We start from the raw sequence: 72,089 nt of genomic DNA on the forward strand, positions 1-72,089 counted from the left end.
TAGATAGATGAGATCAACACAAGTTTAAATCAGCAACAAGATGAGTGGGCTTATCAAGCCTATCTTCATAAGCAAGAATAGTTGGATTTTCAAGCCCAACTTCATAAGCAAGAGTTGGAGGCACAAGGTAGGAAATTTATGAAACTTTTTGCAAAGGAGTTAATTGCACAAAAAAAGAGATATGAGGAGAAACTTGCAAAGTTAGAAGTACAATCAATTTCTCCTCCTCCATTAAAAGAATTTGTACTTCAGCAAGAAGTTCATCCACCTATTACCTTTCTAAACCCATTCTTTGGTAAAGAGATTTCTTTGTTCAACACCATGTGCTTCATGCAAAATGAGCCCATACAAGAGCATCTAGTGGGTCCTATTATATCTCAAGAGAGCAATTATACTCAGTATAACAAGCTAGAATAATAAGGCATATAGCAAGAAAATAGTGCCCAAAGTGAGATATTACCTGATACGCTCAAAGAACTTCCACTTTTTGTTGAAGAAGAGACTCGGTCGTGCTATGTTCAACTCCAACAAATCAATTGGGATAGCAATATAAGGGTGTAAAGGAAGGTAATGATGTTTGAAGTTTTCAATTTCTTAATTGATGAGCTTCCTTGTTTTAGTAACCAGGATGAAGAAAGCATACCCATACCAATGCCAAATCATGCTCATGAGAAATGTGAAGGCAATAAAACTCAGATGACATACATACCAGCTTCAGGATAGCAAGGAGAGGTTCAATATTTTGACGTTTTGACCACTCAAGAGAGCTAATACAAGGTAAAATACAATCCTCTCATACAAAAAAATAAAAATGAGGAATAATAGGACTCATTTTGGGATGATCTTGAGGTATTTATGTCAAATTTAGATGTTAATCATTCATCTTTTCATGAAGAGACCCAGAAACAACAGGCTGTTGTGAATGAAGTAGTTTTTGAATCTCTGGTTCAAACTGATTTATTTGTTGAGCTTCCTTTGTTTGTTATCAATGATGAAGAGAATGTGTGTGAACTAACAAGTTTGGCAAGTTGTGATAAACAAGAGCATGAAAATGATATTAACAGAGTGTTGATCCCTGAGGAAATAAATGAAGGCAACATGGTTGTGAAAGGTTAGGAGATTGATATGGAGGCAAATATGGTGCAAATGGAGAGGAATTGTAAGCAAGTAGTTATGGTTGAAGAAATAAAAAATCAAGTAGAAATCAGCAGATAAATTCTAAAGTTCATCTTCTCAAGAGGTTGCCCCATTAAATTCTTATCAAGAGTTAAAGCCAGCAAAGCAGTTTCTGTCATACTTTCATCTGAATATGAACAAGTAGACAAAGAAGATTTGCCTTCACTCACCTATCGACTTCAAAATATTTGCATACAAAATAATCTCAGCAAGGTAGGAAGCTTTGATTTCACCCTTGAAGAAGTATTGCAACAGTTTCTTATGTTTCCAGTCATTTTTTATCTCTTCTCAGTTGTCCATAAGCATGTAATACATTCAAAGTTGGGAAGAAAGGGATGTTATTTCCAAAAACCAATAAATCATTTTGTTTGAGCAAGTTTTATTCTTGGTTAGGGTAGGGTGGAGTAGGTTTCCATTCAATCTTTCCCTTCCTCTAAGTGTTGATGCACATGTTTCAGTTTAGTTTTTGTCATTTTGTAGTTTAGTTTTTCAGGTAGTTGTTGTTGTTCAATGTTTCTAACAGTGGGGTTGCAAGTCAAATCTAAGTTGGTTAAACATTTTCCAAGACTCTAATGTTCAATGAATGTTAAGGCTACTGGTTTCATCAAGTTTAGCAGGCAACCAATCCTAAGAGGTCGCTTGTTGTCTATTTTTTTTACTTTCGGACCAAAAATAGCCTTATACTAAGTGTTGGGTCCAATATAGAAGTTAAGAAGGGTCAATTATTTAAAAAGAAAAAAAAAGGTCAATCCCAAAGCATTTCATCATTCAATATAAAGATTAATATGTTTCTTATTAATATTTTAAAGGCTCCAAAAAAGGGGGGGTTCATAAAAATCAAGCATTCACGTTGTGGTAAAGTGACATGAGATTCAAGTTTATCTTGGAGGGAATTCAATTTGGAAAGGAAGGAGATTTTCCACATTGAATGGACAATCAAAGATAAAATTTGTCTTTTCCATGTCATTAAGTCTTTTTCCACATAGCATGAACTAGACTAGGGCTTTGCATGAGAAAGGTTTCAATTATTCTTCTATCTTTATGCAGCTTTATCACCCTAATGATAGATCATGGAGTGTGATCCGAAACGTTGATGCTAAAATAAGCTCACACAGTTGAATCCAGAAGCATAATACCTATCTATCATTATGGACTATGGAAATCTAATGTCTCAAAGTTTCAGTTGTTATGATTAAGAGAGTTGTTCTTTTGATAATTCATTGTATGCATGAATTCAACCTACATCTTCAATTATTAAAAAGAAGAACATCAAGAATAGCAGATTCAATGCTGGAAAGAGCATGAATCTATGTGATAGTAGAAATTAATAGTCATAAAATAGTAGGACACAATTCTAAAGAAACTAAACAATTAGTTAAGGGTAGTTCACCAAGCAAACCTTAAGGGGAAAAGGTAAGGTTTTAAGCCAAATTTGAATCCTACTTCTTCTGAAGATCTTCCATTATCAATCTTAATTCTTGCAAAGGAAAGAAACAGTTAAACATGAAGGTTATTGATTGTTCTTAGAGGGTTTATTACTTTTTATGTCAAGAGTTCCTATTGTTTTGATATAAAAATACCAAAGGATAGCTACAGTAGTCAAAAGACTCAAAATCATATGGATAGTATTGAAAGGAGTATAGATTCCAAATCCAATGAAAGGTTACATAACAAAAAGCATAAATGCAACATCTCCAAAAGAAAGAGCAACCATATGAGTCATAAATCACAATGAAGAGTCTTTTTTCTATTTCTTAAAGATAAGAGGACAAATATTTAGACCTATATCAGATTCATGCATGGATTCCATGGGTTCAAGACAGTAAATAAAGTCAAAAGAATCCACAAATGCTAAAGAACACAAGGAACCTAAGATCATAATGAAGGGTTATAGAAGAGTGACTATAGAAGATAGCTCAATAGAGGATACATTCATAAATCATGTAAATGCAACCATGACAATAGAGAAAAGAGTAATAAAATTCATTTGACAACCAAAGTAGACAATCCTTAGAGAATCAATAACAAAGAAACCTAATTCTTAAAGATAGTCCAAACACTTCAGAGTAGTCAAAGGCTCCTATCACAACTGCAACAGTATTAGGATTCAAGAACACATTGAGGCAACCATAAGCACATCATAACAGTTACATGCAAGAAGATAGACCTTTCTCAAGGTCACTGTAAAGGTGCAATGACAATCTCCACACAAGAGTTGGGAAGCATGAAGGAGAGTCCCTTCAAGGACATTCACTGTCATATGTGACAAAAAATATAAATCCACCATTTCATAGTATATTTTCACTATTTCTAGAATAACTTGGATTTATGATATGCTTTGAGTCATGAGATACAATATAGAGAGTAGATCAAAGGCCGTACATTCATTGAAATGGTCAAGAAAGCAATCACAATTTGTGAGTATCCAAGAGGAAGCAACACATCAAAAGCACAAAGACAGTAAAATAATCTTCACATAGTAAAACCAGTGTATAAGGGAGAGCAGTCCATTGATGAATGAGATACTCATTTTATGATATGTTGAGAGTCAAGATGCTTAAAATATAGTCCATAAAGGATTGTGACCATAAACTTTATGACACTCCTCTATTCACAAAGCAATATCCATGGCAGTGAATAAAAGCATCATCAAAGATAGTCAAATGCATCAAGGAATCATGAAAAAACAATTGAAAGGTCAAGACAATCATAAGAAAACATTAAAATAGAGAAAATTTGGATGTCATGCCAAGGAGAATGAGGAATAGTCACATCCATAAGGAGGTATTGCATCACAAAGACCAAATCCCTTGTCAAGACCCTAATGATATCAGAATAGAGTAAATAATGGGATAATATCAGTGAAAGAGAAGAGATCATTGCCTTTCTCAAGGGTTAAAGGCACTATCAAACCCTAGGGAAGGGCTACAACACAGTGAACATTAAAAGTGATAACAGTCCACAAGATAACGCCTTAGACCATTTTGAATTAGTTAAAAGGTAGTCAATATATCATTGTCAAGTGCTATCACAAAGAGGAGCAGTTTTAAAGCATATTAGAGCAATAGAGGTACAATTACCAAAGAGTGATTATTGTAGTAGTGATAAGGTCATTTTGACACAAAGAACAAAATCATAGTATGAGTTCATGCCAGTCACAGTAGTTTTTGTTCATTGCTAAAGAGATAGACAAAGTTTTGTGTTTGAGCTACAAAATAGTGTGTCAGTACCATTGAGCAACTTCAAAACATCAAGACTAGTGATTTTATAATTATGATGATAATTTGTAACAGACAAATTTGATAAGACTATCAAAATAGTGAATTAAGCACCAAAGATACCAAAAGAGCCAAGGTTAAAATTAGAAGTCCAAATTATAGTGAACTACATTGTTACAACAATTTTTAAAATATATCAAAAAAAGATAGATATGTGTAGATTGGTTAAATGTGGTTATTTGCATCCTAATTATCTTTTACAATATCTAGACATAGTAAACTAGCTTGTCTCCTATAGCTTTAGGTTGTCAAAAGTCCTATAGCCATGCGAGCAAGCAGAGTTGATTCGGTCCAATGAAGTGAGGTGTTCCTACTGACTAGTCAAGAGATGAAGACAATGAATACTTGTTCCATGGAGTTTTATTGTTCATAGCAAACTATTTATTGATGTTGTTATCATATATAAGAGATGACAACTATGTTTTAATTGTTAATGTTATATATGTTGGAATAAATGAACACTGAGAGGGCGGGGGGGGGGGAGGGGGGGTGAATTAGTGTTTTGTAATTTGTAAACTTATTAATTTGATTCTCAAACCACTGGATGCATAAGAAAGAAAGTGAAATGCAGAAACATAAAGCAATTAACAATGCAACCATAATACTAATATTTTTACATGGAAACCCAAAAAGGGAAAAACCACGGTGGGATTGAGTACCCACAATATTATTATACTATTGAGTACCCATAATATTACATAAGGGGGATGCACTTGCATTTAGGCACACTGCCTAGAGCTCACTGCTCAATTACAAAAGGGCTACAACTTGAAGGAAGGCTCACTACCTTACAGGCTATTACAAAATGGTTACAATGATGAAAGAACTAAAGTATAACTTCTAATTATGCCAAAATGCAGTTCCGGTTAGGCTCATATTGTCTCCAGCAACAGATCTGTCATTCTACTCTATTTTCCTGTCACGACCCGATTTAGATGAATAATTTTTAGTCTAAGTTGATAAGTTAAGGATTGATATTATCTGACAATATGGTGTTTGATGTTATTATTTTGACATTATGACACTCGATGACATTATTATGCTTGATGACATCTTGCTAATATGATGATTAATTATTATGCCCGTTAATATTATTGATGATATTTGATGATGATGAATGACATTAATTGATACTTGATGCTTAGTGGCGTGAGTTTAATGTAATTATTGATAGCAATTTTAACTTAATGTTTATCTTATCATGGATATTTTATCATGTAATTTGATGACTTTGTTGAGCACAAGGTGGATGCAGGGTCAACCGTCGAAGGCGAACAAATAACTGAGAAGGGGTCTCCTAGCTCGTCGACGGTAACCTAGGGAATATGTCCTATGCATTCACACACACGCACATAATAATTAAACAAATTAATTAAATAATATAATCGATAATAAATAACATTATGATATAATTTAAGCATAAAATATTAAATTTAAATGTTAAATATAAGATTACAAGCAAATAAATATTAATTTAATGATATATTAAAACTTAAAATAAAATATGTGAGTTTTTGGAGAGTAGAGTCAAACTAATTGTTTCTTGATGTCTACTCCTTGGTTTCTTTTCTCAACTGGCTAATCAATCCAGTCTATTTTTTTGCTCAACTCTCTTAACTAGCTGATCTATTCAGTCTTCCTCACTTAGCTCTTCAATCACCATAAGTTTCTCCAATCAAGATCCATGAATTTTGGATTAGAACTTACCCAGAGATAATTATAAATCAACCCTCTTCCTTCTCTCAATCTATCGAATTTATCCCCAGAGTTTTTCTTTTTATGTTTCGTTGAGTCGAATTCATTGTGAGGTCAAATATTTTGCAAGGGAGATCACACCTATTGACTGGGGATGATTCTTTCCAGCCGTACCGTATTCCCATCGCCTTCTTCCTTCACTATTCGAAGTAGATAGCAATAGTTCCAGGGGTTAAAATCTCTCTTGGAGGTGACTAGGATATAGTGCTCCAACAAGTTCAACGCTATTTTCCCCATTTCCTCCCCTCCACGTTTGCTATAAGCCATTGTACGATCTGCAACAAAAATTAAATTTCATTTTGGAAGAGGAATCAAATTGTTGATAGGCGCCACCTCCCATTTCTCTCACGTGGGTTGCCAGGTAATATGTTTTGGTTATCCATAGTCTAATTACTTGGCAATAGTTGATTTTGTCCGGAGAATGCCTTACTTGATCGATTAATGTGTGGTTTGCCTTGCAGGGGGGTCGATTTGGCTCTGCCAAGTTGATTCCAGGAAGATTCTTTTGTTATCGCTCCCCTCTCTTATTTCTCTTAACTGTGCATTTAGATTTATGTCAAACTACCTTGTAGGGACAAAAGATTCATTTCATTGGTAGAATCTAACATAGTTTTCGCTGCAAGGTAGATTTACTTCTTTCTTTTCTTTTCATGCATCTCACTTTGCTAATTATAAATGGTTCGATTTGGTTGTTTAGCTATTTTCTTTACAAATGGGTTGAATTGATAATCTGCAGACCGAATTCTTATGAGAAGAATCTCTTCTGAATGTAGGCATAGTTTGGATGGGGCAAGTTGGGCTACATTTCATTCTTAAATTCTAACATGGCTTTTGTTTTCATTTGGTGTGCAACTAAATCTAAATCGGCTTCCCTCTTTTAATTTCACCTTCTATAATAACTATTTCTATGATATATTTAAATATTGTTTCTTATTTTATTGTTTATTTGAAAAGAATGTCTCTTCATGTTTGGGTGGATTGGGTTAAACTATTGTTTATTTCAATTGAAAACTTAACGATAGTGAGTATCTTAAATTAATAAATAAGGAGAAATTATAATAAATCAATGTAACTAGGAAGGACATGATAAAATAATTGTAAATATATAGAAAAATGCATACCCTAAAGGGGTAATTTTTATCTTTGTCTATGAGGGATGTATAATGGATAGGGTGCTTGATTATGGGTCAAATAGGGAAGGGTGTTTTTCACCTACCCAAAAGGGTTTAATTGGCCAATACTTTATTAAATTGTATCCCTACCATATCACATGTACATAAGTTTAGCAGGTTACTGTTAGATGATACATGCATGCACAGGTCCATTCCCGAAAGTTGATGCCGGCTTGCTAGGACACTTCGGCGTGAGGTACGGGAGTTTTCCATGAGCACCGAGAAGCGAAAGCTTCAATTGATTGGGCGGATAAAATGCTTGGGTTATTTTTCCATCTTCTAGATCGCAGATGGAGGTGAGTTCGATGGTGAGGAAGACACAACATCCAGAGACAAATACTTTTGTATGTCATTGTAAAATCTTATGTAATCTTTTATGATGTATTAATGATTTCTTGTAATAGACCAATATGGTCTCTTAACCAAGCTAAGTAAGCTATGTATGATCAAGTTGTGAAAGCTATGTAAAAAGGACCTAAAGGCCTACTGCCAAAAATGTGATAGGAAGTCGCGAAAAAGATGTAACTAACAAAAGTAAGGTAAACCACTAACCACTAACCACTAACATGTGTCCTACTTGTGTATGATTTGTGGTATGCATGTTTTCATGCTTGGTCTTCTTTCACATTGTGAACATTGTTTAAGTTTGATGCATACTTTAAGTTCACATTTATTATGTATGAACCATTTTGTAAGCATTTCTCTTGATGAGTTCCTTTGAAAGCGCGACACTCGAATTAGATGTTTGTTGTATTTCATAGTTTTCACATACATTAACACGTGGTTATCTTTATTTAAAACTCGTTCGTATTTATCTAAGTTGTCTTCACATTATTTTTCAATGAATTCAATCATATTAATGGCAATATCTATTCTTTTGTTTAAACACAATGCAATTATGTAAATGAAAATTTACGTAGATTAAATTAGGAATCAATTATGTTCATTTTTCTAAGGTTAGGACTAGTGAGTCCGTACATTTCTTGCTTTGTCAAACATCAGAGCACCAAAACCTTTAATTACATTCACCAACTTTGCAAATTCGCTCATACATACTTTCCTCACACATAAAACACACCAAAATGATTAACCAAGTCAATCTTATATATCCGCACCAACAAAAGGAATCATTTACTAAGTCAGCTTCCAAAAACCGCATAACACGCAACATGAAACGTGTATCACCAAGTCGGCTCAATCCATCCACAAATCTAAATGTGGACCAAAACAAGATGATAATAAGCTTCCCACAGGTCGGCCCAAACACCTCGAACATGAAACTAATCACCGAAATTAACCCATCAAATCCGCAGCACACATTACACCAAAATAGCTTTGCCCTAACTGAATTGTCGAATATCGCAACTCTAAACTTGCACACAATTCAACACCTGATATCAAGATCACGAGGTAATTTGTCTCAAACCTCGAACCAACTTCCTTAATCACCACAACCAAAATTACAACAGTAAAATCAAGATGTTCACCATGATCTCATGCTCTACTGGTTACTGAGTTCCACCTTCCAAACTTATGCCTATGAACAATATGACTTCCGACAAACCAATTCTATGTACACCAAATGTGATCTGTAAACTAAGTTGCCATCAATGACAACCCCTAAGCATCTATCATGCACCAATCTTCACCGAAACTGTCTCTTTCCAACAATCTCCCCCTTTGGCATTGATGGCAACATTGTGAAAAATGAACTATACACTCAAGACTGTAAGACTTCAAAATTTCAAACTCACAAAGAATATACAAGCTTCCCCTAAGAATTTACACCATTTTTTCACTCTGCTCTCTCTCGCTTTGACAACAATGCCAAAGATAGGAAACCGCCAAAACTTATATACAAGGATATGTACAAATGCTCACAAAAACTTGAAGATGTCTGCAAAGATTGTTCTAAGGGACAGTAAATGATTATCCCATGCCTTCTTTAAATTCTCCAAAATGCTTATCATCCCGCTGAAAAGGTAAGCATGCATCTTTGCCCCTCTTCTGTCTGCCAAAACAGGCTTATCCAGAGAATCCTCAGCATACTACATACATGCTACTTAACAATGAATCTATCTGGGTAGTAATAAGACTCCTCAATTCTGACACTCTACCCAAAACTCTTTTCTTTTCTTGATTTAAACTCTTGATCTTATTTAATACTCTCAAAACTTGGGGTTCAAAATTGCTAGTCGGGGCTGATTGTGGTGTGCATGACTGTGATATGCTTGCTAGTTGGCCTTCGCATTCCCTTATTTTCTTGTCAATATATATAGTGAACTTAGACAAAATCAGACATGACTTGTATATGTTACCACCTTCGTCAAGAGAATCTTGAATACTTTTCAGTGCAACAACTGAACTGACTCTATCTTCAATCATCTTCAAAAATTATTTCAATTGCATAACATTGAATTCATTCAAAAATTTAATAACTATTTCCTTCTCCAAAGACTCAAAATGGGAACTGACAACATTTAGCAAACCCTTGAGCTTACTGAAGGGATCATTAGGTGTGTCTAGTTTGATAAATGGCATGATTTTCTCCAGCATATCTCCTACCAATGATATCAACTCCTTGTCAGGAGAATGGGACTTAAGCAATTCCTCACTGGCTTTGGCTTGATCAAGAGTTTCCAACTTTAGTGCTTGAATAGGAGACAAAGATCTCAGGTCAATCTACCCTTGATCAAAATCATTTGAATCAAGAGCAACTTGTTTCCCTTTATCAGCACCAATGTCTCTTGCCACTGTTGTCAGAGCCCAATCTACCTCCTTCTCACCTTTTTCACCAACCTCAACACTCTCATCCTTATCACCATCCTTTCCCTTCTCTGCTTCATCTGTCTCCTCAACTTATTTCTCTGACACAACTTCAATTACCGGAGGTTCCTATACAACTTCACTAGAGATATCACTAGCACCATCAACATCATCAACGGTGGTATGATCATTTAACTGTCCTTCTGAAATGGCTTTCTTAGGTGATTGATCCTTTTGCTTGTCAAGGATAGCTGCATGTACTTTCAGAATAGATGTGGCTTGAGATGGTTCTTCCAGATTCACATCAATTCTTTGATCTATCAAAAACTTGTTTTAAAATTTTCTCTGTTTCTTTTGTTACCTTGTTTATTTTGCCTAACATAAACTTATTAACTCTCTTCTTGCTTCAGAATCTATCTTTGGGAAGATTCAATAATCTAATAACTTCATCTTTGGAGATCATAGAAGATAGATTCACTAGCACATACTCCTTTATTCTTTCATCTTCTAAACTAGTTGTGTTCCTTTTCGCATCCAAAATGTCATACGGGATTTTAGGGATCGTAGATGCAAGTTCTATCAATGTCTTGCTATAAACATCCATATTCTCAACAAATGCTTCTTCAATTGCCCTCTAATCAAAATTTTCATAATATGTAGGTACATTTTTCAAATTCCCATCCTTAAGAATTTCATCAATTAACTCTTTCAAGGTCAATGGGGGCACAAATTCAAACGTACCTTCAATTATATCAAATTTCAGAGTGGCATCTATTTCAAACTTTTGCTTCTTTCTTTCTCTAGCTTTTTTGGATGACTCAGTTTCTGCCCTTGGCTTGTTTGATTGTTGAACTCCGCCAGATTGTGGCTTCTTCACCACTCTAGCATAGGTGGTTGTCTTCTTCACCTCTTTTACTGCTTCATCAGATTTTGTTTCTATGTCCCCGGCAGTGGCAACAACATACATTCTTTGGGGTTTCTCCTTTTTCCTCTTCTCTGCCCCACCAGTTGATGTTGTTGATTGTGATTTAGATGAAGGAATGAGCTTCTACACACCAAAGATAGGTGCAAACTAATATTGTCTTGGCTTGGCCTACTTCAGAGGAGTGGGAACAGGTTTTGACTTCTTGGGCTTCGTCATATCTTCCTCCTTCAGTATATTTGTTTCTCTAGTCCTTTGCACAACCTCCTTAGATATGCCCATTTGTTCTGCTAACTCCTCAAATTCCTTTCTTACTTTCCTCTTTCTAGTTGGTCCGGTAAAATTTCTATGTAAATCAAGATATTTTTCTTTGCAGGTACCGAACCTTTCTTCCTTATCATCCACCAGTTGACTCAACAATTGTTGAGCATATGCATCTAGGGTGATTGCATCTACCTCATACCCCATGGGCATGATCCAAACAGTTCTCAAATCAATTGCCTCCATGTGGTATTGATCCTTATCAACCATAAAGTAGATGGTTTTCTCATATTTCTCAACAATTTCCTTAGGGATCCTTTCCCTACTTTTCATTGATACTTGAAATGATTTAAAATAGCCCCATAAAGTAAATTTATGCACAACAATATCACCTAAACCTTGCAATCCTTCCTTGATTTGAATGGCCACTGGTTTTTCATAAGCCCACTGAATCTTTCCAATATCAGGTATTTCATTTAGGATATATAGTGCTAAGAAAACAATCAAGGAATCAAATTTGAATACATGTTTCTTGTCTTGCTAAATCTTCTTCAGATTGCTCAATAGTTCACTGAGAATAACTGAACAAAGATCATACCTTTTGTCTTCCTTGAGCATCTCATAGGTTGCAAATATGGTAGTACCGGATACTAAGTTCTACCTACTCGATTGATACACTTTATATTCAGTCACCATTGAGGCGAATCTTAAATTATGCTCTATGATATCATTGATAGTCGGTTGGCATATGTTGAAGCAGTGACAAAGTATGTTGTCATTGATGTCAATAAATGCAGGTGACCCAATATGAAGATTGGAAGAAGTTGTTATTGATGTTCAAGTAGGAGAACCGGTATGAAGGGATGAAGTGGACCGATGTCAGGGTTTCACTAAGTGTGACTACCGGTTGGTAGTCTCAGCTCTAGGGTTTCTGGTTTAGCAATCTAGCTTGTGCGATGCAACCGGTGACATTTTGTGATGAGTTAGCAAAGAGATGAGGATGAGATTGAGATGCAACGTCAGTTTTGTACATGTGAAGGATTTCCTTGAGGATCTTGCATGTGAAAATCGATTGCATTAAATGTCTACCTCGGGAATGAACATTCTTCTTAGCAGTATGTGAAGAGAGCATGATGGGTTACTGATTTCCATATGTGGTGAAGAATGGATGATGTAGAATGATTTGTGATCTGTTTGAGATTGTTTTATTCTATGCAAAAGTGTTTGAACGGTCAGGATTGGACCGCTTGTAATTGTAAACCTAAAATGTTTAGGGTTTAGGGTTTATGCTACCGAACTAATTGTTGTCTATAAGATCGATGTTTTTTGTTATTGTTTGTGTTGGAAAATGTTGTGTTTGTATCTAAATGATGAGATACTTTCCAGACCAGTGAGTGGAAAATTGCAGAGTGTGATTGCAGAGTAGAGGAGCTGAAAAGGATATGCCATAGCATGTAGTGTTGTTATCAGATCAGAGCTTTACTTGTTATCTTCTAACCATTTCAATAGTAGGAAAATCCCTTTGTCGGGTAGCTTTAACAGGCTTATTGCAAATCCTCTAACCAGGTGACTCAAGATCATTGAGTTCTTCAAATCCTCTAGCGAGGTAACCTTTAATAGGGTTTCGACCTTTAACGGGGTATATAGTCATCCCTTAACCAGGTGATCTTTAACAGGATCGGTTCCTAACAGAACCTTATTGTAAAGTATTTAACCGGACTAGGCTCCTAATAGAGTGAGCTTCAAAAGAGTTCAAAAACAAGCTTGTGGGTATTCATCCCCACCGTGTTTTTTCCCATTTGGGTTTCCACATGAAAAATCTGTGTGTCATGAAATGTGCATTTTTCATGTGATGATTGAGCAGTCCTTGTTTAGGTGAATATGCATGCAAAGCTAATGGTTATGGTATTACTAATACAACACATGCATGAGTATATTGGTGAAGTAGTTATCAAGTGTTGAATGTTATTTGAAGTATTTAGTTTTACTGGTTTAGCTGTCTGAAGTCTTATTGTGTTTAACCGGTATTGCCATGGTTAAGTTCAGTGATGAAGACAATCGGTTAGCATTGTTTTAACTTGATATGTTGTTGAGAAGTTTTTGTATGTACTGATTCATCCCCCCTCTCAGTACCGTATAGGGTATTTGTTGTTCATCATTATTCATCAATTGGTATCAGAGCAACTCCAGGTCCTCGGTGATATAAGCTTAACCGCTTGAGGTAAAAGATCTTGCTTTAATGATGAAGAGGGAAGGTCATAAGTTCAATAAAGATAACTTCAAAAAATGTAAGGACAAATTAAAGATTTATATCAAGAGTTTGGGTGCTCAATGCTGGAGCTATGTTGATAATGTCTATGTTATCCCCACTGAAACTCTAACCGATGATTAGAAAAGAGAGATTCAAGAAAATGGGCAAGTCATGGAAGCCCTTATTAGCAGTATGTTCGATATTGAGTTCATTGATGTACAAGATAAGGACAATCCTAAGGATGTATGGGACACTCTAGAAACCATTTATGGTGGTGATGAGCATGTCAAGCAAGGTAAGGAAGAGATCCTTAGAGGAAAATTTGAAGACATGAGGATGGTTGAAGGAGAGACCATTCAATAATATGGCATAAGGATCAAGACTGTGGTTGGAGATATCAAGAGCATTGGTGGAACACTTGATGATGCCATCATTGTCAGTGAAGTTTTGAGATCATTGTTATTGGTCTATGCAATCAGAGTTGCTGTTATTTAGAAGTTAAGGTCTATCGACAAAACCAATGTATCCTTAGACTCTATCATTGCAAAGTTGACTGCATATGAGTTGAATAGCTATGATGGTAGTTTTCAAAAGACTGAGTCAACCTTTAGAGAATTTGTTGCACCAATCTGAAAAGGAAAAGAAGTACTAGTTATGAATCCAAGCAATGCAAAGATATGGATGATGATGAGATTCTGATGGAGTTTGAAGCTCTTCTTGCCAAGAGACTTCCAAAAGGCACCGGAAAATACAGAGGTAAGCTTCCTTTAAAATGTTTTTCCTGTAATAAGATAGGACATATAGTTGTTAATTGTCCTAACAATGATAATAAGGATAAACCGAAGAGGTTTAGAAAGTATACAGGAGAAGGTAGGAGAAATTGTCTTGTTGTAGTGGATGAAGGTGTTACTGATGAAGAATATGAGGATGAAGAGAATGAGGACATAGTGTTTGTAGTTGTAAAGGAAGAAGTGTCTGACAAGAAAGCCCTTGTCTCTCCCATTGAAAAATCTAATGAGTGGATTATTGATAGTGGGTGTTCTCACCACATGACTAGTGAGTGGAGAAAGTTTGTCTCTAGAAGAATATGATGGAGGTGTTGTCTGGTTTGGCAATGATGCACCATGCTTGGTGAAAGGTAAAGGATCCATCTCACTGAATGGAAAGAGCAGTGCGGATGATGTCTATTGGGTAGAAGGTATTAAGCATAACCTTTTGAGTGTTGCTCAGCTAAATGACAAAGGGCTCATTCTGGAGTTCAAAGGTGGAGTCTGCAGTATAATTGGAAAGAGTGGTGAACTTATTGCCACTGGTAAGCAGACCAGAGGTAACTTGTTTCAGTTGAATGCCAAGATTAGTTAGTGTCTGAGGGTAAAGTTTGATGACAGTTGGATATGGCATAGGAGACTTTGTCATATGAATTTTGACAATATTGTAAAATCCAGTAAGATTAAGGCAGTAAGAGGATTGCCTTTGCTGAACAAACTAGAGAATTCTTTGTGCAGAGAATGCCAACTTGGGAAGATGTCTTCCTCAAATTTCAAAGGTAAGTCTTTTTCAAAAGAGAACTTACTTGATCTTGTGCACACCAATCTATGTGGTCCAATGAAAACTAGAAGTATTCAGGGAGATAGGTATTTCATGATTCTTACTGATGACTACTCAAGAATGATGTGGGTCACATTCTTAAAAGAGAAGTCTGAGGCATTTGGAAAGTTCAAAGCCTTTAGAGCATTGGTAGAGAAGGAAAGTGGCCAAAGGATAAAATTCCTAAGAACTCATCAAGGAGGTGAATTCACTTTTGATGAAATCAACAAGTACACAGTATCAAGAGGCAACTATCTACCCCAAGGACACCACAACATAATGGCATAGTAGAAAGGAATAATAGGACTGTAGTTGAAGTGGCCAGAACAATGTTGATCCAAGGAAAGCTTGCTCACACTTTTTGGGTTGCTCACACTTTTTGGAGAGAAGTGGTGAGCACTGTTGTTTATACTATGAACCGGGTACTCATCAATAAAGGTAAAGGTAAAACCCCTTATGAGTACTAGACTGGGAAGACTCCCACTATAAGTTATTTTAAAGTATTTGGTAGTAAGTGTTATTTCAAGAGAGGTGAGCATCTGAGCAAGTTTGATGCTAAATGTGATGAAGGAATATTTGTGGTATATTCCACTAAAAGCAAATCTCTCAAGTGCTACAACAATAAGACTCAGAAAATTGTTGAGAGCATCAATGTCAGGGTTGATGAATCCCTTGGGGAGCCTGAGGAAACCTACAACAAGCAAGTGGAAGATGAACCGAGTGTAGCCTTCTGGGAACCAGTTAAGAAAGAAACAAGCAAAGACCTTAGTGTTCCTCTACCAGTAGAAGCTGCAGTAGGTGAAGAAGAAGATGGAGAAGAAGAAAAAGAGGAAAAGCAAACAAAACCAGCTAGAGTCATTCCTAGATATGCGAATCTACATCATGATCCAAATCAGAATAGAAAAGAATGCAACATGGTCTTTGGTGCCCAAACCAAAACACAAGAATGTGATAGGTACAAAATGGGTCTTTAGGAATAAGCTGAATGAAGGAGGCACAATTGTAAGGAACAAGGCAAGACTTGTATGCAAGGGATATGCTTAGGAAGAGGGAGAAGACTATGGAGAAACCTTTGCCCCAGTGGCTAGACTGGAAGGTGTTCGAATGCTACTTGCATTTGCAGCATTTGAGGAATTCAAGGTATACCAAATGGATGTGAAGTCTGCATTCTTGAATGGAATCCTAGAAGAGGAAGTGTATATTGAGCAACCGGATGGGTTTGCCTTATCAGAAGATAGTAACATGATGTGTAGATTACACAAGGCCCTATGTGGATTGAAACAAGCACCAAGGGCATGGTATGAACGTTTACACTCTCATCTTGTGAAGATAGGATTTCAGAGAACAAGTGAGGACACCAACATCTACCTAAAATACGAAGGTGATCAGATTTTGATCTGTGAAGTGTTTGTAGATGACATAATCTTTGGAGGAGATGATGAAATGAGCCATGCATTTGCAGATGAAATGAAGAAAGAGTTTGAGATGTCTCTGATTAGAGAGATAAATTTCTTCATTGGCCTACAGATTCAACAAATGAAAGAGGGTATCTTTATTACCCAGTCCAAGTATGTCAAAGAGGTATTGAAGACCCTTGGCATGGAGGAGAGCAAACTGGTTGGTACACCGATGGTGACCGACTGCAAATTGACTAAGGAAGATGATTCAGCGTTGGTGAATGAGGAGTACCGGTCGATGATTGGTAAGCTGCACTATGTGGTACACAACAAACCAAATATTGCTCATGCAGTGGGCATTGTGGCCTGTTTTCATAAAATTCCAAGAGAATCCCACTTGGTAGCAGTCAAGAGAATTCTTAGATACTTGAAAGGGATAGTTGATTATGGATTGTGGTATCCATACAATGGTGATTTTAATCTCAAAGTATTTACCGATGCAAATTGGGCAGGTAATGTGGATGACCGGAAGAGCACAACCGGTGGAGCATTCTCTCTTCGTGGAAAACTAGTCTCATGGACGAGTAAGAAGCAGAGCTGTATTTCCCAGTATATAGCTGAAGCAGAGTATGTGGCAACATTTATGAACTGCACTCAAGCAATCTGGATGAAACATGTATTCGATGGGTTCAAAGTACCTATATCTGAACCAGTGAGTATATTTTGTGACAACACAAGTGCAATAAATATTTCCAAGAATTTGGTATTGCATGCTAGAACTAAGCACATTGAGCTCAAGTATCACTTCTTGAGAGAGAAGGTTCAAAACAAAGAGGTTGTATTAGAACATGTTTCTAGTAAGGAGCAGCTAGCAGACATATTCACTAAGCCCTTACTGAAAACTACATTTACCTATTCGAGAGGTGAATTAGGGGTTATGCCCCTTCATGAAGTAAACTAAAGTTTTGAGCTCCACATCAGTTAGGTACTACAGTGTCAAATCTTTTAGGATTGATTTGTTGAAAGATGCTACTCCATAGGGGGAGCAATATAGTGGAGAATGGAAGCTTGTGCCTCCACTTTGGCATTGTTGTCAAAGGGGGAGAAGATATCTGATGTATGGGGGAGAAGATATCTGATGATGAAGATATATGGCAGAGTACACACTGACCAGTCCAGATGGTGGTGGTTGTGATCTTTGAACTGGTATATGATAACCGGTATATGTTATTGAGCATGGTGCAGATACTGAGCAATGATACACTGAGTATTGCCATCAATGCACAAGGGGGAGATTGTTGGCATATGATGAAGCAATGACAAATTATGTTGTCATTGATATCAATAATTGCAAGTGAACCGATATGAAGATTGGAAGAAGTTGTTATTGATGTTAAAGTAGGAGAACCGGTATGAAGGGATGAAGTGGACCGGTGTCAAGGTTTCACTAAGTGTGACTACCGGTTGGTAGTCTCAGCTCTAGGGTTTCCGGTTTGGCAATCTAGCTTGTGTGATGCAACCGGTGACCTTATGTGATGAGTTAGCTAAGAGATAAGGATGAGATCAAGATGCCACATCAGTTTTGTGCACGTGAAGGATTTCCTTGAGGATCTTGTATGTGAAGATCGATTGCATTAAATGTCTACCTCGGGAATGAACATTCTTCTTAGCGGTATGTGAAGAGAGCATGATGGGTTACTAATTTCTATATGCGATGAAGAATGGACGATGCAGAATGACTTGTGATCTATTTGAGATTGTTTTATTCTATGAAAAAGTGTTTGAATGGTCAGGTTTGGACTGCTTGTAATTGTAAACCTAAAATGTTTAGGGTTTAGGGTGTATGCTACCGACCTAATTGTTGTCTATAAGGTCGATGATGTTTGTTATTGTTTGTATCCGAGTGATGAGATACTTGCCAGACCAGTGAGTGGAAAACTACAGAGTGTGATTGCAGAGTAGAGGAGCTGAAAAGGATCTGCCTTAGCATGTATTGATGTTATCAGGTCAAAGCTTTACCTGTTGTCTTCTAACCATTTCAACAGTAAGAAAATCCCTTTGTCGGGTAGCTTTAATAGGCTTATTGCAAATCCTCTAACCAGGTGACTCAAGATCATTGAGTTCTTCAAATCCTCTAGTGACGTAACCTTTAACAGGGTTTCAACCTTTAACAAGGGTATATAGCCATCCCTTAATTGGGTGATCTTTAACAGGATCGGTTCCTAACAGAACCTTATTGTAAAGTATTTAAATGGGTGAGCTTCAAAAGAGTTCAAAAACAAGCTTGTCGGTATTCATCCCCATCGTGTTTTTTCCCATTTGGGTTTCCACATGAAAAATCTGTGTGTCATGAGTTGTGCATTTTTCATGTGATGATTGAGCAGTCCTTGTTTAGGTGAATATTCATGCAAAGCTAATGGTTATGGTATTACTGATACAACACATGCATGAGTATATTGGTGAAGTAGTTATCAAGTGTAGAATGTGTGTCGACTCAAATTTCATCATCAGAATGCTACCTGCAACAAGTTAGTTTCACTAAATACCAATGGAAATACTACAGGAAATCCAAAATCAACTAATGAAACTATATGAAATACATATGAAATAAAAATACTAATATTACCTTCATGGTTTATGTCTCGTTGTGTCCTAACTCCACTTCTCTTGGTTGAAGATGGTGTGCTCTCAGACAAGCACTGATAGCTTCCAAGATGGCATATGAAGAATGGACCGATAACTAATAGTTCACAAATGCTATGATATGCAATGCTACATGATTATGCTAAAATTATTATACTAAAATGCTAATTGCTATTTGCTTCAAGATTAAAACTCACGGATGCATGTTTTATAAATGATTAGCTTTTGAAAAGCAACTTGAAGACTAACTCTCTCTCAACTAAAGTTCTTGATTTTATAGACCTTGAGAGGATGAGATGATGTGGCTCAGATCAATGGTCATGATCAAATCTGAAGATTTGGATGGCTATAAGCAAAGGTGAAGGTTGAGAGAAAGGGGGAAGGAGAAGACAAGTATCACTCATCTCACCTTGACTGGGGGAATCTAGGGATGGTTGGAGAAAATTTAGGCATGAAAGGACAAGTGGACTCAAGTCCTTCCTAAGATGTAGGGGGTGTTGGAGAGAATATAGAAGGAGGTTATGAAATATGTGTACGTACACAATATTCATTAAGTTTGGAGGTTGGAGATAAATAATGAATTAATATTTAAGAAATATTAATTTCCTTGGCCACATGATGGATGAGTTGGCAAAGGGAAGATTAAGTGGAGATGGAGGGTGAGTTGGATAAAAGGGATTAAATAATTTAGGAAATCATTTAATATTCAAGACTATAGGATAGGAGAATAACCATTAAATATTAGATATTTAATTGTTTGAAGGAGATAATTAAATATTAGATATTTAATTAACTTGATTAGAAGGATAATTAAATATTAGATATTTAATTAATTAGAGGAATAGGATAGATGAATTAATTAATAAAATATGTCAATTAAATTAATTAATAGAAAGACACGAAAATGAATTAAATAAATTAATCTTTTCAAATTAACTATTTAATAGAAGAATAACTATTAAATAAATATATAATATTTATTTAATCGCTCATAGCCAATTTTAGGTGTATACATTTTGCCCCTCTTTGAAATAATGTTGAGACAACATTACTTCAAAGATTAAATCAAGTCTCAATAGTGTGCATGATGAAGATTGAAAATCCTAATTGTGTGCCCCCTCAGGAGATTGATCGTGAAATTGTTGAAAACTTTGGTTTGAGCGATTAATCTCATGATAATTGATAAAAATGTTCTGTCAATTAAATTCATTTATAAAAAACCAATTAAATTTCCCCATTGAATAGCATTAATCAATCTTTCAAATAGTAAATACAAAATTAAACAAGGTTAATTTTAATTTCATTGTTATCCTTGTCAGCTTGTGAAGAAAATTGTCTTGGTGAGGTGGCGAAATCATGATTCATGTGGAGAACCATCTATTTGAGTGTGTTCAACGATATCAGCGTCCTCCTGAGTATGGGTTGCTGGTATGTATCTTATCCCGAGCTTTGTTTTCAACTTATCATGCAACTTTTCATGTTTTTAGGCGCGTTTTTGAATTTTTGAATTTTTTTGCGACTTTTAGCATTAGGTTAGCGCTTCTGCATTTAGATTTAGCGCATATGCAATTAGGTTTAACACTTTTTCTCATGATAGTGCTTATGCTCATTTTGTTAGCGCATATGATAAAGATGTTAGCACATATGCATCGGTTAGCGTTTAAGTTTTGTCTGTTAGTGCATATGCATTGTGTGGTAGCGCTTTTGCATGTTTCGTGCATACGTGCTTAGGGTTAGTGCGTTTGTTGAAAAATTTAGCGCATATGCTTTGTTTTGCGCTTATGTTCAATAGGATAGCACATATGCTCTAAATGAATGTTTTTAATAGATGCAAAAGCCAAAAAATCACTTTGTTGATTAGATTTAATGTTTTTGATGCACATGTATGATGAATAGGGACTTGATTGATTGATTGATTGATTGATGTCGTTTGATAGATCGATTTGATTTGTTTTGATATATTATCTCTAAGAAACCGATTTAGTTTTTGATGTAAGAGCTTAACAGAGTTTTGATTTAACTTAGTGATTGATAGAAAACCATGATTGATAGGTTTTAAGATGATTTGATAGCTTTAAGTTGCTTCAATTTGATTTGATTGATTTGATAGATAGATAATTGATGATTGATCTAATTCTCTTAATAAATAGGAGAAATCTGATGTTCTCCGGTGTCGAGAGAAATTCCCGGTAGTACGACATTTAGTGCTAGAGTTGACACAAGCAGAGGTGAGACATATAGATGCCTATGGTTTACGCCATCTGTTATATATGCTTGAGATTACCCATAATAGAGGATTGTTGACAGTGTTAGCCGAGAGATGGCACAGTGAGAATAACACTTTCCACTTGCCCACAGGTGAGATTATTGTGACGCTCGAGGATGTCTATAGGATTCTACACATCCCAGTGATTGGCGAGTTAGTGTAGTCTGATGCTCATGATCATGTTGGGACAAAGGCTTGCAGAGCTGTTTTTGCTTATCAGAGCATCTCTAGAGGAGAGATCCAATGGGAGGATATGGTTATGTATTACGAGACTCTCCCTTTGATTATTGTTGGTCTGATTGGAGGATTCATTTTTCCTCATAGGCGATCGCGAGGTTTTGTTGTTGGATGGGGTGAGATTCTTCAGAGTATGATGCAGCATTGGAATTGATATACTTGGGGTGTTTGTATGCTGGCACATTTATATCATGATCTTCATTAGGTGGTGTATGATGAGAGTGCTATTGTCTACAAGATGCACACTTTTGCAAATCTGGTGTTGGGAGCATATTGCTATTACTCGGCCTCGTGGAGAGAGGCAGCCATATGTGTATCTATATGCAGGTATCCTTACTCAGCATAAGCTGGGTAAGATGGAGTGTTGGCATTGGGTGCTTGATTCATTGGATAGTATTACTTGGAGACCATATGTTGATTGTGAGCCATGGATGGATGATGCATAGACATTACCATTTATTATGGAGAGTAGATATCTCATTGGTCGGACTCCTTACATTATTGAGCGGCAATTGATTAGTTGCATTCTTAGATAGTTTGGTATCATTCAGCCTATGCCTATTGGTGTGATGATATATGCTCGACGGTACAGAGATAGGCGAGATTGGGGACCTTCTTTGTCATTTGATATTGCTCGCACCGAGTTTCTTGCTACTCTGAGAGTGGCTTATGATATAAGTGCATATTCTCGATCCTGGTGTTATTGCAAAGTATTCTAAGTATATATTATCACATCCATGTCCTCGTATTACTGATCCAATAGATCCTCCTCCCAGCTCAGGAGATAAGGATGACGATTCAGATGATCCAGGTGTCAGGAGACGGAGATGGAGATGCAAACAAGAGCTTAGAGATTCTCAAGAGGGTGGGGATGGTGGTGGGGGTGGTAGGAGACCTGGACGGAGAGGAGGTCGATTGAGAGTCCGTGGAGGACCATTTGGACCAGTTGGCAGGATTGAGAGATCGTGCCCTACGGGTGGGATAGATGGTGGACGGATTGGGAGGGATACTGGCAGGGCAGGGATGAGATCACCGAGAGGGTTTCCATTGACATGAGGAGGTAGGATTAGTGGAATGGATGGGGGTTGCGGGAGAGGCATTGATTTTGGTCAGATTCAGCCAAACCCTAAGGTTATTGCAGCTCATGGTGGAGATGATGAGGATCCAGAGGACCATGTTCCACTTATTAGATGATGGGTTCTGAGAGCTACTCGGACTAAGATTCCAGAAGGTGGACATGGAGGTAGAGATGAGGGGATTGAGGTTCATGCACCACAACAGGATTTACCAGAGCATGATATGCCAGAGCAGGAGACCATTGATAGTCTTAGAGCACAGATTGATCAGCTTCGAGCACAGGTACAAACTTTCATGACTGAGAGGGATAGAGCTGCTAGGAGACAGTAGGATACTCAGGGCCTTCTTGATCATATTCAGCAGGTTGGATCGGGTACTCTCTCAGCTGACACTGTTAGAGCACTAGTTCGGGCCGGGAAGGAAACTTCCCGTTGGCGACAATTATATGAGGAGGTAGTCACAGAGAGCCAGAGAGAAGGTAGTTATCATACCACCGTGTCGATGGATACTAGCAGTGGTGGGGTCATGGGGCCTCCTCAGAGGAGTAGTGATCATGGGAGACAGGCATCTGGAGGATCTTCTCATCCACAACCACAAAGATGGACAGAGTCAGGTGGTAGTGGTACAGGACAGTCGTGACTTGACTTTGAGGCACTTGTACTTTTGATCTGATATCATTGTATACTTGGACTTTTATCATTTTATGATGATCTATATGCAGACATGGACTCTATATGATGATGATCTTTATGCATGTTACTCTATTTTATGTTCTATATGCATTGATTATATGGATGCAATGATTAGATGGATGATGATATGATGATGATTGTATTTCCTTGCCTTATGATAATGATCTACATGATGCAATGATAAATGTTTTTTTAATTTTTGATGTTGATAAACTTGGATGCAAATGAAAATGATTACTAACTTAAATGATGCAAATGTAATGATCTATATGGAAATGCAAATGAATGATTATGCACTATGCTATTAAAATATTTTTAATTTTTTGATGCAATTAAAAATGATGTGAAAATACAAATGCATTGATTGATTGCTTTAATGTTTATGCATAATATGATTATGAGTCTAAGTGCAAAGATACAACTAAATGAAATGAAATGATAATGCAAATAATAATGATGATACACTACATGATTAATGAAATGCACTTATGATGAATGCAAATAAATGATTTGAAATGATTCTAAAGATGAATGCACCTATGATGAATGCAAATTATTTTTGTTTGTCCAAGTATACTCAATCTTTATTTATGACCGTTGATCGGTGAATAAAATGAAATTCTTATAATGCAACTGACATTGAATGCTTATAATGTCGATGAATAATGAGCTAATCTAAAAATGATCTAACTAAAAATGATACTGCCATTCTTCATATGTTATCTTGTAATAGTGCTTGATTTCATATTTGAGCTTTAAAATGTTGTAAGAAAATACAAGCAACTTGACATAAAGATTCAAGATGATCTAAGTATTTCTTACATGGATTTTGATATAGCAAGTTATTACAAGCAACTTGATATAATGAGTCAAGTTGACCCGAGTATTGCTTGTAGAACAGACAAGGATTATTGCCTTTCAAGCATGACTTGGAATGTCCTCCTTGATCTTTTGTCGATCATATCCCGAGACAAGTACATACATTAGTAAGAGATAAACCATAGACAACAATCAATGAAAAAAATCATGCCCCATCATAGCTTCTCTAGTCATGGACATCCTTGAGTCGCATAGAGTACATGATTAGCAATAAAATCAAGATATAAACACTGAATCTTGTATGCCATTCACATGTTCTTATGGTCATTAACTAATATAATCATTTTGATGAGATCTTTGATAATCCTTTATTACTTGCTGGTTGATTCTTCATTTTCTGAGTTTCACAATTCAGTTGTCATGAAATGCCTTGATTTTCATTGCTTTGTTGCTCGTTATATGTTTCAAAACCCTAGGTATTTTTTATTTTTCTAATTTTTTCGAATGTTTTGGATTTTCAAAGATTCAAAAGATCACCTTATCAAAAGGAATTAAGATTTTTTCCCCAACAGAAACAAAAATTTATTATGGATATATAAATTGATCAAGATCCAAACCATGGTGGGATACAAATGCAGATTGATCAATTCGGATAAAATCTAAGACAGTGACTACGACAAGTATGTCAAAGATTGATAATTGTTGGTAAGCTACATATTTTCTGCGAAATGGTTCAAAGCAATGGATGCAAAAGATGAAATGGATAAGCTAAGATAGATGGAAGCGATAGATGTGGTAGGAGCGGATAGGATGGAGTGGATAGGTGCACAAAGTGATCTCATAGATGGAGGAACTTACTTTGTAGATAGCGCATGTTTACCAGGTTTTCGCCATCTAAATTTATTGCATTTTTCTGTCTTTTTCTCTCTTTTTTTTTTTTTAATTTCTTTGTTTTATGCCTTTTTAGGGATTTTCTACTTTTCTAATTTTTATTGATTTCTTCAGGACTTTATATGCTTTTTATTGATTTTTTTTAGGACTTTATATCTCAAGCATAGAATTTCTTGAGATAGAGAGAATTGATAGGTTCATCAAACCAATCACCTTCAGGGGTAGATAACTTGTATGCTCCTGATCCATATGCTGCTAATATGACAAAAGGTCCTAGCCAATTTGGTTCAAATTTTCCCTTCTTGTCTCGATCTTGTTGATTTCTTGGATTCTCCCTTAGAACTATATCTCCAATCTGAAAAATGTGCGGCTTGACTCTATGTTTATAATTTCTTGCCATTCTTTGTTGATATACTTTGAAATGATTTGTTGCATTTTGGCGACGTTCCTGAATCAGTTCAAATTCTCGAAGTCGAGAGACTTGTTCTTCTTCTTCTGGTATAAGACCTTTCAAGGATACTCGTAGAGAAGGTATCTCTACTTCTATAGGTAATATGGCTTTTGATCCATAGACCAAACAATATGGAGGTGGCCCTTTTAGAGTGCGGATGCTAGTTCGGTATGCCCAAAGAGCAGGATTTAGCTAAATGTGCCAATCTTTTTTAGCTTCATTTACTATTTTTGTAAAATTTTCAAGATAGTTTTGTTTGATGCCTCATCTTGACCATTTCCCTGTGGATAATATGGAGTAGAAAACCTATGTTGGATATGAAATTGTTCACATAGCTCCTTCACATCTTGATTTTTGAATGGTCTTCCATTATCAGTGATAATGGTCATAGGAACTCCATAGCGACAGATTATATAATTCAAAATGAATGATGATATTCATTTTCTTGTCAGTATCGTTAAAGGCACTACTTCAATCCATTTAGTAAAATATTCAGTAGCAATCAGAATAAACTTATGTCCATTGGAAGATGAGGGATTTATCTTTCCTACCAAATCAAGGCCCCATTGAGAAAATGGCCATGATCCTGTCATAGGATATAACTCTTGTGTTGGTGCATGAATGAGATTCACATGGATTTGACATTGTTTGCATTTCCTAGCATATGTGAATGAATATCTCTCCATAGTAGGCCAATAGTAACCCATACGAAGAATTTTCTTAGCCAATGTTAAACCACTTGAGTGTGTGCCACAAATACCTGCATGAACTTCGTTAAGAACTTTCTCATATTCTTCTTGTTCAAGGCATCTCAACAAAGTACCATCTAGACCACACCTATATAGGATATCTGCTATAATAGTATAGCGAGAGGACTGACAGATAAAATTCCTTCTCTGATTGTGGGATAGGTCAAGAGGAAGGATATTTTCTTTTAAATACCAATAAGTTTGACCATATAAGGATTGACTGGTTCCTGATATATGGCAAATTTAGTAGACATGCTGGGATTGAATGGTAGGAGTTAAGATATCTTCCACGATAAACTCGTAATGATGTTGATTCTCCTTATTTTGCAAGAGAGATGCTATTGTAGCCATTGCATCTGCTGCTTTATTCTCATTTCTTGGAATCTAGGTGAATGATATTTCTTTAAAGTGTTCTTTAAACTCCTCTACTAGTTGTTTGTATGGCATGAGCTTATCATCTTTAGTTTGTTAATCATCATTTATTTGGTTGATGATAAGTTGTGAATCGCCATAGACATGTAGTTCTTTGACATTCCATTCAATGGACATCTTGAGCCCAATAGCCAATGCTTCATATTATGCAGTCTTATTGGTGCATGGAAACCACAGTCTATATGATTTCAGAATTGTGTGTCCCTGAGGTGTGATGAAAAATATTCCCACCCCTGATACATATTGTGTATAAGAACTATCAAAGCACAATTCCCAAAAGTTTGTACTTACTATCAAAATATCTGCATCAGGAAATTCAATGTGCAAAGCCATGTCATTTTGTAAAAGTGCATCATCCAATTGATAAGCGATGACATGTCCCTTGATATCTTTTCAGTCAACATACTCTATATCAAATTCACTCAGTATCATAACCCATTTGGCTAGTCTTCCTATCAAGGTTGACTTGCTCAACAAATATTTGAGAGGATCTATCTTTGCTATTAGTTTTACAGAATGAATCAACATATAATGTCGCAACTTTTGAGTTGCAAACACAACTACTAGACATGTCTTTTTTATTGAGGAATAATTTAATTCATAGCCAACAAGCGTTCTACTGATATAATACACTGCTCTTTCTCTTCCTTCTTCATCATGTTGAGCTAGGAGAGCTCCTAATGATACATTTGTTGCTGAGATATAGAGAAACAATGGTTTCCCTTTGGTTGGTGATACTAGTACTGGAGGACTCATAAGATATTCTTTTATTTGCAAAAAAGATTCTTCACATTTTTTATCCCATTTGAATGGAATATTTTTATGTAGAAGATGGGTGAATGGTAGACATCTATTTGCTAACTGAGAGACAAATCTATTGATTGATTGCAGTCTTCCTTGTAAAGATCGTAATTGACTTATGTTCCTAGGTGACTCCATCTCCATGATGGCTTTGACCTTTTTCAGGATCTACTTCAATTCCACGAGCTGATCTAATGTACCCAAGAAGTTTTCCAGAGGTTACCCCAAATGCACATTTCTTTGGATTTAATCTCCATTGATATCTTTCCAGCCTGTAAAAAATCTTGCTTAAGATGTTCAAATGTTCTTGTCTTGTATGAGATTTTGCAAGTATATCATCGACATAATCTTCAATAAATGTATGTATCATATCATGGAAAATTGTTGTCGTAGCCCTTTGATAAGTCACTCATGAATTCTTAAGCTCAAATGGCATAACATTATAGTAATACGTTCTCCATGCATAGGTGAAAGCTGTCTTTTCTTAATCTTTAGGTGCAATTATTATTTGATTATATCCCGAGAAGCCATCCATTAATGAAAACATCTCATGCCCTGCTGATAAGTCCACAATTATATCAATATTTGGTAGCGGGAAATCATCTTTTGGACATGCTTTATTTAGATCTCTAAAATTTGTACAAACTGTTATGCTTTTATCTAGTTTTGACATTGGTACAATACTTGAAACCCAATCTGGATAAGCAATAGGTCTTATAAAACCCACATCTAGTAGTTTCTTCAACTCGGTTTTTACAAGAAGAGCAATGTGTGGATGCATCTTTCTTAGCTTTTGCTTAACTGGTTTTTCTTTTAAATCCACATTAAGATGATGCATGATAAGATCTAGATTAATTCCTGGCATATCTGCATAGGACGAAGCAAAATTTATTTGTCTTTGCTTAAAGAATTCCATGTATTCTTTCCTCTCTTCATCTGATAATGAGGCAACATAATGAAGTATTTTAAGATCCTTTGATGTACCAATGTTTACTACTTCTATTGGTTCTATCAAGATAGCAGATCTCTCCTAAAAATATGCAGGAAGAATGTCAAACTTTCCATCTTCTGGCACCTCAAAGAGGTTTTCACCATCAGATGCGTCCTTTATTTTCCCTTTTGATTGATCTAGTATTGCCATGAAATGGTTTTCAATAGTAGGTCTCTTTCCTTGTTTTATTTCGCTTTTGTGACTGGAAAGTTTGGCATTCTCTTGACTATGAGAAACATTACTTAATTCTGCAGTGGAAGATATCTTAGGTGTGATGGGTTCGACAACATTAAGGTACACTGCTAAGTCATGATCATTGGAAAAGACATTTAGTTCAAGGTTTTCTAAATTATCCCAATCAATTAGTTCAGGATGAAGAAGGGGTAAATCATAATCACTGTCATCATTAGGTGCTTCAAAGTTCATGACATAATGATCATAATTTGGCATAGAGTAGGTAATGACATAGATTAAATGTTTTTGAGAATTGTCTTTCCCAAGCGTCTCCCAATTAGTTCTAACAAAATCAGTATTAGTATTTTGTGGTTCACACTCAAGTGGTTCTTCAACTGACATTTGTCCCTTAAATGAATGGATTATATCAACACACATGTCTTTAATACTACAAATTCCTTCTTGATTGACCTCATTTGGATTTTGGAGTTGACATACTTGTGTACATGATAAAGAGGATTCTTTTGCTAGATTTTGTCTTCTTTCAAACTCAACTTCTTCTGGACTAATAGTCAATCCTACTTGACTATCTCTTAATTCTTCTATGGTTCTGCCACATCTGGATACATTTTGTTCATCTTTTGATGAAAAACTTATATTTCCAGATGCTTGATCTATCCCTGTTGGTACTTCTTGTGGTGTTACTTCTTTGTCTTTGTCATTCCCTTTCCTTTTTGCATATGCCTCTTTTCTTTGAATTTTGAGTTCTTCTCGTCTTCTTTCTAACTCCATCTTTTGTTTTGTATTAAATAAGTCTTCTTCTGTAATAGCTTTTTGGTCTTTATTGTTTTTCTTACTTGATGTAGTAGATAAGAGATCTGGACCCCATTCATACTCATTTGAATCTGTCTCTGAACCATGATCTAGGACTACTCCACTATACCATACAAGAATGTTGCATAGTGCAAAAAGTTCTCTGATTTTTTCCATCTCTTTTTTCACTGCTTCTGGAATATCTTGTTCAGATTTTGCATTTGTTTGTATTTTGAGAACATGTTGACAAGATTCTTCTTTACCTTTGATGGTGATATCCTCTTCTTGCTTTTCATGTTCTTCTTGCTTCTTTTGTTTATTGGTTACTATTTATGCTGCTTGATGTAGCTTTTCTTGCCATTGCTCTTCTTTAGAGACTGATTTCTTTCTCCACTATTGTTGTTGATGATTATCTTGCTTTTGATTGGATTTTAGATATCCAAGCCCTGATTTATCTTCTTTGGATTGTGAGTGTGGACAAATAGGTTCTGAAATACCTTGATGTCGCTTACCAATTGGTCCTTTTCCTTCATATCCCATTTTTTGCATGATTTCATAACCTTTGCCATATTGTTTTATGGGAATATTGACTTCTGTTGCAGTCGCTATAGTTTTATCTTCATCTTTGTACAACCAACCAAGAATGTCTTTGTCTTCATTTTCTTCTTTAAGAGTTCCAGCACTAACAAATGTTCCTTTAAACATATGTTTTGGTCTTTCTAATGTTTTTGATTGAATATCTGTAGGCTTTCCATATGACTTAGGGGAAAGTGGAAAATTATGCTTTTCCCATTCCTTCATCATTTAATTTGGGCTTTTCCTCAAAGGTTTCCCATAACTTTTCTTGAATTTCTTTGGTAGGATATACTAATTCTCTGTTATGTGGAACTCTTGTATCTTGTGTTGGCTTCAAATTATTGCAATATTGACTAGAATCTACAATTATAGTGATCTCTTGTCCTTCATGAGGAAATTTTACACATTGATGATTAGAAGGAACTGCTTGCATTTTGTGAATCCATGGTCTTCCTAGAAGAATGTTGTAAGAGAGGTTCAAATCTAAAACTTGACATAATGTATTCCTTTCCACAGGTCCTATTTTGATTGGTAACACAACAGTTCCTTTAGAACAACGTTCTGCTTCATCATAAGCCTTAATGGTTATTTTCTTCTTTGGGTCCATTGCATTTTCTGAATATCTCAAAGCTTTTATCAAACTTAATGCATAAATGTTTAAGTCGGCTCCACCATCTATGAGTACACGTTTGACATGAGTTTTATTAATGGTGACTTCAACATGTAAGGGAGCATTGTGAGGATGTTGTAAGGATGCATCATCATTTTTTGAAAATGATAAGCAATGAGGAGCTATAAGGTGTCCTACCATGTTTTGGAACTGATCTATATCCAAATCTATTGAAACTGTTGTTTCCACTAAAGCTTTCTCCAAAATTTCCTTATGCATAGGTGAAACCTTGAGAAGTTCCAAAATTGATATTTGAGTGGGTATTATTTGTAATTTCTCTACTAAATTGTATTGTTGTGAAGTGGATGTTGGGTCTTTTGTTACACCTGGAAAGGTAACCTTTGCTTTGCTTCTCGTAATAACATTGATTGGCTCTGAAGATGGATTATCTTTAACAATGATAACATTTACCACATCATCATATGTATGTGTAATTCACTTTGGCTTTTCCTTTGTCATCTTTTAATTGGGATGGTTCACCATTGTCATAATTCAGAAGTGGAGTTTTGAAAGCTAGGTGTGATTCATTTGCCTTATGGCTATCCACTGTGATGGTTCCAATATCGATTAGGTCTTGGATAAGGTGTTTCAATCTTTGACAATCATTTGTTTGGTGTCCTTTATTCCGATGGTAATTGCAAAAAATGATTCTCATTCCACCAATTTGGGTTAACTAGTGGTTCATAACTTCTTGCTTATGGTAAAACAATCAATTTGTTAGCAAGCAGAGTTTTTAAAGCTGGTTCCAATGGTTCTCCAATGTTTGTGAATTTCCTTCGAGGATTGGAGAAGGACTTGGTTTTATTGTTTTCTAGATTTTTATTACTTGGGATTTGACTTGATAGATTAAAAATTGGTTGTTGTTGTTTTGTAGCACTACTATCATCATTTCCTCCATTGCTGGCATTCCTATTCTTTGACCAAAACTTGGGTTTGTCACTATTGTTGTTGTTGTTTTTGTTGTTGTTGTAGGAATTATTGTAAAGTTTTAGCTCTCCTTTCTTTACCATCGCATTCTCTATTTTCAGACCATTCTTGATCATTTTGGCAAAGGAGGGAGGACATTGCATTCTTAGTCGATAACTCATTTCACTGATAAGATTATCAATGAATATGTCCATTTTTCTTGATCAGGTACATCTCTGGGATACCTATTAAAAATGCATTTCCATTGTTGTAAGAAGATCATAAAAGATTCACCATTCTTTTGTTTAACATTGCATAGATCTGCTAGGCCCAATATGGAAAGCTAATGTACTGAGAGGGGAGGGGTGAATCAGTACTCCAAAACCTTTCTTTAATAATAACCTTATTGTTATGCATAAACAAAATAGTGTAGTAACATAAAATAAAGTTAAAACAAACAGATAACAATCATACATGATTCACTCCATAACTCATATATTTTGGTTACGCAGAAGCTCTTGGTTAGAGAGAAAAACTGTGGTGGGGATGGCACCCACAACTTCACTACTGCAATAATAAAGATTGCTCGGTTAGAGCTACATTTAGCTATTTCTGATAGCTTACCCTGTTAGGAGTAACAAGATCTGTTAGATCTACCTTGCTAAAGGATTTTACAACATTAATCTGAATGTTGCACCTGGTTAGAGGCTTTACAATTTATAGACTTGGTTAGAGTCTTTTACCCTGTTAAAGGTTTCTCTTTCAACTTCACAATATTACAATAAAATCATTACAAATATCGGCAACTTTACATCTGAAATGTTATAGCAGATTCTATGTGCTTAGAATAAGATTACCTTGCTTATAGCATTCCTCGGTAACTCATATAGTAACTCAGTAAACCCTTCTGTTTACTCTGTTCTTCGACCGTTCTCTGAAAATCTTCTCGGTGACCTTTGTGTCTCTGTAATAGTCTTCCTTCATACATATATGCACACACACCTTGTTCTTAATTCATGTCGTATAAATAGATCTCTTAAAATGGTGATCTAATTCATTGCTTCGATCTTACTGTAGCATAGGAAATAGATTCTCAGTGAATTTGATATTGAGTATATGGAGCGAAAGATGATAAAAGGACAAGTCACAACAGATCAACTTGTAGAGGCTCCTATTTCTGATGATCATCCCATGTTGACTGATTTTCTAGATGAATCAGTCTTTACCCTCACATCCTCTAATGAATGGAAGTTATACTTTGATGGATCCCACACCAAGTTCGGGTCCGGAGCTGGTATCTTATTTGTCACCCCTCAAGGTGATGCTATTCCAAAATCCTACAGGATAACTTTCCACTGCACCAATAACATTGCAGAGTATGAAGCACTGGTTACAGGACTCCGAGTAGCAGTCCACTGGAACATCAAGCATTTGCATGTTTATGGAGATTCTCAATTAGTCATCCGACAAGTGAATGATGACTACGAAACAAAAGATGAAAAGCTTATTCCCTATAAGCACATGGTGGATTTCTTCAAGACCAAATTCACGGCTATTCATTTTAGTCAAGTTCCAAGAATGCAAAATAAGTCAGCAGATGCAATGGCTACGATTTCCTCCATGTTAAATATGCCAAACAATATGGACAAATGTGAATTTTTAGTTGAACAATTGCTGGTTCCTTCTTTTGACATTCCGATAGCAGATGTGATGTGCGTTCTTGTTGGTCCCAACTCCCCATGGTACAATGACGTATATCAATATTTGAAATCCCAAACCTTACCACCCAACCTTTCCGCTAACCAACGCCGAGCCTTTATCCGACAGACAGCTAAATATGTCATCATCGCCGACACCCTTTACCGCCGTTCCTTTGACCATACCCTCCTCAGGTGTTTGGATTATGACAAAGCACAAACGGATTTACACGAGGTTCATGATGGTATATGTGGGGGCCATTTCAATGGTCTAAGCTTAGCCAAAAAGTTGATTCGTGCTAGGTATTATTGGCCAAATCTGGAAAAAGATGTTCATGATTTTGTTAAGAAGTGATACAAATGCCAGATCCATGGAAATTACATTCATGCACCAGCTCAAGAGCTTCATTCTGTCATATCTCCGTGGCCCTTTTTTCAATGGGGATTGGATCTTATTGGCAAGATTCACCCGACATCTGCAAATGGGCACAAGTTCATCATTACAGCCACAGAGTATTTTACAAAATGGATCGAGGCTATCCCCATGACCTATATCACTGGTGTCCAAATTTCAAAATTCTTACTGAATTATATCATATGCCGATATGGGGTTCCTCTTTCCATAGTCACTGATAATGGTCGTCCCTTCAAAAATAAAGATGTTAAAGAGCTTTGTGAAAAATTTCATATTCAACACCGTTTCTCCAGTCCATACTATCCACAGGGGAATGGTCAAGCTGAAGCATCAAATAAGATCATTATCAAGATCCTGAAGAAGGTTGTCAATGATGCTGGTCGAGATTGGCATGTACAGTTGAATCCAGCACTATGGGCCTATCACACTTCTATCTGCACACCTACTGGCGCAACACCTTATTCCTTGGTGTATGGTGCGGAAGCTATTTTACCTTTGGAGGTGGAGATTCCTTCCTTGCGAGTCTCCTTGCAACATCTGATTGATGATGAGACACACAGAGTCTCTCGGTTGCATCAGCTTGAGATGTTAGATGAAAAGCGTCAAACAGCTTTGACACATTTGCAAGCATATCAAAACCGTCTCCATCGCTCTTATAATAAGAAGGTCAAAGGGCGACACTTCGAAGTGGGAGATCTGGTTTTAAAGGCAAATCCTAAGAATGCACAGTCTACTGACATCATCAAAGGTAAATTTGAACCTAATTGGGTTGGGCCTTTCATAGTAACTGCAGCATATGGCTCGGGGGCATATCAGCTTGCTACCCCAGAAAGCGAACCTTTATCTGATCCTGTCAACAGCATGCATCTTCGCAAGTACTGGGCATAATTTTCTATCAGCACTTCTTCAAATATGATCCTGAAAAAATACAAAAAAAAATTGCAAAAAAGCAAAAAATACAAAAAAAATTGCAAAAAAGCAAAAAATACAAAAAATACAAAAAAATAAAAATAAAAAAAATCATTGGCTAGGTTGACCTCGCAATCATACACAATCTTTTAGTGCAATTTCCAATGTAATAACGGTTAGATGTGCCTCGATCTTGTAACACGTTTTCATATGCATGTCCAAATTCAATGTATCTGGTAACATGTTTCACTTGGTGAATATCAACTCGGTGTGTTAACTTTACTGCTTGGTAGCCATAAAAAGATACTCGGGTAATAGCTCGGTGAATACTGCGTTCTGTGATTGCTTTCTTCTATAATGGACTAGACTGTGCATACCAACTTCTCTGTTTATACCAACTGCATGATTCGGTAGTGCTAACCGACTAGAATATATAGTATGACTTTGAATACAAAAACTAATGGTAACTTGATAAGTAGTAACAATCTCCCCTTTTGACATTAGTTGAGATGTTTGACAAAAACTACTTTCAAAGTCATAACTCAAAAATCTATATACTTTGCAAAATGACTACACTTGACAATATATACAATAGTCAATGAAATAGTATATGCAGATGTACTCTCCTTATCATTATTCTGTACATAACTTGGATTTTGCATGCTCGGTTCTGTTCTGTGCTTATGTGCTCTGATCTGCATGCTCTGTATATTCTGCTCGGTATACTCCCCTTGTATACAATACTCAAAACTATATTACTAAAATTGTGTCACTCTCCAAATATAGTATTACTCCCCCTTTGTCTGGTATTACTCCCCTATATAGTATTATAGTATTACTCCCCTTTTTTTACAAACATCAAAAACTTAATTTCCATCCGGGGGCGGTAACTGATCAAAAATAGATTTATACTTGTTTCGGGCGTCGGTGAGTGCGACTGAGAGTGCATCCTTTACACTTTCCATTAAAGAATTTTGCGCTTGAATATCAGCCAATAGTGATATTAAGCCATCAAGAGTGCTTCCCTCTTGTGTAGTTGATAGGCATGTAGCTTTGTTGATCTGTTCCTGTACTGATGAGAGATGAGGAAGGAATAATGTCTGAAGGGTCATTATATCCATCCTGATCTTATGCTCTTCATTCCTGAGTTCTAACTGTTGAGCCATGAGGTGTTGAAGCTTGGTATAAAAATTCTAAACTGAATTAGGCTCGGTGGTCAACTTAGTTGAGAGATCGGTGATCTCTTTCTCAATTGCATCAGTTTTATTCTTGATATCTTTAATGAATAAGGACAATGTACAAAGTTTCTGAAATAAATAAAGAATATGCTTGAGTTGAGGGGACAACTCAGCAATGAATTTGACAAGCTTTACTTTTCCTATAGCGAGATCTTTTTGTACCTCTTCTATCATCTTTGCAGTAAGCTCTTTATCTTTTAGCTTGCTCAAGTACTCAGATGCATCAACTCCAGATGTTTCTATTTGAGTAAGGAGTTCATCCAGTTGAATGTGGATGGCTGCATCAGTTGACATTGTTGCTGAAGGTAGCATTTCTGTTAGTAGTGTCTTTACCTTCTATAGTACTTTAGTCTTCTTTTGAATGGCCAATTGTTTTTCCTGTTCGGCCTTTGCTTTGCATAGTTCACCAAAATCAATAAGTGCTTGCCCTTTTAATTTTGAGATATCCACATTGGGCAACACTATCAGTTTAGTTAAATCAACTTTGAAACTATGCTTTCTCACCTTCTTCTCTTTACCTTTGATTGGTTGTACTAAGACAAGTGCTTGTGAGGCTTGCTGACCCTCGGTAGGTTGCTCGGTAGATGCAACACCTTGGTCAGTTCCCATAGCCGTTGTAGTGTCCTTGGGTGTCTCGGTACTAGGGGTCTCAGCTGTAACATTTGCAGTTCTTGATGGTGCTTGAGACGTCTGATCTTTAGTTGTATCTTCTACTGCTTCAGACTTGTGAGCTTTAGTGCCTTGTTCTATATCCTTTGGAGCTTCGGTTGAGACAGGTGGCTTGAACGGTGGATAAGGCTGAACTTGTTCTAAAACAGATTCACTAGATACAAGCTTTGCATAGGTAGTGCCTTCAATCATTTCCTGCTCTGGTGCTTCTTCATCCATGACATCTTCATCAATTTGAATAGTGTCAGTTGGGTCTTGCTTGGTAGCATTAGGACCTTGCTCAGTGACATTAGGATCTTGCTTGGTGACATCAACAATTTCAACTTGAGATTGTTCACTGACATCCTTTAGTTTGAAGATTTCCTGCCACTTGGCTTTTGTCTCATTTTCCACATCTATGTATAGCCCATTCATCAATTTTAAGGCTCTTTGTTTGACAAGAAATTTAGAATTGTATGTTGTCAAATGCTCCTTAATTTCTGCTACAGACATATCAGGAAATAGGTGGACTAGACTTCTTTCTCTTATTTGCTTCTCTGAGTCCATTGCATATTTCCATATGTTATCAATATGTAAGTATAATTCACTCGGAAGTGACTTTACTAGTTCTAATGGAGCTAGCCGAACCTTTAGAAGTGTGCAGATGACAGCTTCTTCAATTTGTCGCTTCTCATCATTATTCCTAGTCTCATACTTAACATATCTAAATCCTGCAAATCCACCATATTCTTTAAGATTGGCACAAAAAATTTCAACACTATGAATGTTTACCTTCTTGCTTTTTACAATCTGAAATTTGTCTACATCATCGGATTCTATATCACTAGACTCTTTTGCCAGAATGAGTCTCCGAGTAGATTTCTTGTAGGTCTTGGTTACCTTGGATACAGTAACACTCTTTTGTTTCTTACTCGGTGATGCAGCTGATGCTCTAGTGTTGGGTCTCTTTGTTGGTGGAGTCGGTAGGGCCTTTGAAATGTCCTGTTTTTTTATTTTTAAAACTTTACCCTTAGGCAACTCGGTACTTAATGTTATTGCTGCCTCTTGAGCTTTTAATTCCTCTTCAGTAATGGCAAGAGTTCCTTTGATAGGTTTAGAGGAGGATTCTTCTCTGAATTTCTCAGATAAAACCTTTATCATTTTTGTAGCTTTTTTTGTAGCCTTGGGTACTACAATGCTCATTTTTACTTTTTCCTTCACCTCTTCATATGTTCCATATCTTAGTTCAGTAGCATGCCTTGGCAATGATAGATAGGCTTCAATTTGCTGTTGTGTTATATCATAGTCAATCTCATAACCCATTGGTGGCAAAGATTGAGTCCTTGTTTCAACAACATTCATATAACAGTAATCAATGTCTACCTCAAAACATATATTATCCTTATATTTCTCTACCAGCTGTGGTGGAATCCGGTACCTGTTGTGCATCTTCTCTTGAAATTTGCTAAAATAGTCATCCATGATATCATTGAAATTATCTCCCAGTTTCTTGATAAAATCATTGATTTGATGGGTGATAGGTCAGTGTAGCTCCCAAACTACTTTACCGACTGAGGGAAAGAACTTCTCAAAGTAGAAAAACATGCATACAAGAAGTGAACCAAACTTCAATGTATTTGCCGAGTTGTTCTTCTTTGACTTCCTTATTGTGTTCAGGTTCTCAAACAAGTTCTTCAGTAGCACTTCACACAAATCTAATTGCATTCCCTTTTTCACTATTTTATAGGCCAAGTCAACTGCAGCACATGGTACACTATTTTCCCTTGCAGATTGGAAGAAACAGTAACCAATTACTCTGATTGCAAACTTAAGTTCTGCATCTGTGATATTGTTCAATTTCAGTCCTCGGTAATCAGATTCTACTCCAGTTAGACTGATTAGCTCCTTCTGTGATATCATTTTTTGTGCTCGTGCATGATCATAGATAGGATACCCGATGATAACATGAATGACTTCCTTGGTGATTTTGAATGGTTGCTCCTCTAGCCACATAAAATCATCATGAATTCTACTTAAAACGAACTTAACCCACTGGGGTTTGAACACATGGGGATAGGCTAGGGCTTCAGTTAATCCCTTGATTTTGATATGCTTGAATTTGCTATCCATTTTGCCATCGGTACAAAGTTCATCATATGTGTCACTAATCTCAACATGACCGAGTTCTTCAACACGACATTTGGTGAAGAATCTAACATCTTCGACTAACAAGACTCGATCAGGGATGAGTGAAAATGCAGTTTTGTCATTCGGTTCAGAGGCGACTTTAGGAGTCAAAGAGTACTTCAGCGAGGGCTTCACCACATTCTTGACAACTACGGGATCTTGGATCTTAGGCGCCATTGAAGGTTTCAGGTAAAACTTAGCAAACTAACCTTAGGGTTTACAAACAACTGACGCTTCACACTCAGTAGATAATTAGCAATTTGACAAGATCGGTAACCAGCTTAACAGTGTGAATAGATTTGATGTAAATACCTTGAAATTCGCTCTGAATGAGGTTTGATCGCCTTGATTTTCTCTTCTCTGCTCTCTTGAAAACTTGGTGAATGAAAATGACCGCGAAAATACCTTTAAGTACAAAATACCTTATCAGGCTCCATACAAGTTAGGTCAAAACATTAAATGCACTCGGTTCATCTTTAACCGATTTACTCCCTTCTTTTCATTTTAACCGAGTAACCAAATTTCCTTCATTAACTGACTTGACAAGCTTCCTATATACACCGACTTGACAGGTTTCCCGTAAAGTACTTTGATAGAATTTCAAACTTACTGATTGCATCTTAACTATGCAGATTTTGAATTTTGTACATAATAAAATAGGAACTGTTATGATTTAACCTTTAGAGAATGCAGTCCCTTCATACCTTTTCTGATTAATTTGGAATAGGTGCACCTAACTCGGTAGGTAAGGTGTTTTCTTCATCTAACATGATTTTCTTCTTTTTCCAAATCATCTTAAATTTTTCTTTTATCTCTTCAGTGTCTCTTCTAGGTTGATCTCTACAATCTCCAACTAAATGTCCAACTTTGTGACAATGAAAACATGCCATACCAAGATTTCTCCATGATCTTCAGTTGTTCATTCCAAACCTTATAAAACAGTTGGCACTAATATGTCCATATCTTCCACAACATTCGCACCATATCCTTGTATTGTAATCCCATGGTATTGTTGCATATTGTCGGTAAGGATCTATGTGAGTTCGGTAACCTCTAGTGTCTGCTCGGTGTGGACACTGCATGTAGTTCTTTTGCTTAGACCAACACTTCTTGGTACTATGTCCATATCTATTGCAGTTTCTACAAAACCCTTTGAATTTTGCCTTCTGATAGTTGTTAACAGACTTTGTCCTACATTGATTAGATGTGTGACCATATTTATTGCAATTGTAACAATATCCGTTGGACTTAGTGATATTCGGTTGCTTACCTTTTCTAATTTGGCATATGTTGGTAGTATGACCTTGATTTCCACAATAGTAGCAAATAGGCTTCTTCCTTTTGATGTTATTCCTATTTCCAGCTTGCTTTGATGATTCTCCTCTCTCGGTAGTATGAATTCCTTTCTCAGTAGAGTCTTTTCCTTTGTAACCGAGTCCTACATCTTTGTTGGGTCTTCTTGTATTCAGTTGCTCATCCAACATCTTTGATGCATCATAACTCTTCTTCAATTTTTCTTTGGATTTCTTCTATGTTTCAAGTTCATTAGTCAACCTTGATACTTCAAGTTTCAATGCTTGATTTTCATCATTCTTTAGAATTTCTTCATGATGTGCATAACCTAGTTCATCTGTCATATTTTGTTGAATCCCAGTTAACCTTATGATTTCATCATTCTTATCAGATACTAAGACTTCAAGTTGTTGTTTCTCTCTTTGTAGATCTCTTGCTTTATCCTCTGCTATCCTCAATGCATCTAGGTTTTCAGTCATCTGTGTACTGAAATGTTCATGCTCTCTTTTCATTGTTTTTAGTTGATCAGCCAATGCTTCTTTTCTTTCAATATTCCAATCATTTCTTTAGTCTCTTTAGATATATTGTTCTCAGATGATGTCTCAATTTGTTCCACTAACTCTTGAGAATCCTGCAAGTCATCAGATAATTTTCTTCTTACTTTCAGAGATTTTTGCATTTGCCTTTGCATGTCTATAATCACTTGATTTGCATGATCCAGCTCTTCTTGCAGATACACAATCCTCTGAGATTGTTTATAGCCTTCCATTGATAAGATCTTTCTCTTTAGGTAGTTAAACCCTTTTCCAAGATTGAAGCTCTGATACCAATTGTTAGGCCCAATATGGAAAGCTAATGTACTGAGAGGGGAGGGGTGAATCAGTACTCCAAAACCTTTCTTTAATAATAACCCTATTGTTATGCATAAACAAAATAGTGTAGTAACATAAAATAAAGTTAAAACAAACAGATAACAATCATACATGATTCACTCCATAACTCATATATTTTGGTTACGCAGAAACTCTTGGTTAGAGAGAAAAACTGCGGTGGGGATGGCACCCACAACTTCACTACTGCAATAATAAAGATTTCTCGATTAGAGCTACATTTAGCTATTTCTGATAGCTTACCCTTTTAGGAGTAACAAGATCTGTTAGATCTACCTTGCTAAAGGATTTTAGAACATTAATCTGAATGTTGCACCTGGTTAGAGGATTTACAATTTATAGACTTGGTTAAAGTCTTTTACCCTATTAAAGGTTCTCTTTCAACTTCACAATATTACAATAAAATCATTACAAATATTTGCAACTTTACATCTGAAATGTTATAGCAGATTCTATGTGCTCAGAATAAGATTACCTTGCTTATAGCATTCCTCGGTAACTCATATAGTAACTCGGTAAACCCTTCTGTTTACTCTGTTCTTTGACTGTTCTCTGAAAATCTTCTTGGTGACCTCTGTGTCTTTGTAATAGTCTTCCTTCATACACATATGCACACACACCTTGTTCTTAATTCATGTTGTATAAATAGATCTCTTAAAACGGTGATCTAATTCATTGCTTCAATCTTACAAACAAGATTTCTCGAATGAATAACTAAACAAAATATTTCATTGGTTAGATTGACCTCGCAATCATACACAATCTTTTAGTGCAATTTCCAATGTAATAACGGTTAGATGTGCCTCGATCTTGTAACACGTTTTCATATGCATGTCTAGATTCAATGTATTTGGTAACACGTTTCACTCGGTGAATATCAACTCAGTGTGTTAACTTTACTGCTCGGTAGCCATAAAAAGATACTCGGTAAACAGCTCGGTGAATACTACATTCTGTGACTGCGTTCTTCTGTAACCAACTAGACTGTGCATACCGACTTCTCTGTTTATACTGATTGCATGATTCGGTAGTGCTAACTGACTAGAATATATAGTATGACTTTGAATACAAAAACTAATGGCAACTTGATAAGTAGTAACAAGATCCACCATTGTTATCTCATTCCTTATATTGTAGGAGTATTGCGAAATAAATCTATTCACAAGTTCTTCAAAATATTTGATTTCAGATGGTAATCTTGAAAACCACTCCATTGATTGTCCATTTAAACTCCAGGGAAAAAGACGCATAACGTAAGTTTCATCGTGGGCAAATTCCATGCTCATATTACAAAACTCCCTAATGTGATCTTGAGGATCGGATTTTCTATCGTATTTGTCATATTTAGGAATCTCACAATGTTGTGAAAATGGTACTGTAGTCACATAAATTTGTCCATTCTAATTAAATGAATATTTGCTATTTATTTAATTAAAAATCCACTAGCCATCAGTTAATTAAATTAATATTTAATTAATTCATCTTCAAAATATTCTCCTATTAATTAAATAAATTATTCAATTTATTTTAATTAATTCATTAAACCAAAACTCACAATCAATTAAATGAATAAATCCTATTTTATTTCATTTAACCCTTTTCCTCTTTTAAATAAATTAAATCAAACATTTATTTAAATCATTTATCCCCCCCACTTGCATTTTCCTACAAATGCAACTTGCACACATTTATTGAAATAAATTAATTTATTTTAAATAAAAATCCTATTTTCCCTCACCCACCAAACCCACTTGCAAATCCAATCCCCTTCTAGATTCTTCTAACCCCTTCCTAATTAGCCTAATCCATTCCCTAATTATTGTCACATTCCTAAGCAACATGGAGTCACTTCTCAAAGACTTCAAAGTCTTTGAAAAGCATTTAATGCTTTGTGTGTTCAACAATTTAACCTCCAAAGTCTTCCAAAACCACTAATGACTCTTACATGACCATTAATAACTCTTATATAACCATTTATGGTTATTTCAACTTGCACTCATGTGTCTCTTCAAGCATTTATTGCTTTGACCATGTTTATCTCTTTTGCCTTTGCACAAGAGTTTATCCATTGGATAAAAGCTTTATTCTTTGAATAAAGAGTTTACTCATTCAACTAACCTTGACCTTAACTCCCAAGGTCATGTCAAGCATTTAATGTTTATTCCCTCTCCTCTCAACCTATCCCACATTGACACTTGTCATCCTTGGATTGGGTTGAAAGCCCTCACATGGATCTCAAATCATTCGATTACTCAATCTCAACCATCCATTGCTCCATTTTTCCTATAAATAGAGCCCATTTCTTCATAATCCAGATCCTGAAAACTTGTATGCATTTAAGCTATAGGCATTTTTAGAGAGTATTTAGCATAAACTACTAATATCTTGTCATTTTGGTTAAAATAAATCATTTTAGTATCAATAGCATAGTATTAGCTTTTTATTCACATTTAGAGCAAATACTTCAATCTTAAACCTTCATAAGCATCCATAGTGCAAAACGCTGCCGAGAGCTACACTATTTTGGAACTTGGAGAGGAGAGGAACAAAGGAGAAGGAGCCAAGAGTATGGTAGAAGGCATTTGGAGATGTCTTCTTGCATTTACATTCGTCGTTAAATGTTTTACTTTGTTCTTAGTGTCTCTTTTGATATGCCCGCTTAGGTTGATCTTTGGTTGAATAACACTAACCTTAACATTTGTTTCTTGTTGTTTGTGTGTTATACTACCACAGGTTTTTGATCTAACACTTGCCCTTTTTGCAGAGCATCATTTGGTGAACCCGACGTGAATCCAAACACCTAAAAAAACAATTTATTTTTTTGACAACTAACATGTTTGAATGTTGAACTTGACACACAGGTTGCGCTTTAGCGCTTTTGATCACGTTGTAGCACTATTGCAACTTGTTCTAGCGCTATTGTTCTTACAATAGCGCTATTGTACCAAGTTTAGCGCTATTGACCTTGTTTCAACGCTTTTGAGCATGTTTTAGCGCTATTGCTTTCGTTGTCAAAGTTTTACTTTTAGCGTTGTTGTGTTAAATAGTTCTTCTATTTAAACATAGAGTAGCGCTATTGTAACAGAACGTTGTAAAAAAAGACCCTGTAACCGAAAAAGTGAAAATTCTTAGGCTTGTAGAAGCCCACCATAGGCTCGATTTTCACTAACTATTTGTTTCTTGTGCAGGTCTAAAGCCAACTTCCTTAAAAATCAAAAAAACTTATTTTTGGTGTTTTAAAATTGAACAAAACAAAATTTGCTTTCTTGCAAGCTTAGGATCAAATTGTGTATTTGGTGCTCTAAAATTGAATAAAACAACTCTGTTTATTGCAAGTTTAGGCTCAATTTTTCATTTGGTGCTTAAAATCAACAAGACAAATTTATTTCTAGCATCAAACTTAAACAAAAATTTACAATCCACACTTCAATTTTGGTGCAAATAAAACTGACAATCAACTTGTTTCAATTTTTTGCAAATCGATTTTCTTTCATGCATACACGCTTTAAATTAAGTTGACCAAGATTTTCAAATTTTTAGTTTACTCAAAACTTTGCATTTTGAAGTTAAAAAAAACACCATGATTGTTGGAGCAACATCTCCAAATAGTTAAAACACATTGCGATGACAAGTTAAAAAGAACAAAGTGCATTTTGTGTTTGGCACACTTGTGCAAAAGAGTTGGTCGAGTGGTCCTACTTGTAACACACACTCTCCCTTAGCTTTCGTGGTCCTAGGTGCAAGAGAAAAGTGTCAGTAACACTCAAAATTTATATTTTTAAGAGAGGCCTGCCAAGAGACACATCACTCTTGGGAATGACATTGCGTGGTAAATCCTTCGAGCCACTATAGAAATCAGGTGAGAGCGAAAGCTGTAGCCTTGGGTATAGTTGTTCCTACAGTGTAACTTGTCGAAAGGGCAGATGGGCCCCACCACAAGTTACAAGGCTCTTAAGCGAGTCACTGCAGAATGAACTTATGTCCAAAAACATTGAACATTACTAAACACTTTTAAGTAGTAGCCCACCCGTTCTATTGATTGAGAATATTTGAAATACAATTTAGTGCAAGAGCATAGATGGTTTTGCTCCCAAGATACTCACCATACATATTTCCTTGAGTAGAAACATAGCTTTTTGAAAAGCCACTTGTGGCTTGATGAAAGTGGTGACTCCCCCATCATAGGGATCATCTATTTGTTATGCTCGTGCAAGACTTAGTATATCACATTCTTACCTACCACGGCGGGATTCATAAGGTATGTAGTACCAAAGTCAAAGAAATATCAAGATGTGGGCTGAATTTATCGCAACTAGCCATTTGACCTTAGGGATACAAAGTTTTTGAAGTGTTTTCATTTTAGTCAAAGACCACCGGCAAATTGAGCCGACTTTAAGCTTTGGAAAGAAAAACACCTAAAATACACTTAAAGGAAAGGGTCATAAAAAGTCCAAGGATTGGCTTGATCTAGACCCATACTCATTTGTGCCTTTAAGGCAACATTCTTGTGTTTGTGTGCTTGCTTTGTTTTCTTGTCAAAGAAACATCATAAAATCCAAAAATCAAAACAAGTATTCATCCAACCAAACATTTTTTAAAACAACCAAAAGATCAAAAACAAAGAAAAGTATCAAACTTTATGACAATTCTTCACATCTTGAGAAAGAAGAATCTTCATCAAAACATCAACTTGAAAAGAAGACCATTGAGCTCAAAGGATTTGATCAAAAGGAGGAAATTCTTCTATCTAAATAGACAAATCCTTGTCTCTCATAGAGTTTTTCTATGTCACATGTGTCTCTACCTTCAAGGCAAAACAAACGAATTTAATTCAGAATCATTAAACCGCAGAGCTTTTATGCAATATAGAGCTTTGAGTTATCACAAAAACCAAGGAGGCAAGATTAATCCCAACTTCTTCCCAAATGTTTGTATCACATACAACATAGCTCGAGAAACGCCACCAACACCCGAAAGGGAAGAGGTAGAATTTGTTCCATTTGTGACAAAGCTTTTATTGAAGTTAAAACATTTCATCCAATATCTCATTCACACATCATCACTTCATCATCAATCCATTTCAACTCTCAAAACATTAAGAGGTTCTTGTCCTAAGTTCTCTTTTGGATATTACTTGAATCAAACACATCACATCACTTTTAGATTGTTTCTACATCTAGGATAAGCTCATCCTAAGAGACATATCTACACAGGTTAAAACTAGTTTATGAGTGAATCCTCTCATTACTAGGTAGTTAAGTCTGTAACACATCTCAGATTTCTCTGCACCTTATCACATCAAACCTTATCAAAAACAACAAGCAATTCAAAGAAAGAATTTTGGTAACATCTACCTTTAAGTGCTAGAGATCCACATGCAACACAATTCACCAAACATCAATCTTTCATTTCATCAACAACTCATCATCATTTTCACCCAAATTCAACAAAAACTCATAAACAAAATGGCTCAAACCCGATCACAATCAAGGCAACGAGAAATAGAAATTGAAGAAGAAGAGGAGGAAAATATCAATGAATTTCAAGAAGCACTTGGAGGAAATGCGAATGATGAAAACCCAAGTACTCCTACTCCTGCAACAATAAAAAGGGCTCAGCACAACCCTCTTTTTAACAGACTTTTTGACGAAATACTCAGGAGTAATGTGGATGCTCACTTTTTAAAGCTTGCTCAAGAAGGAGCCAAGCTCCCCTCTGACTTTGATCTTATACAACTAAGACAAGCATCAGAACGACAAAGTCGCCATGAAGAAAAAAGAGGTAGAGATCCCATAAAATATAACATTTCTCGAGGTAACCCACCACCTCCTCCTCCAAATGAAATAGAGATGTTGCGGCAACAAGTTGAAAATCTCGCCCAACAACTTCATAGTGGTGTGAAAACTAATCAATTTTCACTCAATGATATCTGTCCCTATCCCTTTGATAGGAATCTTTATATGCCACCTTTTCCACGAGGATTTGAAACACCCAAATTCAAAAAGTATAGAGGAAAGGGAGATCCGCGCAATCATGTCAGAGAATTCCATTCAGCTTGCCTCGAAGTGGAATACGAGGACACATACCTAATGCGACTTTTTCCCCAAAGCTTGGGAGGAACAACCACATCATAGTTTTCTCGACTACCAGGTGGCATTAGGACCTTTGAAGAGCTAGTTCAGAAGTTCTTGGCACATTACTCTCATAACATTGAATGTGATATCACCATGGCTGATCTGTGTAACACTAAACAAAAACCAGGTGAACTATTCTCAGTATTCCTGCAATGATAGCGTCAAATGTCTAGCAGACGTTCTCTTCAGTTACCTGAACAAGAACTAGTGGAAATATTTATTTCCAACTTAAATGAAGAAATGGAGTTTCACCTGGATGTCAAAGACACAGACTCTTTTAATGACATGATCACCAAGGGCTTAAAATGTCAGCGAGCTCTCATCAAGAAAGGACTTATCAAAATCTATAATGAACCAAAGGATGGTCCTCACCCATGCTTCAATAGTGACAAACCAAGCTTCTGGAACAAAAACAAAAATATCATCAACGATGGGGTTGTGGATGCCAGAACTATCAAAAGTGCACAACCTGTAGTTTGATTTGCAGGATAGAATCCCCCAGACTAACACAGTCGTTAATTCAAATCAAGGCCGCATCACATCTCACGATGAACCTAGACCACATCAACCAAAACAAAAGCAAACATACACTCCCTTAGGAGAACCCATCTAAATAGTGTTGCAACAATTGGTTTCTCAAAATTTGGTAACTCTACCTAAAACATCAAACTATGAACCTCAAGTCAAACCTTCATGGTGGAGGGCTACTGAACATTGTGATTTCCATCAAGGGAGAGGATACAAGACAAGTAATTGTCACAGATTGAAAGATCTTATTGACCGAGGTGAAATTGAAATCGAAGGGCATGACCCAAAAACAACAAACAATGATCATCTGATGTTCAAAAATCCACTTCCATCACAAGATCAAAGGGGTCCTTCCACTTCCAGGAAAGGCACTGATACCACTGATTAAACGCAGGCTACGTATAATTATACTGTAAATCACCTGTATGATGCCAGTGAACAAATTGCAACTATAACCATAAAAAATCCCAACTCCAATTGCAATGTTGTTACACGTTGCGGCAAGGTTACCATAAAGGTAGCTCCACAAGACACCACCTCCATACCAAAGCAGTACAATCTTGAGGAACAATTAGACAAAACACCTGCGCTTATATCCATTTTAGAGCTATTGCGCCTATCTCCATCTCATAAGACAATCTTGGATAAAGCTCTCCAAGAGGGGTCAGTCCCTGTAAACCTAAATACAGATCAATTCCAAGCCATGGTTGGAAGTCTAAAGTCATCACCTTGTCTCACTTTTTCTGAAAGTGACAACTCTTCCTTCCAGCAACCTCATAACGCTTCACTACACATTGAAGGCTTTATCAACCAACATAGGATCAAGTGAGTCTTGATCGACAATGGAGCAGGCTTAAATATTTGTACACTATAGTTGGTCATCGCTTTGGGATATGCAATAGAATCAGTGGATCCCCATAAGAAGATCACAATCAAAGCCTATGATGATGCAGAGCGTTCATCCAAAGGAGCTTTGGTACTACCAATCCAAGTGGGCCCTGTGGTGAAACACATCATCTGTCAGGTTCTGGACCTTCCTCTACCATACAATCTATTGTTAGGAAGACCTTGGATACATGCCATGCAAGACGCTCCATCTACCTACCATCAATGTATCAAGTTCCCACATAACAGTGTAGAGACCACAATCCTGGGCGATGCAAATCCCTTTGCATATTGTCATAATATCAGTCATCAACCAGAGATTACCATTCCTAACAATAGAGAAGCCATTTCCTCCACATCATATATAAGTCCAGTCTCTCTTGCCAGTTCGAACACCACTATACCCAAGAAAGAAAAGCTTAAGATGAAAATAACAGAGGAAGGTCCTGGGGAATACAACTTAAGTCAACTCTTTTGTGTGGGGCAAATACCCACTTCTCCTAGAACACATGGCAAACAACAACAGTTACTTCAGCAACCACTGATCACGCCAGCATGTGCTTTGATGCATTTCATCCTTGGGAAGAGTCAAGAAGAAGAAACTAAAGATGAGGACTTAGCGGAATGGATCTATAAAGATCCCATCACCACTGGTATGCCACAAGCTACACTTCCCACGGATCAATATGGCAAAGGCCTCCTCATTATGCAAAGAATGGGTTATGATGGTTAGAGTGCTTTGGGACCTTGCAAGCAAAGAAGACATTAACCACTGCTACCGGAATTAAAGCCCAAAGATAATACAGGCCTAGGTTTTGAAAAGGAGATATTTCCTAAGCTCTGATTCAAAGGAAAACCCAGCAAACCACTATATCAGCCTATTGCAAAAAGGACACCTTTCATTATCAAAGAAGCATCAAACACCATCGCAACTGCCCCACTGAGGCTCAAAATCCCAACACAACAATCTACAAGGCCAATCATTCCACCAATCAAACCAGTAATCCCATCAGCAGTAGCAAAAACATCAATAGCACCATTAGCAGCAGCAACTGTATCAGAACCCATAGTAGTATCTACAACACCAGCAGTTCCAGCAGAAGCAGCTGAGTCAACATTACCGATACTCCCTGTATCAGATTCATTGATCCCCATAATTCTTCCTATAGCACCGATCATTTCATCTACAAAAGTACATCAACCGATCACACCTGCAGTGTTTAACACAAAGGACATCCCAGTATGGCATAGTAATCAGATGCTAGAAAGTGATTCAGAGACCAACTCACATGAATGGGAATTTGATTCCATTCAGCTTAATACTTCATATGAGGAAGACACACCACTACCTCCACCTCACAAAGACATCCCTATTTACGGAGAAGCATAGATAACGACCTCTTGGGTTCCTGAGCTGGAAACTTCTTCCACAGATCCTATGTCACATCCTACGCCTGATTCTGACAGGGAGAGTACCATCAATGACCTTCACCGTAATGTCTTAACCCTCACCGACACATCTAATGAACTTAATCTAATCGATGAAGTAATGCCCATTATTCATCCTAAACTCATCGAATGGAACCAACCTAATCCCCCATGTCTTGACCACTTTCAAAATGATGAGGCCATCATTGACTTTTTGGAATTAAGGGATAACCTACCAAGCGGGGATCACAAAGCTGGATTCACCATTGAAATTAATAGAGCAGCATACTTCGGGGCGGATGCCAAACCTTTCAGCTACAAAAATATAACAATAAAACATGGATCTTCCAGTGAAAACCACATCGTGGCACTGTTTGATTCAACAAAAGTAAAAAGAAAGAGTATATCCAATGGTGAAAACCTCTCTGAGGCACCTGAGGATGAAAGGTTTGACATCCTTCCCTATAGCGCACAGCAGGAACAATCAACGATTCTCATTGAAGAAACCAAAGAATACAATGTGGGGACTCCTGAAACTCCTCACCTCATACATCTGGCATCTCTTTTAACTTTAGAGGAACAACCCAAGTTTGTCGAATTCTTCCAGAAGTGCCAGATTAACTTTGCATGGTCATATGCAGATATGCCTGGTCTTGATCTAGATTTAGTCATGCATCACCTCACAGTAGCAGAAGGAGCCAAGCCTGTCAAGCAGAATCTTCACAAGATGCATCCTCAGATTGCAATACTAGTCAAAACAGAACTCAAGAAACTCCTAGATGTTGGTTTCATTAGACCAATTGATTATGTAGACTGGATCTCCAATATTGTTCCTGTCAGCAAACCAAAAGGGGGCATTCATATTTGTACTAACTTCAGAGATCTGAATAAGGCATGTCCTAAGGATGACTTTCCCCTACCAAACATCAACATCACAGTGGACCTAACAGCAGGACATGCCATGCTTTCACTCATGGATGGCTTTTCCAGATACAATCAGATAAAGATCGCACCAAAGGATCAACATAAGATAGCCTTCACATGTCCATGGGGCACATACTGCTGGAATGTAATGCATTTCGGTCTAAAGAATGCATGAGCGACCTATCAACGAGAAATGACCACCATCTTCCATGACATGATGCATACTATGATGGAAGATTATGTTGATGACTTACTAGCAAAATCAATCACCAGAGAAGGGCATCTCAACATATTTGATAAAATCTTTGATTGACTGGAACAATACAATGTTTGACTCAACCCAAAGAAATGTGTCTTTGGAGTAACCTCTGGGAAGCTTCTAGGATACATTGTCTCAAGCAAAGGCATTGAGGTCGACCCAGCAAAGGTAAAAGCAATCATGGACATGCCACCTCCAAAGAACATCAGTCAGCTAAGGACATTACAAGGACGGCTACAATCCATCCACGGATTCATTGCACAACTGGCAGATAAGTGTCACCTCTTTACACATCTGCTACACAAAAACATCCGCTTTCAATGGGATGTAAGATGCCAGCAAGCATTCCAGATGCTTAAAGATTATCTCATGAATACGCCATTGTTAATCCCACCAGATCCAAGTAGACCTCTATTACTCTATATATCAGCAACAAGTATAGCATTGGGTGTACTATTAGCACAACATAATGCAGAAGGGAAAGAGTGTGTTGTTTACTACATCTCTCGTACACTGGTTGGCTATGAACTCAATTACACACCTATTGAGCGAGCTTGCCTAGTAGTAATCTTGGCAGCCACTAAATTGAGGCACTATCTGTTAACACACAAGGTACAACTCATTGCGAAGATTGATCCACTCAAGTATTTACTCAGCAAAGCAGCATTGATAGGCCGCTTGGCCAAATGGGTGATGATTCTAAGTGAATTTGACATCGAGTATGTGGATCGTAAAGCTATCAAAGGACAAGTTATTGCAGATCAGTTGGTCGATGCACCACTCATAGGTGATCATCCTCTCATTTCCAATTTTCTAGATGAAGAGATATTCATGATCACTACAGCACAACCATGGAAACTATACTTTGATGGTTCATACACTAGGCATGGCTTGGGGGCAGGCATTCTGTTTATTACACCCCAAGGTGACAGCATCCCGAAGTCTTACAGGCTCACATTTCCATGCACCAACAACATAGCAGAGTATGAGGCCTTGATCACAGGACTCAGGCTAGCTGTACAATGGAAATTACAAGAACTACAAGTCTATGGTGACTCCCAACTAGTCATTTGACAAGCAACAGATGAATATCAGACCAAGGATGACAAACTCATGCCATACAAACAAATGGTAGACAAATTAAAGGCATCATTTACTACTATCACCTTTGAGCAGATACCAAGATATCAAAATCGAGTTGCTGATGCTATGGCTACCATTGCATCTCTCCTAGATCTTCCACATAATTCAACACGCTATGAGTTCTTGGTAGAGCAACTTTGGATTCTCACTTATGATATCCCCGAATCCGAGATGATATGTCGCCTTATCGGTTTTGATTCCCCATGGTACGGTGAGTTCTACACCTATCTCCACAATCACACCCTTCCTCCTAACCAATGTAAAACCTTCATTCGCCAAACCGCTCGATATACCATTATTGCTGAAACCCTATACCGACATAGTCTTGATGGTACTCTCCTTCGATGTATGGAACAAGATGAGATAAAAAAGGCCTTGGAAGAGGTACATGAAGGAATTTGTGGGACTCACTCAAGTGGCCCGTCACTAGCCAAGAAGATCATACGAGCTGGATACTATTGGCCATCCATGGAAAAAGACTCCTACTACTTTGTCAGAAAGTGCAAGAAATGCCAAGTTCATGGAGACCTAATACATGCACTGGCACAAGAATTGCAACCAATCACAACACCATGGCCTTTTTGTCAATGGGGCCTTGACCTTGTGGGTAAAATCTATCCATCTTCATCCAATGGCCATAAATTCATTATTACCACCACCGAATATTTCACAAAGTGGATCGAAGCTGTTCCACTTACCCAAGTTACCGGCAAGCAAATCGCCTCATTCATCCTCAATTACATCATCTGTCGGTATGGTGTACCCATGTCCATCATCACAGATAACGGGCTTCCTTTCAAGAATTAAGATGTCTGTGAACTTTGTGAGAAATTTCACATCCAACACCGCTTTTCCACTCCCTATTACCCAAAAGGCAATGGTCAAGCCGAAGCATCAAATAAAAACATATTAAGGATCCTAAAGAAGACAATCAATGATGTCGGTCGTGATTGGCACGTTCAATTGAATCCAACACTATGGGCATATCGAACTAGCATTCGAACCCCTACAGGCGCAACTCCCTACTCATTGGTCTATGGTGCAGAAGCTATTTTACCTATTGAGAACGAGATATCATCACTATGGGTTTCCTTGCACAATCTTATCGATGATGAAGCATACAGAGTATCCTGTCTTCAAGACTTAGAGCTACTTGATGAGAAGTGACAAGCTGCATACAATCACCTCAAAGCCTATCAACAGCGCATGAGCAGAAGCTATAATCATCGAGTTAAGCCTCGTACATTCAAGGTAGGTGATCTTGTTCTTCGAGAAAATCGTCGTAACCAACCCAACCGAGAACATCAAGGAAAGTTTGAATCAAATTGGCTGGGTCCATATGTTGTCACCGCTGTATTTGGGTCTGGGGCCTATCAGTTGGCTACATCAGAAGGAGAACCACTAGCAGATCTGGTCAACAACATGCACCTCAAACGGTTTTATACATAAGCTACACAGAGCATCAAGCTCCCACATATACTGGCAAAAATACCAAAAACATCCAGATAAAATGACTTGAAGAAAATACAAAAACACCAAAAAGAGTAAAGAAAAATCATGCATCCAAATGGTGAACAACCACTCTGGTGGCACCTTGGGTAAGTGCGATGGTGAAAACCTGGCAAAAAGGCACCACTCGTAAAGGCTATTGCTCCATTGTCTTTCAAACTTGTTTACCACATTCACTGCATCCACATCCATCAGTCCAACACCATGGCTTGTTACTGATCTGCAATCAAGAAAAGTACTTCATGCGTCTTGCATCCCACTTTTTCATAGTCATGTCTAAACTGGGGGCAATGCCCTTAACCTATTGATGGAAGTGGATTCTACATTATTTTTTGATTCATTAAATTCTTCAAAACTATCTCACAAAATACCAAAAACATTCAAAAACCATCTCGCAAAATCCAAAAACATTGGAAAACTATCCCACAAAATCCAAAAACATTCAAAATAATCATCAAAATCCAAAAAAACATTCAAAACAATCATCACAAAATCCAAAAACATGCAAAACAATCATCACAAACTCCAAAAACATCAGAAAACATCAAAAATCAAACAAAAAACAGGGCAACACATTATACATACTCATCTGAGCAGATACCAAACAAAGCATTGAAAAATACTCGCACAATGATCACTTCTCAAAACAACCAAACAATCAACATCAACAATCAAACTGTCTTCAACAAGGATGCATCCTTCCTTACCAAAACAAAGACAAAATGACATTTTCTTTGACAAGAAGATTTTGTGTTAAGCTATCAAGTACTTGGTTGATTTGTGAGTAATTCATTCGTTTATATGTATCAGGATCTTACAACATTGTTTGTGTATCTTCGATGCATTATTCCGATGAAGTTCTGGGGCATGTACTAATGGTGTCTACGTGGGAAGTTCACTAAGCTACATGATCTTATGAAAAATGCAGTCATAGATCACTATGGCTTGCTGACTACATCGTATACCTCGACCATATGAGCATGAACCATTACTAAGGATCCATATTATTTATTCTTTATGTATATACTGTTTTGTTTACACGAACAATGCTCCTTCTTTGGTTCCTCCTCATCCAATTTGGATAAAGGTTTTTGTCTTTTATTAAGGTATGAACTTGTCTCAGGATATGATCAGCCCAAGATCAAGGAGGATGATCCAAGTCATGCATAAACGAAGATGATCCTTGTCTGTTCCGCAAGCAATACTCTGGTCAACTTGACCCATTATATCAAGTCGTTTGTATTAACTTGATATATCAAAATCCATGTAAGAACTACTCTGGTCATCTTGAATCATTATGTCAAGATGCTTGTATTTTCTTACAACATTTTAAAGCTCAATGATGAAAATAGAGCACTATGGATCGTCATTTCATCTCATCTATTTATATACTGCATTTCATTGCATATCACCCATCCATTCACTCATTCATATGTATGATTTGTATGCAAATATGAACAAGGTTGATATGAACAGTTATGTAAGAATTGAGTTGGTCTTAGATACAATCACGACCGAGTACTCTAATACATCATCAATGCATCATGCAAAGTCTAAAAAACCTTGCATTCGTCATGGTCACATCATCATTACATTTAGATGTGTTTGCATCAAAAACATTTCATATCATTTTAATTGGTTAAAATGCATATAGTTCATTATCATTTATTAAACATTAGTCTTCTTATATCATCTCATCATTGCATAATGTTTAGATTCATACATATAATCCATTTGTCCCTGATTGCATTAACCATTTACTAAGCATTCATTTAGTGTCATTTATCAAAAATCATTTTATCATCCTTTATCATCATTTATCATTACATACATTCGTTTATCTATTCATTAGTTAAAAGGTGCATTCATTCATCCATTATTAAGTGTCTTATTATGCTCATTTAAGGATTCATTTACATTGCATTCATTGTCCTTTTTAATTGCATTAAGGTGCAGTTATTAAACCATAAGTTGCATTATCATCACATTATCATTTTTACTTAATCATATTTAGGCATTTAAAATCATAAAACCATTGGTCTCAAACATTGGTTCATACCATTTTATATATCTATTATACATATGCATTCATTTAGACATCATCATATAAACATTTGTACTTTACATTTGTTTATCCATATTACATTCATCTAAATACATCTAGATGCATATCCATACATCAACCATTCATTCTTTACATTAACATCATTGCATATCATTATATAACCATTCTTTCAAAATATTGCATGCATCATTTCGAATATATCAAACAGGAAACACCAAAATCCTGTTCATAAATCATCATAAGCATACATCATCATCATGGCATTACATACATAAAGTAAATCATCAAACAAAACATGCACACATGTATAAACCTGCATTCATATGTCAGTATCCAACATCATAAATCATCATAAAAACATGCATATAGGAATCATCTCATAAATGCATATATATGCACGTATCCATCTAAGCAATAAACTCATAAAAACACCATCCTGCATAAAGCATCCATACATCACAATATGCATATAATCAAAATATGGGATCTCCTCATATATATCATCTCATGTATCAGAGTACAATGAAGTCTACAAAAAATCAGCTACCAAGAGCCATCCAAAATACAGTCCAAAAATAAAATACATATATGCACAATGCTCTCTCAGATACCACTCTGACTAGATGCTGCACCACCATCGCCACCTGCTCCCCCACTAGTCCCCACACCATCCGATCTATCTCTTTATGGAGGCCCCATCAAACCCCCACTAGCTCCTACACCCCCTGACCTATCTCTCTATAGAGGACCCATCACACCCCCACTTCTCTGCATCCTCTAGGATCGCTCTCATTTGGCCTATCGCATCTGTGAATAGTTTAGTGCTCGCTGACTGGATGGTACCACCTACTCATATAGGCCCCGCCAATAATCAACCTCTCCACCTACTCTACGTACCTCCCTCGCCAATGCCTCCACAGATGGCCCCTATCCCTGTACTCCCTCCAAAACCCTCACTCTCTCCTGCAACTGGACCACCCTGTCAACAACTTGATCTCTCTCCCGCAGCACTACAGTCAACTTTGACTCTCGTGCAAATAGTTGCACATCTCTCGCTGCAACCTCTGCCTCTAGATCCTCCACCCGTGTCTCAGTTGATGTCAGTTGAGTATGCAAATGAGCTAGCATATGCTCCCAAGGATCACCACCCCCTGTCGCTCCCTCCCCTATCTCCATAGGTGCCTCTCCAGTAGCTCCCTCCCCTCTGTCCATCGGGATCTCCCTCTCCATACCATGGCCACCTAATCTGACTCCTCCTGGCACCAACGGCCCCTGTGATATCCACAGTGGCAATCTGCCTCTCCCTCTTCGCTGGACCCGACCACCTAAGCCACCTAAACCACCACCTCCACCACCTCCACCCTCTCCTCCTCCTCCTCCCCCACCTCCACCATCTCCTCCTCCTCCCCCACCATCTCCTCTCCCTCCTCCACCTACTATCGGTCCTCAACCTCCTCCCCTCCTCCGTCCTCTCTCATCCTCAAAAGTAGGAACCAGCTTTGCTGGATCAGATATCTGTAGAATCGGATGAGTTGCCATATACTGTGTATACTCATCTGCCACCCCAACATCCACCACCCTCAACCGTATATCCCATGACCTCGCCTGAAGCGTCCAAAACTTAACCAATGCCTGATCATATGGAAGTACTAGCCCCCATGCATACCTCTCTAGACCACTCTCACATACTCTCCTGATCCTCTCGGCAATCCCTGCTGCCGTCCAAATTGCCTTAGAACCCTACCTGACACCTATCTCTCTACATGATAAGATGTCCCCCCAATGAGGAATAGAGTCATAAAAACATACGGCAGTGCCTCCGCATTATCCTCCCATGGCTCACACTCCAGATAAGGTCTCCAGATCATCCAATGTCTACCGCCACCACTCTAATTTCCCCAGGTGGGGCTGACTCATCATACCACTGTATATAAACATATAGGGTTGGTCGACTACTCGAAATCTCAAACTCACTGGTCGGGTCATTGGTAAGTGCTCCCATGCCCAAATGTGCAACAACGTCACTCCCACTGCTAATGAACCCCTCCCGCGGTATACCACCTCATGTAGCTCCTGATATAAGTGCGCCAACACGCACGGTCCTTAGGCAAATCGAGTCCCCTCCGTCATCATCTACTCTACAACCTGTCCCCATCCAATGGCCAGACCATGTGATCGCCTATCTGGGCACAGTAGTCCTCCCACAATGCCTGAGAACACTACTGGTAGAGGCTCGTATAATGCAGCAATATCCTCCCAGGCGATCGAGCCATCATCAATAAACACGTCCTCATCAAAAACTCGCTGAACTGCTACAGTCCCCCATGCTCTGTCATAGGTGACTAGCTCACCCCAAATGGGAATATGAAGGATACGCCACACATTTTCCAAAGTCACTGTCATCTCCCCCTATGCAAGGTGAAATGTGCACGTCTCACTGTGCCAACGCTCTGCTAAAGCTGTAATCAACCTGTGATTCATCCGAATCACAGGCATATGCATCACATCGTACAACCCAGTCACTGCAATGCAATCAATCTCGGCCTCTTTCAGTCGATCCCGCAACCCCTATGTCGCTGGATATCTCTTGCGTAACTATAACACGCGTAGATCCTCCTGTATACGGGCATCAATCAATCATCATCAGTTGTTTTGTTTTCAAACTTTCTTAAGTTTAAACCTAGAGTATCAACAGATACTTTGATCAAGTATCTTCGGGTCTCAACGGGTAAGCAATCATGGCACACCTAGACTTCAATAGGCATTTATCCTAATGACCTAAGTCTCATCAGGCTGCTATGGTTCAAAACAACTCCCACTTCACATCCCTATCCATCCATCCTTGGCATCGAGAGATTTTTTCACACAAACTGGGGCATCTATTATCTTGCAAACAAAAGCGCTATTTTGCAAAAGCGCTACTTCTCTACAATAGCACTAAACCCCTAACCAAAGCGCTTAATCAACTATGCAAAAGTGCTAAAACTACAAAGGTGCTACAACAGCTATGCAATAGCACTGCTTAAAGACAAAAGTGCTCAATTGACCCCTCAATAGCGCTCATCAAACAAATGCGCCTAAACATGCCTACAATAGCGCTAGTATTTTCAACAGCACCCAAACAACAACACAATAGCCCCATTGCGGCACAAAGCGCTAGTTAATTAGACAAAAGTGCCAAAACATAGTTTCAGCGCTATTGTGTTGACTCAACTTGGACTCAGCAAAAAACATATAAAAAATGCATGAAATCTAAAATTTTCAATTTGCGTACTGCTAGTCCGTAGTCGTCTGGCCGCTGGAATCGACGGACTCGCTCGAAACGGTGCTCTGCAATAGGTACCGACATCCTGACTGTTGCTCGCTCCTCTCAAAGTCACTATCAGAGCTCTGGTTTCACACTGGTCGTGGTAACAAATGATCATGTTTTCACCCTTTCTCCCCATTTAAACCCTTCGTAGTCACCGTAGCTTTCCCCCGCTCACCATCGTGGTCCCCGTAAACTTCCCGAGCCTCCCATTTCTCCATTTTACCTCCGATTTCTTCTATTTTTCACCCGCGTTGCTAACTTTTTCTCTTCTACCACCCTGCCAATTTTCATTCTTTTTCAAGAGATCGCTCGGTTTTTTGAAATTTTTCAGCCCATCTCTCAAGGAGGCATACCACCTATAAAATTTACATTTTATGGGGCATTTCTTCACCTATTTCTCTTTCTTTGAAACGACGCGATAACCACACCGTCTCAAAGAGGGGCAAATGTAGTCACATAAATCTGTCCATTCTAATTAATATTTGCTAATTATTTAATTAAAAATCCACTAGCTATCAATTAATTAAATTAATATTTAATTAATTCATCTTCAAAATATTCTCTATTAATTAAATAAATTATTCAATTTATTTTAATTAATTCATTAAACCAAAACTCACAATCAATTAAATGAATAAATCCTATTTTATTTCATTTAACCATTTTCCTCTTTTAAATAAATTAAATCAAACATTTATTTAAATCATTTATCCCCCCCACTTGCATTTTCCTACAAATACAACTTGCACGCATTTATTGAAATAAATTAATTTATTTTAAATAAAAATCTTATTTTCCTTCACTCACCAAACCCACTTGCAAATCCAATCCTCTTCTAAATTCTTCTAACCCCTTCCTAATTAGCCTAATCCATTCCCTAATTATTGTCACATTCCTAAGCAACATTGAGTCACTTCTCAAAGACTTTGAAGTCTTTGAAAAGCATTTAATGCTTTGTGTGTTCAACAATTTAACCTCCAAAGTCTTCCAAAACCACTAATACCTCTTACATGACCATTACTGGCTCTTACATAACCATTTATGGCTATTTCAACTTACACTCATGTGTCTCTTCAAACATTTATTGCTTTGACCATGTTTATCCCTTTTGCCTTTGCACAAGAGTTTATCCATTGGATAAAAGCTTTATTATTGGAATAAAGAGTTTATTCATTCAACTAACCTTGACCTTAACTCCCAAGGTCATGTCAAGCCTTTAATGTTTATTCCCTCTCCTCTCAACCTATCTCACATTGACACTTGTCATCCTGAGATTGGGTTGAATGCCCTCACATGGATCTCAAATCATTCAATCCTGACCCTTGTTGAGATTACTCAATCTCAACCATCCATTGCTCCATTTTTCCTATAAATAGAGCCCATTTCTTCATAATCCAGATCCTAAAAACTTGTATGCATTTAAGCTATAGGCATTTTTAGAGAGCATTTAGCATAAACTACTAATATCTTGTCATTTTGGTTAAAATAAATCATTTTAGTATCAATAGCATAGTATTAGCTTTTTATTCACATTTAGAGCAAATACTTCAATCTCAAACCTCCATAAGCATCCATAGTGCAAAAAGTTACTGAGAGCTACACTATTTTGGAACTTGGAGAGGAGAGAAACAAAGGAGAAGGAGCCAAAAGTATGGTAGAAGGCATTTGGAGATGTCTTCTTGCATTTACATTCGTAGTTAAATGTTTTACTTGTTCCTGGTGTCTCTTTTGATATGCCTGCTTAGGTTGATCTTTGGTTGAATAACACTAACCTTAACATTTGTTTCTTGTTGTTTGTGTGTTATACTACCACAGGTTTTTGATCTAACACTTGCCCTTTTTGTAGAGCATCAGATACCATATTAAATTTTTTATCAAAAGGATATGGGCATATATCTTCCAATGGATACTTCTTGGAGCTTGTTCCATTTTGTATATCTTGCATCTGTTGCTGTAGAGTTTGCATTTTTTGAGTAAGGTTTAACAATGGATTGTCCACATAGTTTCTCCTTGTTTCTTCGTAAGTTATTTTATCACTGTGTTCTTTTCTTGTGTCATCCCTTTCTTTTCTTGTCTCTTCATGACTTTCTTTGTTCACATCTTCGTTATTTGGATCATCTGTGTTTTGGGTGTTACTTGCCTCCGCATCTTGTTTCAAGATTTCTATGTTAAAGTCTTGTGGTAGTTTAGCTCCAGATTTTGCCAACATCAAGAGATATTTATCTTTTTGTTTTGCCAATAATTTTTCCATTAGCCTATCAAATTTGAAATCTTGCTCAACGTTTCTAATGGTGCTATTGACTACTTCTTCATCAACAATGGTATACCCAAAACTTTGGAATGTAGGATTATCTTCTTCCTCCATTTATTGTTTTCTCAATTGTTCGTATTGAGCCCTAGTCCAAACTGACATGTGATTATTTCAAAAAAATTGAAATTTCCAAAGGACAAAGTCAATAGGTGATTATTGGTTTAGGGAGATATGCTTTGTTGATTTTACCACTATTGTTTGTTTGTTGTGATAAAGTGTCTCTTTGTTGAAAAACACATTCTTGCAAAATTTCTCCGTCAAACTCTGTATCGTAGCCATGTAAGTAGTGACGAAAAAAGTGTAGGAATTTCCTATTTTTTAATAAGATCTTGCGATTGATATACAAGAATCTTATTCTTTTCCGAGTAGCTTTATAACTGAGTTTTCTTTTCTTAAGGTGATACTTAAAATTCATATAAGCATCTGACATTTTACAAGTTTGTTTGATTCCAATGTTGGTGCAATTCTGATTTTGATATAACCTAGGTTTAAAATCGGAAAGATATATCTAGGATTATGAACGTGGGATAAATTGATCAAGCTTCGTGATAGAGGATTTGATTATCCTGATGAGAGACTTGACAATGATGTTGATTTGTTTGCACTTAAGACGTTTGAATCAATGGCTTGTTGAATGTTTATGCTTATAGAAACTTTTTGGTAAAAGCTTGTTGGATTAGTGACCCATTTGTTGAGCTAATTTGAAAATATGTGATGGTTTAGAGACAAATCTACTCAAGAAGTGTTTCGATATTGATGTTTTGACACTTTAGTTTGATCTGGTGTTTCAAATGTTTGAAAGCCTTTGTATTACCCTTTTGATCAATTTTTTTAGCAATTTGTTGGATTTTTGCTCATTCGTAGATGATAATTTTCTTTAATTTTTGACCATTTGGAACATGTTATAGACATAGAAGACACAATGTTTAATAAACAAAATGTACAAGCAAGTACAAATCTTATGGCAGGCTGAGACAATAGTTGTTGAATCTCACATGGGGTTTCCCTCGAGGCTACGCTATTCAAAGCGGATATTTAGATGCTTGATCCTACTGGCTCCACCCTCGGCACTCACTTCTCTAGGGCAGCCAAGCACCAGTTACCATGAAAACTCCCCATGGAAAAATTTATATCTCTACTAAGAATCGTATGTGTGTAAGCCACTTCAAAGTTCTGACCTCCTATGCCAACAACTAGAAGGATTTTGGCAACTAGTACAAGTGGTTTTTAGTAAAGGCTTTCGATCATGTGGCCATACATGCGGCACTTTCATCTTTGTAAATACAGAAGGTTCCCAACCTATAGAGGTTACACTCCATAGGGTTTATGAGGAAACATAGTGTCGGTATGAACTTATCAGCACATGTTGTTTGGGACTTTCGTCACAAACACGATTTATTTAGAGTGGATTGGAAGGACTCGGTATTATCCCGTTTCCACTTTAGGTCATTCCCTTCTCACTGGCCCCCTCAAGGTAGCTCAAGAAGGCAAGCCCTCTAAAGGATTTAATTGCTTGAAAGTAAAGAAAGCATAAAAGAATGGGTTTGGCTTTTTGATCACCCTATTAAGAGGAGAGCATATACCTACCACTTTCGAGACACATAATATAATTGTTCTTTTTAACTTTCCATAGCAATGTGATCTATCCTCTATTTGGAGATGTTGCTCCAACAAGCATGGTGTTTATTTTAGCCTTTTTAAAAGTCTACGTGCAACTATTTTAGAGAAGTCATTTTAGGTCTATATATTGACATCACAATGAATTATTTGATATAGTGAAAAGTGTTATGTTATGTGTGAAAGGAAAAATAATTAAGTTGCAGAGTATGCAAAAGAGCAGTGTTGAATATGTTTAGAAGGATCTTATTAAGAAAGTATTGTGCTACTCAAAACATATCAAACCATTCTTGTTATTTTCTAACCATTGCAGTAGAATCAAATCCCCTTATCAGGTAAGCTCTAACAAGCTTCAATGTATAAATCCTTTAACAGGGTGATCCATTAGTTTGGATTCATAAATCCTCCACCAAGGTTACTCCTAATAGGGTACTACCTTTAACAGGGTATAAGATTCTAATGAAGCTTTGGGATCTCTAACAAGATTCGCTCCTAGCAGAGCACTTTGTAGACCTTAATCGGTCAGTTATCTATTACTACAGATAGTTAACTTATGAGTCTCATCTCACTGTAGTTTTTACCTATTTGGGTTTTCCACGTACAAACACTTGTGTTATGGTGGATGCTTTACTTTTTGTGGATGTTGTTATATCATTTTGGATTGCATGCATTGTGTTTTAAAGCTTTGTTATGTTCATCTACCAGTTAGTGTTTGAAGTAGTTTTAATTTTGGTGTCACTGATTTACCCCCCTCTTAGTGCTTTTCAAGTCCATCAATTGGTATCAGAGCCTAACTTCTTTGAAGCCTAATCACTTAGAAGGGAGCCTTGAAACCACCATGGGGGACATGAGCTACTTCAAAATGGCTAGAAAGCTAGAAGCTAGCATAAATGAACTTGAAACCCTTAGGGTCAAACTGAACACTTCACAAGTCAAAAGGAGAGATCTAACTGAACAACTATTAGAGATATCTGATAATAGTTATTCAGATGAATCCAATATTGATGCTTTAACAGAGGAAGTTGAAAAGTTAAACGGTGAGAAATTGAATCTGAGGAGAGAGCTAGAAGGTATCACTATCCGCATGAGTTAGGAACTGGAAGCCAGAAGAGCTATTGAAGATCTTATCAAGGAAAGAGATCGAGAGATTACAAAGATCAAATAGGAAAGTGTCACTATGCATGAGCATTTGGTTGCTGAAAGAGAAGAAAAGGAGAACCTGCAGCTAGATCTTGAACTGATCTCTCTGAGAGAGAACCTGTCAAAGTATAATGAAGTTCTCACCAAATAGCTTACTAAAGCCAATGAGAAATTGGATAAGTTCAGCAGAAGTTCTACCATGCTGGAAGAACAAATTCAATCACAAAGAATGAAGGGTGATATCTTTGGACTTGGTTTTCACACAACTGAAAAAGGTGAATCCTCTGGTAGAAAGAGCAACAATCCTAAGAACAAGTATGCTCCTAAGATCAATAAGCCTACCAGTAAGAAGGTCTTTAAACCTGTTTGTTTTGTTTGCCATAAACCTCATCATAATGCAAATGTTTGTAGAGACAAACCTAACAGAAATGCAAGTTACAATACTAATGCTAGGTATGTGTCCAAGAAATTTGAAGGTCATTGCTTCACATGTGGAATGTATGGACATAGATTTGTTGAGTGCAGATATAGAGAAAACAATCATGTACCACACATGCATCCAATACCAAATGGTGACCGGATAAAGAACTTTGACGACCGGGTAAACCTGAATTGGCAAAGACCCTACGACAATCGGTTTAGTCCATTTGAGATGAAAAAGGTAACAAATGTTATTTGCACCATCTGTAATAACTTTGGTCATGTGGCTATGAACTACAGAAGAAGAACATGAAGAGGAAATGCAGGACCTTGGAGATCATCTGGTATGTCTTGTTATCACTATAACAAACCGAGACACTTAGCAAAATTTCGTAGATCCAGAAATAGCAAACCGGTCAATTCTTCTAAGGATCAGAAAGGAAAGAAGAAAGTTAATGTTGAATAAACCAGAGAGGAAATGAATCGGATTTGGAAGAAGAAAAGTGATGACTTGCCTGGAGAAGAAAATGTTCCTTCACCTAGTGAAGAGAACCCTACACCGGTGACTTAAGCCTTTTTAATATGGCTAAGGGTAGATTAACGGTTAAAATACCTCTAGACCCCTTGAGAAAAATGAGCGGGAAAATAATTTTGAAACATGAAATTTTGGTAACTTTTTGTCAATATGTTATCAACCGGTTTTCCCCTTGAGTGGTGAAATTAGAAATGTAACCCTAACAAGTGAGCATTTAATGCAGTAGGTGAAAAAAAGGATAAAAGTGAGTTTTACTTTCTCATTTTTACCCTAACCCATTCGAGAAAGAAATTTGGAGCGCTTGCTGAGCTGAGAAAGATTGTTTTGCTGATAATTGCTGAATTGTTTTGTGATTTGTGAGAATTGAAGGTTGCAGAAGGTCGAACTGGTGTACACTTGGGCATTTCAACCGGTAAACGGGGAAAAGCACGCAAAACAAGGTATTTCTTTGAACATACTACTTCAAATCTTGTTCATCTAAAATGGCATCAACTTCAAATACTGTAGAGAGGTTAATGATTACTTCTGAGCCTATGGAAGTTCTAAAGGTAGAACAAATTGTGTCATATAATTCATTGTCACAAGTTTCGAGTGGAGTTTTGGTCAAAGGTAATTTGTCTAGTTACATTGACTGCAAGATAGAAGATTTGGGATCTCTATACATTTACACACAGTTGAAATCACTTTGTGATGAGAACAATAAGATTAAGACAAAGTATGCTAGGGTTTTTGAAAAGGGTTTTCATAATGTCGCTTATTTTCTTGAAGATTTCGAAGAAGCACCTATCAGAATCATTTTGAGTCGAGTTCAGGGAGAAAACATGTATTTAGAAAGAACTCACACAATTACAAAGGAAGATATTCGGGTTGTGACTGGCTATTTCTTAACCAGTGAAGTACCTGAGTTAAGGAAAATTTCTAAGGATATTGTCTTCAACTTAACCGGTTCTACATCTGATGGGCATTCTTTTTCCATTAACAACATTAAAGACCCTACAGTAAAACTAGCAGGAATGGTAATAGGCTACCGAGTATTTTACTCTAGTAGACTTAACAATGTTCCTTCAACAGCAGTTCATACAACTCACATAATGATTGTGGATAATGCAAATTATGATCTCTGTGAAGCTATCAAGAGTCAATTGTTTTTGAATTTGCAATCTATCAAGAAGGATAGCAGTTTGAAATTCAAGTTTGGTCAGCTATTAGTTGGACTATTCTTTTATTTTTAGAACTTTCTACCAGGAATTAGAGACATTGAGTGGTCAAAGGACTCATCGGTCTCGACACAAATTAAGAACAACATCAAGGTTGTAAAGAATACTTTCCCTGGTGTCATGAATAAGTATTTTAATGAGTTCCAAAAGAAAATGAGCATGAGAATGAGACTACCAAAAAAAGTGGTAAAGCACTTTGAAAAGGATATAATCTTCACTGTTACCACTAATTTTTGTTTGATGCAATCTAGAGCGCATAAGAAGAAATTGAAAGAGAAAAGGGTTGAAGCTGAAACAATTCAGACTGCAGTAGATATTTTATCTGGTCTGCTATCGGAAACATCTATAACACATCTATCTACACCTATTAGCAAACTTGGTCAGTTAGTTGCAAATGCATCTAATCAAATCAACTCACTAGAAGATGCTGCTCAACTATATGCTGAAAAGAGTCACAAGAAGAAATATGGAGAAAATTTGGCAAAGGTTATTGATAGTGGCAAAATGACTATCACACAATAAAAGTCTGTTGAGTAAAGCTATTGAAATAGGAGGAAAGTATCTTGCTTCTACCTTCAATTTTACTTTCTTTTATTCTGACATTTCAAAAAGTCAAATCGAAATAGAGAAAGAACTGGAAAGGATATGCAAGGCATATGTCCCACTCCATGACTCTATACTTGCCTTTAGCAAATCTGTAGATGATTTGCATAACAGACTGGACATCTATGATAATGAGAAGGCAAAGAGATTCTGATCTCTTAAAGAACTCAAAAGTTGGCTCACATCACAGGTAGACATACTTCAGAGAGCCCACTCCAATGCAGAAGCTATTCTTGCAACCCCTGAAACCTGCACACTGGACTCAATGGAAGAATTTCATTCACAGCTAATGTCTACATTTGAGTATATTGAGAACATATTGGAATCATGGGAAAATGCTTTGTCACAGATGAAGAAGAGCTACAATGATATTTTTATGAGATTAGCTAATGCATGAACTTTTAAGTTATCATTGTATATCTTGAAAACTTTGATACAAATTATATATATATATATATATATATATATATATATATATATATATATAATTTCCTAAGTGTTGCCATCAATGCCAAAGGGGGAGATTGTTGGCTTGATGATGATGGTAATGTATTCATCATTTGTTGTCATTGATGAAACACTCTCTCACACACACATATGATTATATTGACTACCAATGTAACTTCAATTGTTTACTTTGTCAACCGGTATGTTAGAGGTTATACTAAGAGGTTTATCACTGACCGGTACTTTGTGTCAACCGGTATGTACATAAGAGACAATCTGTGATTATACTAAGTCGGCATCAAGATGAAGATCAAGATGGAGATCAAGCAAAGATTCAAGGACAATAGTTCATATGTTTTATTCAAACCGGTATTTGATTTTTCCAACCGGTATTTGGTAATTTTGTGATGAGTTACCACATTTCGTGATGAGTTACTTGCACCGACTACTTGGCGGCAATTTTTTTGTGATGAGTTATGATCACTTGTCCAGATACACTGCACCTAGAAAATTGTGTTATGATTTCTTAAGGCCGACATGAAATCATAAGGTCTATATATTGACATCACAATGAATTATTTGATATAGTGAAAAGTGTTATGTTATGTGCGAAAGGAAAAAGAATTAAGTTGCAGAGTATGCAGAAGAGCAGTGTTGAATATGTTTAGAAGGATCTGATTAAGAAAGTATTATGCTACTCAGAACATATCAAACCATTCTTGTTGTTTTCTAACCATTACAACAAAATCAAATCCCCTAACCGGGTAAGCTCTAACAATCTTCAATGTATAAATCCTTTAACAGGGTGATCCATTAGTTTGGATTCATAAATCCTCCACCGAGGTTACTCCTAACAGGGTACTAATTTTAACAGGGTATAAGCTTCTAATCAAGCTTTGGGATCTCTAACAAGATTTGCTCCTAGCAGAGAACTTTGTAGACCTTAACCGGTCAGTTATTTATTATTGTAGATAGTTAACTTGTGAGTTCCATCTCATCATGGCTTTTACCTATTTGGGTTTTCCATGTACAAACACTTGTGTTATGGTGGATGCTTTACTTTTTGTGGATGTTGTTATATCATTTTGGATTGCATGCATTGTGTTTAAAAGCTTTGTTAGGTTCATCTACGGGTTAGTATTTGAAGTAGTTTTATTTTTGGTGTCACTGATTCATCCCCCCCCTCTCAGTGCTTTTCAAGTCCATCATACCATCCATCATATGCTTGATATAAAATGAGAGCATATCTGCATTCCCAAACTCTTCAATGATGCAGTGGATGTATGCTCTACTATCTTCGTTATGAAGTACACCATATGGGAAAGAAGAAAATGCACCTTCTGGATCATCTTCAGTAGATTTGAATGGGTGCCTTTTGAATACAGGCCTAGCTCTTTCAGTAATCTCGACCACCAATGAAGTCGCAACACTAGATACAAATCTAGATGCCATTTTTAAATTAGGGTACAAGAAATCGTTGACTAATCACTTCAGCTCGGATTTTGCTGCTATATCTCTTTCATTGTGTTGCTCTACTCTTTTCTCTCATTCGCATTGGGAGAAATGAATAGTAGAATGCCATTTTCTCCATTGAAAACCTAATTTTAGGTTATAATTAATGCACAACCCTAAAGACTTCTGGATACTCTGCATCTTCAAGAATTCATCACCGGATACTCAAACCACCATGAAATCTTTCAGATATCATCTGCACAGCTAATCTCCACCATGTGCAACCATCCTCAACTGGTTACAAATCTTTGAAAGGGGGTTTCTAAAGATTTGCATGAAAAGCTTCCCCCTTAGGAATTTGGACTTAGTTACCGGATAAGGTTCCTACACCAGAATCAAGTGTGGAGCCATTCTGCACATTTGAATCTTCCTTTTTAACCCACTTTTTCTTATGCTAATCTCTGATCTCTTCCACTTTAGTTTTGCCCTTTTCATCTGATTTATTCTTTTCTACTAGAGCATTCTTGCTTCTGCAATATCTTGCAATATGACCAAGTTTGTTACAAGCATAGCATATAACATTTCTCTACACAGGCCTGAAGTTCATATGATTTGGTCTCATCCTGCATTGGTTAGAAATGTGCCCAAACATACCACAAGCATAAAATCTTTTATTCTGAAAATTATTTATCACTGTTCTGCATATTTTTAACTTATGACAAAAATTGTTATAAATAAAACATTGACCGGTAAAGGTAGGACCATTATTCATCACTTTATTCATCATCCTATTATTCATCCTACTTTTGCATTGACTTTCCATATGACTGAATTTACCACAAACAAAACATTTACCATTGAATTTATAGGCATTAGGTTGTCTTACTTGAGGTTTCTTATTCTTTTGTTAAAGATTGCTTTGACCTGAACCAGAGGATTCTCCTTTCTCAAATCCAAGTCCTCACATGTTTTTTCCATGTATCTAACTTTCCAGCATCTCATCCAACCAGGATGAATTGGCTTTGAATTTTTCTTTGTACTCATTAGCAATAGTTAGCTCATCTCTCAGAATTATGATCTGCCTTCCAAGTTCTTGTCCATCATTCTTTGTTTGCACCAATTCAAGATTCAACTAATCAATCTCATATGTCAATCTACAGCATTCATCAGATTTGTCCTTCAATGACTGAGTCAAACTCTCTTCACTCTTCTTCCAGTCTTCAATCTCCTTTGTCAGCTTCATTACAATGGATTGCATTTCATTCTTCAAGACTACATTCTCTCTAGCAATCTTTTCACATTCATCTGTCTTGTCTTGTAGGGCTTGATTGTCTATGCTTTGTTCTACTTTCTCCTTCATCTTATCCATCAACTCTTTCTCTTCTCTCTAGAAGTTCTTACTCGATCTTTCAATGTCTCAATGAAATCTTCAACTGCATTCAGGTTTTTTTTAGGGAACTTGCTTCTTTTCTTGCTGCATCAAGATCTTCAAGTGCCACACTAAGTTGTTTTTAGAAACTGGAGTCCATTGACTCAATCTTCTGCATCTTCCTCAATGTGTTAGGCTTCCTCGGAGGAACTAGGCTCTAATACCGATTGTTGGAATCAATGAACACTGAGAGGGGGGAAGTGAATCAGTGTTTTATAATTTGCAAACTTATCAATCTAATTCTCAAACCACTGGATGCATAAGAAATAAAGTGAAATGCAAAAACATGAAGAAATTAACCATGCAACCATAACACCAAGATTTTTACATGGAAACCCGGAAAGGGAAAAACCACGGTAGGATTGAGTACCCACAATATTATTATACTATGGCCAAAAGTATGATAATATTACATAAAGGGAATGCACTTGCATTCAAGCACACTAACTAGAGCTCACTACTCAATTACAAAAGGGCTACAACCCAGAGGAAGGCTCACTGTCTTACAAGCTATTACAAAATGATTACAATTATGAATTAATTGAAGTATAGCATCTAACTATTCCAAAATGCAGTTTCGATTAGGCTCAGATTATCTTCTGCAACTGATCTGTCATTCTGCTCTATTTTCTTGCTTTGTCAAGCACCAAAGCACCAAAACCTTTAATTACATTCACCAAATTTGCAAATTCGCTCATACATACTTTCCTCACACATAACACACACCAAAATGATTAACCAAGTTGATCTTATATATCCACACCAACAAAAAGAATTATTTACTAAGTTGCCTTCCAAAAACTGTATAACACGCAACATGAAACGTGTATCACCAAGTTGGCTCAATCCGTCCACAAATCCAAATGTGGACCAAAACAAGATGATATTAAGATTCCCACAAGTCGGCCCAAATACCTTGAACACAAAACTAATCACTGAAATTAACCCATCAAATTCACAACACACGTTACACCAAAATAGGTATGCCCTAACTGAATTGTCAGATACCGTAGCTCTAAACTTGCACACAATTCAACATCGGTTATCAAGATCATAAGATAATATATCTCAAACCTTGAACCAACTGCCTTGATCACTGCAACCAAAATTACAACACCAAAATCAAGATGTGCACCATGATCTCATTCTCTACTGGTTACTAAGTTCCACCTTCCAGACTTATGCCTATGGACAATATTACTTACGGTAAACCAATTCTATATACACTGGATGTGATCTTCAAATTGATTTGTCATCAATGACAACCCCTAAGCATTTATTATGCACCAATATTCAGCGAAACAATGTCTCTTGCTAAAAATATAGTCCTACCAGGATTGTCTCTCATGGTTGTTAATCTTTATGGTTTATTAAATCTCCTTCCTAGATCTAAGGAGTTAGTTGAATAATTCAAACTTTCATGAGTTCTATTTAATAAAGCTTCATGTGCCTGTAATGGTTAATACTATTTTTTAATATATCTTTGATTGTAATTGTTGTTATCATGCATCGATAAATATACAAAGTACAGTTTTGATTTCTATCTTCTGTCAATCATAATTGGACTTAGGGGGCCCACTTGAGGTAAACTTCCTCTATTGTTTATATTAGTTAAGTAGATACTTCAGTTTGTACTTAATAACTCAATGAGATTGAACAATATTGGTAGATTGTATGTTATACCTACAACTTGAGAAGTTTTT

This window comes from Cryptomeria japonica, chromosome 4 (assembly GCF_030272615.1).
Source record: "Cryptomeria japonica chromosome 4, Sugi_1.0, whole genome shotgun sequence".
NCBI lineage: Eukaryota > Viridiplantae > Streptophyta > Pinopsida > Cupressales > Cupressaceae > Cryptomeria > Cryptomeria japonica.